Genomic DNA, 72,089 nt, shown 5'->3' with positions numbered 1-72,089 from the left:
TAAATAACAATAAAAGAACAAATTACAGCATTTCAATTATAGTTTTATATAGCACATGTTCCATTGTATGATCATGCCCCCTCTATTTTGCACATTGGGTATTATATATTTATAGTCGACGCAACTGTGCTTAAAGATGAAAGAATATGAGTTAATATACTGAACTCCCCACCGACCCACCCATCCCCCTTTCGTTTGCACCTTCGGTATTGCCCGTATGTAATTGATGCAGGAACCAATCTTCTGAGACGTAACATTATTAGTTACTTGGTTATTTTTGGCTACAACAACATAATTCAAAACAAAGTTCCCAAAAGCTATTTTAGGTAACAAACTCTCCAAAAAGCTTTTTTATTTATTTCAGCATTTTTTGTTTTTGTTTTTGTTTTTGTTTTTTTTTTTTGCGTTCTTCATAATTTCATAATTACATACGAACAGATACAAAATTGAATAACATAGGAAATGTAATTTCTAGTTAAAAAGTTAAATCTTTGTACAGCGTGTTTCTATATGTTCTGCAAAAAGGTATATATCCTTTAAATTAATACATGTACTGTGCTGTGATATTACTGTACCTTTTAAAAGCCTTGCAAATTACATGTATTACAAGAACGAGAGTGTGTCTTTATATTTTTGTTGTATTTGGGAGTCTCCGCTATGGTGTCCGCAATACGGCTTGAAGAGGTTCTCTGGCCTTATCATCGGCAGTACTCGGGTAGTTTCCGCGCGGTGTCTTCAACGTGGTGATATTATTTTTGAATATATTTTGTACATGTTTTAAGGTGAACAACATTTCAACTATTCAGTGTTTAGTTGATTTTAACTTTATACATGCAAAATGGCTTGACCTCATGTCACTAATGTTTTATTAAAATCATTAAACAGATTATTTAATGCTACTTTCGTCAATTAAAATTTTAGTCACAATAAAACATGTTTACAATTTAATGACACCAAGAACATAAGTTTTTTTTAAATTGAGATGAATTATTTCCAAGGTGGATTATGAGTAACTGTTCGATAGATTCATCAAATGGTATTTTATGTTGCCATATATGGCTCTTGGGCTATTTGGTTTTTCAATCTGCACCATGAAAACCGATTTGTTCAATGTCCCGGAGTTTTCTATCCTCTTCCGTCTACCCTGGACATGACTTTTTATGATAAACTCGGCGGGTGTTAGAAAAAAAACAGATGACGCCCACCCTCCCGGTACACCTGGTCCATTCTCCCATTTTTCAGTGAAATCCGAGTTGTTTATTTACTTTTGTTGCTTTGTACGTTTGATTTTGGTTATTTATGTTCTTTGTTGTGTGTTTCTGTTTTCAGTTTTCCAAGTCTGGTCTATGTCCATGGATTATATACTTTTGATTTCCGCTAAAATCTTAGTTCCTTTGATTACTCTTTAAACGATCTTTACAGTTAGCTTTATCTTTGGGTGAATTAATGGAACATCGATGGAATAAAAGTTTGGATATCAATGGCTTGAATGGGTCAAAAACATAGTGACTTATAAATAGCATATTAAAAATGGAATAAAAAGTTTCAAATTACTTATGCACATTACAATAGGGAGATAGAAAAACCGAGCAGGGAAGTTATCCCTTCAATTTCCATACTCAATTGCTAATAATTTAATCATTTCTGGGATGCGTTAAATATTCATTTGCATATATGGTATATTATTTCCTGTTTTCTTCTATCTTTAAAGGCTAAAATTTCCTTTGTCTCCAGTGTCCAAAATGGTAACCTTTCCCACTATATGATAATGCTTTCTGTAGAAAGGATATGCCCATCAGATATATTGATATTTTCCGCATAAGTTAAGATGGTGGTCATGTGGCTTCCATACTTTGCAAATGCTGAATTTTACATATTAAAGTAGTGACCAAACTAATCTTTTGACAAAATGTTTGTGGGCTCAGTTGTGCAGTTAAACTTTTCCTTTAACTTAGTGAAAATTTTAAATTTGTATGGTTTTACTGCTTTTTGTTTTTTACCAGGTGCATCGGTAGGTTAAGCGTCCTCTGTTTCTCTGGAAACACCCGCCGAGCTGCCGTGCAGGTCCGGGTGTTAAAAGAATAGGCCTGCAGCAGCGCTAAGCTTGTCGTAAAAGGCGACTAAATAGAGCTCAGAACACTAGCCGGGGGCTAGGACGCTCTGCCCACAGAGCAACTGGGATGTGTGCCACAGGTGGTGGAATGGGGTACCCCTGGCGTGTTACATGCTGGGGCTGTCAGGCTATAATACGGAAAACCTGACCGCAAACCATAGTGGTGCACCGTGTTGGGAAAGATGCCACGTTCCTCGCACGTTAAAGAACCCTACTGTGGTATTCTCCCGGAGTAGGAACCATAGGGCTCCGCCACAGGAGGCTAAATTGCCCGAACCTACCCATCTCTCCCTATTTCCAGTGGCAATCAAAATTTGTCGACCCCATTATCCTTGTGTCCATCAATTTCATGTTCATCGTCTGAATATAGCTGAAATATTTCTGCTCGGACGTTAAACCCCAACAAACAAACAAAAACTTTAAGTCCCCTCTTAAAAAGGAACAATTATAGAAAACTAATAATAATTCCTCAATAAGAGTAATCAATTTGAACAAAGAAAGACGACTGTAAGAGTTCTAAAAGTCCGAACAGATGTATATCTAGAGCTTTAAGACTTTATGATAGTAGTATGACAAAAATTCAAACATAAAACAAAATGCAATGATATGTATAGCCAGCATGAACTATTCTCTAGTATTTAAGTACCATAAAATTCAGACACTGCCAATGGTAAAGTGATTCATGGTGTAGAAAAACGCACCAAACAAATGATCTTTTGCAGTCTACATATGCTATATTTTCATATAAAGATAATTATTTCTGTATTCAGATCTACACTTTTTAGAAAATCTTACATGCATCTCCCACTAAATCAAATCAAAAATGATAACTCTTACAAAGTACATTTTTTTTGTACAATTTATGTAATTTTTATCAAAAGCGTAACAACCAAATGAAAATGTAAAACTGGTTATGTGATCAGTTACTGTTTCTGAAAAAGAAATAAATCTTAATTCGGTGGGTTTTTAACATGCATGAATCACCTTCTGCCTGATTTTTAGAAAGAATGTTACCTATTAACGCATATACTACTGGTTTCTTTAATGTAGATCATACATTATAATTTTGCCTAAAGATTTTCCTTTTTTTCGTAGTTGATATTGGATGCTCATACTTTAGAATTGTCATTTAAAAACATTGGTCACCAAACTTAATTTTGATATATTGAGCTTTAATATCTATGATTTCATACAAATTTTGTAGTAAATTGTCCTTCTTTGGCGAATATCGATACAATTGTCAAGAATTTCTTAAATATTTGTACAAAGAAAACTTATCTTACACTCATAAAGAAAATGAAGGGTCTGAAAAAAAAAAACAACTTTGGTATATGATCGATTGATTGATTATGCATTATGCAAACATGGTTTTAATTAATGTGATTTTAGGTTTTCATCATATTAAACGCCTGTCGCTAAATGAAAATACATATTTCTATATTAATTTGCTACATGATTGAAAAAGATCTTTTTGTAACAGGAATGAGCTACACTAATTATCTTAAAATGAAACAAAACAGTGAACATGGTTTGCAATTTTATTTCTGAACATAAGTACTTCTCCGTCTAAGAATCAGGCAAAATGTGTATAAGGTGTGGCACATGAAGGAAAAACAGAGATTGTATTGCATTAACCAAGTATTTATACCCGATAACCTCCAGAAATAAGCATCAAAGTGTTTGTAAAATTTGCCTTTTTAAAATATTGATAGGTCAAATTTAGTTGAAATGCACTATGGAAAAGTTGCGGGAAAATTTTCCCGCATTTTTTTCCTTATATAAGCATTCAAAATATCTACGTCACAGATGCTTCAGGATAATTTTAAATAGCTTTTCAGTTGTTTTCTAGATGTATTGAATTATATTTGTGGCAAAAAAACAAACTGAGAAATCTAATGTGCCACCCATTGCCTGATTCTTACACAAATGGTACTTAAACATTGTAAATCTATTAAGTAAATTTAGTTCGTTGCTTGACTTTTGATGGATGACTGGCTCGTTTGCAATCATACCCCGTCTCCCATTTTTATATTAGTTTCATATTTTCATTTTAAACTAAAAATATAAGCACTTTTGAGCTAAACAAACCTGAAATAGTAATCAAGAAAACCACGATTCAAGCGGAAATCATAAGAATATAATCCCAGGATAAAGGAGAAAATAGACACACACAACAAAAAAAAAACATGAAATAACTGAAAAGACACATACAAAAAAATCAACAGTATTTGAGCAACTGGGACTCAACTGAAAAACTAAATCAGAAACAGCACTCTGTCCAAGCAGTTTCCGGGAAAGACGTTAAACATCACCAACATGTATGCGAGAGGATGACTGACATTGGAATACCCGAGACAATTGACAGTAAATACTAAGCTTGCAAAATCTTGCAATGTCAGTCGAACAAAGAGTATTCGTCTTTCTTACTTATCAGTAGTTGCTGTTCCAAAAACTCATTATTTATTGCTCAACTAGATGTCCATCATCGAATAGATTCGTGCTATGCGTTTTGAATTTCATATTGTTTTTATAGATGTTATGTTTTTGTTTAAATCTTAACTTCATACCACCTCTCTGTTAAATATGTACTCTTGTTGAATATCTTTGAAATCAGTGTTGATTGCTACGCTTTTTTTGTGTAATTAATTTTAACAGTTTCGTTTCATGTGTCATTCCGAGAAACGTTTTTCAGATAAGGAAAACCATAAATTTTGACAATTTACTTCATCAGCAATGTTTTCTCAATTATCCCGTCTGGGATTAAAAATCATTACCTATCTTTATGTAAAGAACATCATAATTTATTTAATAAAATGAATGACTTCACATCAGTGATGCTATGATAACATCGAAGGAAATGTTCTACATATGTAAGAAACTGATAGGAAGTGACCTGAGCTGTTTCTTTTACTCATCAATCTATATATCAAATTTCAGTGCATTCTGTCGAACGTGCTATGCTTGTATATTGAGCCAACACCCATTATAGAAAATGGAAAAACAAGAGCGGACAACTTGACGAAAAACGAAAAACGCAAAAGATTAAAGATAAAATCGTTCAAATGGGATAAGATAAAACAACGGTTGTTTCACTGTAACTGATAGATATAACGAGCATAAAATGTGCTCAACGGCAATTTTTTTTTCATGAAAATTGCATGTTTCAGATGGCCTCAGTGAAAGCTATCAGTCAAACCGGATACGGCTCGATAAGCAGTCGTAACAGGAAAATTCCGCGGCAAGAAACAAGGAATTGACACTTATCATGATCAATAAGCAAAAATAGATTAACTTTACTTAATATGCATTACTTTCAATGCATTTCATTCATTGTTTTCCTGATCCACAAAATATTCATGAAAAAGTCCGAGAGAAACACCATGCTTTCATTCATTGCGAGTTGTCAATGGACATTATAAGGTTACATTTAATACAACATAAATAGTTTCGCAAGCGACACTAAAGATGAGTATGACCCTACATACATATATATAGATATATATATATATATATATATATATATATATATATATATATATATATATATATATATATATATAGATATATATATATATATATATATAATACTTGTTTCCATCTTGTATGGCATGCCATATTGGTTTGTGGTATACCCTAGCTTTTTTTTCTAGCGTGACTAGTTAAACCAGCCTCTGTATCACATTCTGTGTTTTCATAAAAGTACAGTCATGGTTCACATCTAAGTCAATCAGTACACGATTAAATAATGTATGCATCTATTTCTAAATATCATATTGCATAAATAATGTAACACGTGTTCCCAACCATCCGAATTTGGTAGATAAACCTCATTTATGGAAAATATAATGGTTAGAGCTTGATCTATGTATCGCTTAATATCAAATAAAAATCATAATTCAAAATAATATTTTTTACATTTATGACAGATAAATTGTGAGTTTTGACATTTATTAATGATAAATATTAACTCAATAAGAGAAGCTAAGAATAATTTCAATAATTTTAATAGAAGTAAGCAAAGAAGCTTAAATATAATTATATTACTGTTTCAATAAGTAAAAAAACATTTTTAATGGGATTATTACAATGTTATTTTCTCATATGAAAATGTGATTTGAGGTGATTTTCGCGTTTATTTTGGAAATTATTTCTTTCTTCTTCTTTGGATTTTTTTTCGGTTATAGGGATCAGTATCGATCAGAGAAACATTATGATGACGATGAATGACCAGGTGTGATTCTGCTTGCGGTCATCATTTTTATTTTCCTCATTCAAAACCAAAACTTACGTTTTTGAGGCGCTCAAAACTTTTGATGGTACTCTAATTTGTATTACACAGTGGCATTAGTTACTTAAAGTATGTTTTTCGTGTTTAACTCCCATGTTTTTGTTACTTTTTAGATTTTTTGTCTTTCGTGTCACTCACCATAGAATCTTTATGTTGATAAACAGTCATGCAGCTTGCCCAAAACAATAATGTCATTTATTATAATATGATATATGTTCATTTCTATATTTGCTTTCTTGCTTTATGTGGACGCTTTGGTGAGATTGAGATCGAATTCGAGAGTGCACGTGTTAAAGTTTATATCTTACCTGTATTTAACTTATATGGAAGAGTAATAAAGGGAAACAAGATTCTAGCGGAAATCAAAAGAATGTAATCCAGGGACAAAGACCAGTCATGGAAAACAGACACACACAACAAAGAACATAAAATAATCAAAATAATACCTACAAAGTAACAAACGTCAATAAACAACTCGGACTCCACTAAAAACTGGTAGCTTGGACAAGGTGCTCCGATATGGAAAGTGTCTTCTGTTTTTCTAGAAATTCCCGCCCAGTTGCTCATTAAAAGTCAAGCCCAGGGTAGAGAAAAGAGGTAACGAAAACTATGACACGTTGAACAAATCAGTTTTCGTGGTGCTGACGGCGAATCGTTCGGGCTACTAGTATCCGAATTGTTATATTGTCAATGAACAAAGTATTCATAATTATTGGCAAATTATCAGTTTTCTGAAATATAAGGCTTATCTGTGAAAATTCTTTAAGTATCAAAAGAACATTATACAAAGGTTACATTCAATGAGTATAGTTTTACAAATAATTGCGAATGAACATTTAATGAATCGGATTTTTTTTTTCAGCATGGCATTCTCTTCAAACCTTCACCTACACGGCAAAATATTGCTGTCAGGTACACCTTTACTGTTGGCATGAAGGTACAAAATTATAAAGATCATATTGAATGCAATATGTTGATCATACCAAAAAAGTTTTTTGCACAGAGACATTTTTCATGTTGTGAATTATGTTTCTTGTAATTTTCAAAATTGTTGATCCTGTCCTAACATTGAAACGTAACGAACAGAAAAAAAATCAACACCTGTCTACTTTATCGAAGTTTAGTATTGACGATCGTGGATATGATTTGACTGATATGTGTGTTCTTTTTAGGAATCGATTGCGAGCACTATTACAGAACAGTTACTGTACTCAATTGTAGGCCATTTTTGTGTTTTGCTTTGATTTGTTTTTTGGGTTTTTTTTTGTTGTTTTTTTTTTCATGTTTATTATTTTTTTTGTGGGGGGATCTTTTTTTTATTGTTGCTCACTGCCTAAGTGACATAAATTCTCTTTAAAAAGTTTCAATTCTAAACATCATTGGTTCTCTGAAGAATACTTGAATACTTGAAGACAAATTCAACTCTAATATGACGTAGGTGAAAGTTGAAACACTTTCGAAGAATCGTAATTTTACCACCTTTTTAAAGACTTAGTCCAATGAGCTCTCGGACCGAAATGTCCCTACATTCGTAAAGAATTATTGGTAAGACTGATAAGCCATTTTCGTAAATATTATTGGTACCAGTATCGTACTGCATATCCCTGAGCGCCTGTACGTCAAAACATGGATGCTATATAAATATAGTGCATTTTCTTTTTGCCTCTCTACAAACTAATGTTTTGTCAAAAGATATGAACAATGACTCATAAAATAGAGCAAACATCACACTGTAAGGTAAAGAACTTTTTTAAAAGAAAATCTAACATAATATCATAAAAATGTTCCACTGAAAAGGTTGGTTTGGTGAGTGCAAAATGAAAGTGAAAGTAGGGAAAATGGCTATTTATAGTTCAAGACTACTTTTCTGTCCGATCTTCGTGGACTGACCCTATTTTCTCTGCGGGAAATTATTTTTTCACATGTCCTTAGAAATGCTACATAAGTGAAAGTTTTATTGAATCAATTTACATATTTTTTAATAAAAAATCCTAAAAATATTCACTTCACTATAGAAGTCTATGGGAAAATTAATACGATACTGAGACCTATTCTGTTGCCCTTTGGTCATATCTATGAGCTATGATTTATTGCGAATGTTATCCGAGGCTGGTTTGGTTCAGAATAGCATTTAACAATATACGATTATATTTACCATGGTGCTATCAACAATCAGCTGAATGGAGGAGCAATCCGGATATTGATACCTTTTTATGATACTTTATTTAAACCAAGTTTTTACGGTGTAAGTGAGTGTATAACTAGTACCTAATGTTTTGGACTTACAAAAAGGTGGTATAATCGAAAGGCTATTCCGGAATGGGAAAGGTTACAATTCGTATGTGCTTGGACTGTTGAATGCATCTTAATTATATAATAATGAGTTTAAAATATGCATGTAAATCATTAATGCGATGTAATTAAGACCAATTACATGTTAAAAATATTAAGATCAGATGCATGCTGATAATACAAATTATTTGCCCTTTGCATGTTTGTAAAAAAAGAAAATGTAAGGTTGTCCTTCTGGATACAACGACCTGTTGTACCGTTCATTAGAGTCAACTAGATATATCAGTTCTGTATTTCTGAAAAATCTTGTTTATTTATACTAAACACACAATTTACGGTCATTTTGAAATTGATCGATCACTTGATCGATCACGAAGTTACAGATCCAATAATTCGGTTTCGCATTCATTTCAAGTATCAATGTGTTATTGAGAGTTACTCCTCAGAAGTTATTCGGCTTTTATATTTATCAATCTGATACATAGGCGGAACCAGGGAGCACCCCTTTATTTTAAAAAAAAGCCCACTCGACCTAAAGCAAGTCTACCACTTCCTCAACGAAATATCGGGATCGGAGCTACCACTGTGATACAGTGTAAAAGATAGCATCACAATATGATAGAGATATAAGACGTCCCCATTCACAATGAACCAAAACGCTGACATTTATATAAGACTGATTATAGTTGCAATGTACAAAAAGTTTCAATTTAATAAAAACATATTACTTGTCAAAAGGGATAAGTAAACATAAAATCTTTATTATTTCCAAGCTGTTTTTAGATAATAAAATATTACTTTAAGTATTATTACAAAAAGAGGCTTATCTTTATAACTAGGTGTAACCAAAAGTGTTTAACATAATACGAAGCCATAAAATGTAAAAGATTTTCCACAGAATCCTCTCCAGTGATATTTTCGTTTGTTTGTGTTGAGCTGCCATTGTGCACATTTACTACTAAACAATATAAATTTGTTAATAAAATTACAAGCGCGCAAAACATTGGGTATATCTCTACAAAACTATCCATAAAACTAGAATTATTAGCGAAAAAAATCCTAGATTTTACATCAATGTCGGTGTAAATTTGTAAAGAAATAAGTTAATGAACAACAAAAATCTGTCAAAATGATGAATTCGGCATTTTATTCAAATTTTATTGTATACTGTGTCAATTCGTTTCTGTAAATGCTGTTTACAAGGCGTAATCGTATGCAAAACAACTAAAATTTGTCTTGCAATTTGTTTGAAGTTTATTTTTTTTTATAAAACCTCAGTAACCAAGACATGCATACATTTGTAATTCGTATTATTTACAAGTACATTATATACCTGTGTAATGAAATTCGTTCAACTTGTTAATTTTTTGTCGAGAGGCGAAAGTTTTATATTATAATTTTGTCTTGTATGTTTTGTTTGAATGTTTCATGTACGATTACTTGAATGAAAGATAGCGTTTGCTTCCTAGTACTATACTCATGTTTATTTTTTTAAGAGCAGTCTTTATAAAATCAGACAGAAAGTGATTTATGCATGTTAAAAACCCACTGAATTCAGCCTTATTTCTTGTTCAGAAACAGTTACTCATCACATAACCAGTCTTAGTTTTCATTAGGTTGTTGCGCTTTTGAGATAAAAATCATATAGATTGTACATGAACTTTGCACTTTGGAAGAGTTATTGTTCTTGATTTGGCTTCATTTGATTGATTTCAGTGGGAGATGAATATCTGATTTTCTTAAAAGTGCAGATTTGAATGCAGGAAAGATTGCTGTTATGTGAAAGTATAGCATATAAAGACTAAAAAAGCATCGTTTGTTTGGTTTATTTTTCTTCACCATGAATTATTTTACTATTGGCAGTGTCTGAATTTTATGTGGACTGGTACTTAAAAAACCGAACACTAAGCAATTTGAGATACCGAAATTCCAATAATATAGAAATTGCAAATTTTGGCTTGTTGTACACGTGTTTCAAGGAGTGACCAAAGCTTAGGGATATGATATCGCTAGAAAATTATTATTATTTATTATTATCGGGGTCTTTTTCTCTCATAGCGAGCGAGATCGAACGTTTGATTGGCGTATGATCATTACTTCCACAATTAGTTTATTCCTCTTAACATTTTTTCTACTGGCAATTTTTTTTTTCGACGTACGTGTATTGTTTTAGAATTAATGTGTGTCGAAACTTTCCCTCTTCAGTCAACTAGAGGTAGTTTTTATTAAGATAAAAAAAATACAAGTCATACATGTACGAGATTTTGACATATTTCCAAAATGGAATCAGAAAGAATGCGTAAGCTGAAAAAACACCTCATCATTTGACATCATCTGATATATTTTCCGTTAAAGGTGGTCAAGATATAAACACTCCCTTGACTGATATTTAGGACTTTTCAAATTTTTGTTATGTTATCGTGTGCTCACTTACTGGTCAAATTATTTTCATTTTACTCTCCAGTCATCTACACGAGCACTTAATACTCCCGTTTTAAAAATCAAGGATATATACCCTGCTTATATATATAAAGAAAATATATCATCTCCTTGATTTTTATATTGCAACACACACATACATCCATCTCAATAAATTTGTTTAAAATTTCAACATAAGATATTCCTGTCACAAGAAGTCAATGACAATCTTGATTCGGTTTTATGTGGCTAACCACACACGTCTTCGTGTAAATTTTGCACCTTTTAATGTCTTTATTACGGAAGACACATATTGAAAATAAACTATATCACACTATAAATTTGATGACCTGCTTATAACAATGCTGTGAAAGACATGTGTTTAACGTACATCCGAAATTCATGAAACTTTAAAGCCTTTTCAATCAATAGCATAGAATTTTATTTCCAAAGATTTTAACATTCCAGTTCAGATCATAATAAAAAAAAATGATTTTACACTTAACGACACGTTATTTCAAATCTCTGTAATCTGTGATGATGTGATTTGCATCATCTTAAAAGCCGTGAAGTATGCTTTGTATCAAGCTCGTACAAAAAAAAAAACGCAAACATGATGTCGTCCTTACATTACGTGTATTTGTATTTAGGTCAAATATCAATTTAAAATTCCGTCAAAAGTCGAAAAGTAACTGAAAAAAGTCAAGAAAATGAAAAGTTTCTTAAATTTGTTTTATATTCTGTTTTTACATTTAATTAGAAAAGAATCTTTTTATTTCTGGCGAAAACTTAAATCAGAAGCAAGAAGACCGAATTTTGTCAAAGAACCAATACAAACAAATATATATCCTTCATGTTTCAGAGTTCAATGTTTAAGCTCTGAAATATTTAATCTAAAGCCCTAAGAATACATTCACAAGACAATTTAAATTTCTGTTTGTAGACATTGGAGTCTGCGTTTTTAATTGCAGTTAATTTGTACGTTTGTTCTTCATGTTTTCATTTCTCAAGCAAATTCATATTTTTCGTTCAAAATACCAATCTGAATTGTAATTTTATAATGGCGTCTTCATACTTTGACAAAAGAAATCAAATACTCGTTAATAATAAATTTAATTATATATTGCTAAATTCTGTTTAGCTTGATATCATACAGCAATACTCTCATAGAAATTAAGAATCATTTAGGGAATCAAAAGCCGCGCTGATAAATCACTTTCCCGCCAAATAAAGTATGATGACCGACAAAATGGTAGTTTACATTGTTAACCTCCAAGACGTTATCTCCGAACACAGAGAAAAACATTGAACAAATATTGGCTCTTAGCTGACACTAATAAACATTAACTAGTCTTCAATACTCCGATGAAATACATAAACTAATCTTGATAGAAAGATTCTGGAATAAATATCTCTGTGAATATAATCATATTACGCTCGATTTACATTTCATTCCGTGGCAGACCAGAATCCCTTATCAGGAAATGAAAGCCGCATGAAGTGATCGTCTGAGGCAGTCATTTTGTTCAATTTGTTGATTGAATGATCAAGTTAATATGATACATAATTGAATTATCTTGAGCTTTTGTTCTCCTGTTTGTTTTAGTATCAGAACAGAATTATCCAAGTCACATTGCCTCCGCATTTTCCAATTACTTTAAAGGCACGTGACAAGTACATCAAAAAATTTTGATTGCCATTAAGACGGGTAATATCGACACGGAGCGGTCTGCAGAGTTATCCTAAGATAATCATCATAGAAATGATAACGCATCTTGATTAACCTAGTAATTTGTTCATGAAATGCTGGAGAAAAAAAACAAAACAATGACGTAACAATATTTATTTGCTTTCACAAAAACAAAGATTAATTGTTGACACAATTAAAATCTTTCTTATAACCTTTGTATATTTAAGACAATGTTTTGTCATATTACAGCGAGTAATATAGTCAACTTCAGGTGATACACGTACTGTTGTTCTTCCTTGATTGAATTACAATCACTTAATGAACTTCCTTAGGTAGATGACTGGGTAATTGATAAAGAGATTTAAACTTTCCATCAAACTTATATTTAATACCTATGACATTGACGTTGAGAAACTGATCTCATTGAAAATGATCAAGCTAACTACCAAAGACATTTCGTCAGGTCATAGCCATACAATCAACAGGCGACTAACACTATTCCTTTAAGCAAACTATATTTCCCGCTGTATTTCTTGCTTACATTGTTTTATGTCTCCTTATCTGTGATTTTATTTTTGCCCGTTGTCTTTTGCTTTCCTCCGTTTGTTCATTTGTGAGATGGGTTTTTCATATGATAGACAAAAAAGAAGGAACTGAAGAGGACATTAAATGAACAAAGAATCATGTACTCTAAATCATTATTGATTCAATTACATGCACTTACAAATATAATTGATATTTTTTTAAGTAAATGACTTCCAGGACACTATGTCGGACTTCCAAGACACCAATTTTTCCGGGAAAATTAATTGTTACAACATGTACTTATGAATGTAACAGCACCGCAGGATGTTTCTGAAACAATAAATAGCCAACAGTACGTTACGCCTGGTCTAGTTTTAGTGGCAAACTCCTGCGTTGATGGGTTAGCATACGAATTTAGAATACATGTATGTATTGTGTTATATCAGTAAAGAAATGTTATTGTATGACTTTAATTCATTTTAGTCTCTGATTTACATATTATTCATATTGTAACTTTTATGTTGTAAAAACGTTTTAGTCGAGTAAATATTTTGCATTTTTCCATTTTAAGTATCGTTTATTAAATGATTTAAGCGCTATTGAATATCCGATATTCGTCTTTTTTAAAGTAAGATATTTTTAAATCAAAGTTTTTATTAAAATTTTTGGCATTAAAAACGATACCTAAATTTGCTCTTTAAGCACAAAATTTAATGTAAATTTACTTCTGGCAATTAATGTGTTTATTAGGACTTCCCTTTGTAGAAACTTTCAATTTTCGACAGCATCATTATTTAAGTCACAGTAGTCCATTACTTGAGCACAAATCCCATACAATCGATCCTGTCTAAGACTGTTTCATTTCGTCTTTACATTTGTCAATTAAATACAGGAGATATCTCGTGATTGTGATATGGCCAAGACAATGTTAAGACGTCAAATCTCTGATAAGTCACAAACAGTAATCAATGCAAGCTATTACTGGCAGATCCCTTTCTAACATGTTTAGTCAAACTGATTTCATTTTCTTTGATTAAAACAACCCCGTTTGTCACTTGTTTCTTGGGATAATAAGATACTTTAAAGCAGACTCTCGTATTGTGACGAGATTCTCGTGGGAATACATGCTAACATGTTGATTTTTCTACTTAATCAAACTGCTCACCTAACTAAGACTTAAAGAAAGGTTATTTCTTTGACTAATTTTTTAACTAGAAAAGGAGTTCAAGAAAACTTATTTTTAAGTGTACAGGAAATAAAAGAAACCAGGTCTCGATTTCACAAAAAGTCGTAAATGTAAAGTTGATTGTAAGTAATGACGTCATAAACTAAAATAGCATGGTGACGTCATTATTTACGATCAATTTCACACTTACGACTTTTTGTGAAACCGACGCCAGGATTCGAGAGGAAATTAAAAAAAAAAACATAATTTATGTTTATGAATCCCATTTTTTACCATACTCTTTTGTTTTGCTCCGAATATTCATTTGCAAGAAACGCTTTAGAACCGATGTCATCACTTTTGTCTGACGATATCATCACTGTTGCCCACAGATGTCATCACTTTTGCATAACGGTATGGTCACTATACCCAATGATATTATCACCTTTGCTCAACAATATAATCATGATTATTGATTATCGATAATATCGTGTTAATGTTCCTGATTTTGTTTCATAAAAATATAATTTCTGAATTAGTTCATTCCGTTGACCTTGTTAAGATACTGATACATTCCAGAATGTACTTAACAAATGAGACATACTGCATAAAAAGATGGCTTTGCACAAGGAGAGGAAATATAATCAGAATATTAATGATTATCGTCGAACGTAATTGCTTTTAAATTGAAATGTCATGATCTTTTTTTTCTACGAACGAAATGAGCAAAGAATGGTGAAGACGGACGTTTATATGAATAAACTCGAAGATAATATTTCATAAAAAACTAATATATTAGATCCTACTATCTAATTTTTTATGGCTTGAACATGCCATGTACTGTAAAGGTATGTGTTGGTTAAAATGAATTTTTTTTTATTTTAATCATTGATTTTGAACATTATTCTGATATCTGTTCGGGACCATCTCTTATGAATAATTCGTTGTATTATTGAAATCGCAACCAAACGTTGATTTTTTTTCTATTACATTTTAATCAAGCATGGCTACCAGCTGTGCGAACGTATGTAAAGACTTTTAAGACAGCACTTGTTTTTAATAATATTGAGAAACAAAGAAAATTTCAAAGAATCATTTCTTTTCTTCGCTCTATGAATATGGTATGGGTTTGTATGTATATAGCTATTACACATTGGTATTCTGCAGAATCGTTTTTCTTAACAACATTGTTAATATACTGTTAACTGTCATCACCAAATGGCTAGTCCATCATAAAATCGTTCGTGCACCTGTAATGTTGGTTTAATTTATGTATAAAACTGGGATAGAATGGTTTTCTCAGCTATACCAACAAAATGATGAGCAGAAGAATGTTTATAGACAACAAATAACCGTATCGTCTGATGAGACTGGCAATACGCCCGAGCGATTCCGAATATCAATCATCCATTCGGAGATCATTATCCCAAATCTTGCTTCGAGGGTTAAACTTGTTAGATATGATGGAGATAGGTGTCAAACTATGACATCTTTTTAACTAGAAATATCCTAATCAGCAGGAACATTGATATTCCTAAATTGTTTTGTGGCCGGCTTCGTGTTCTTACAGCTTTATCGAAATATCTTCGGTGTTGGAAGACCGTCTTCTACACCTGTTTATCTTCAGTATGTTCCATTTACTGTCTCAATTTATATTCTTTGATCATTGAAAGGTAAATTTCATAATACAATAAAACTGGTGCATTTGTTAGCTCTGGCATCTTTCCAAGACCTAGTTTGCGAAAATTGTTTCGTCGGCTTTTTTACCTCGTCTGATCAACGTAAGGCTACAATTCGTTTTGTTTTTTTTTTCCTTTTCGAGCATTCAATCTTTAAAATATTTGTACAAGATACTAAAATTTGTATGATTGGTATTTTTTTTTCAGAATTGAAAGTCACAACTTTGAAGTTCTTTTTACATCTTTTAATCAAATGATGATCTTTAATAATATAATTTGTTTTTGTGGTTTTAAATGTTCATTCAGATAATACATATATGCTGATAAACGATTGCACATAAACAATTGCTCTTCTTGAGGATAAGTTATTTCTTATGATTTTCAGGCAAGAGGTGCGGTGTTCGGGCTAGAATTAACTTTGAACTAGGACCTGATTTGGTGTAAGGAAAGAATTCAGGGCAACAATAAGTCAACATGTCAAAGAAACCAGGGATAAAAAAAATACCGGACTCTAGCAACATGGATATATGGACCAGATGTATCCATGAGATTAATGTCCTTTGCTTTTCGCGAAACGGGACCGAGTCGCACATATTATGTCTAGTATAACAAGGAAGACTTTGACAAATAGAACCTATCTATCTTGGTCGATGTGACCACACTCCATCTGTAAAGTGTTTTTGGTTGAGTCGTGGCTTTTAGATTGAGGCCACATACCATTATACATACGACTGAGATTATGTGAGGTTACTAAGCCCAAAATCTTTTGGCTAGCTAATTCTGGGATAAAACCCTATAAATCTTTCATAGTTTCGATTGAGAAGGATTGTATATCGTGTATATGTGATAATGCTTTAAGTATTATGTTTATATAATACGTCATTTTTATCTTGTGTTTGTGTAAACAATATCAAAGTATACATTTTATTTGATATCAAATATTTTTCAAATGTTTAATAACATTTTTCCTTCATTTTACGTGTTGAGCTATTTACCTTAAAACACGTTTTGCGTCTTTAATTAGATTAATAACAAGGGTTAAAACCGTAAGTCAAAGCATTGGCAATCGTTTAGAATATAACAGTGACTTCCAAACAAAAAAGTATATAAGATTCTAATTTCTAAATGGTTATTAAAATACCTGAAAATTATTCACTTAGTCGCTTAATCAATTATTAGCACCAAGCCATGAGTGTTATCATCTCTATATACCATCTAAAACAGATTTAATATGAACATTTTCAATAAAGAGGACATCCCATATTTGATTCAAATGTTTGATATTATACATATTTACCTAGGGGGGTTTCGGGTGAAATGGGAGGCTAGTAATAAAACAAAATTTTAACCAAGCTTACATTGACTTTTTCTATAAGTACAATAATATCTTCAGAGTATGTTGCATTTTGTAGATGCTATGTACTGATCATTATATAGGTTAATTAGTTAGAATCATCAGACAAATAAAGAAATAAGGCAATAGCTTATTCCGATGTTTAATGTGATTTTAGTTTTACACAACATATGGCTGTTTTTAAACAAGTTTTGGAAAATAATTTCATTCTGGTTTATTGTGTTAATGATGTGGCTTTTTCGTCTTTCTCTTCCACTAACTTTACTGATGACTTTAAAGATTTTCGTGTCTAGTTATCACCAATCAGTGGTATATGACATCAATTTTTAATTACTGGAAGCTGTTCTCTCTGCTAACACGAACAAGATGAACAATTGATAGCGTCAAATTGACAAAGTAAGGATGTAATCTCTCGTATGTTTAGATAAACTAAATACAAAATACATGAAGCGGTTTCGGACGAAGTCCTTTAATTTCCCGGACGTATCCCATGAGTTTATGTTGCTAGCCATTCAAGTTCAGTCTGTCGGTGAAATTTAAAGGATTAGAGGTTTGTGCAAGATCAAAATGCGGTATAAATAAATAAACCGACACCGGGGAGGAATGAATATTCCGTATGTTATTAAAGACAATTAATTATTTTTACCAATTTGGCATAGTAAACACGCGGCATGTTGAATTAACACGGATATTGTACCAATAGTCATTAATCTATTATAGAATTTGATAAAATATTCTATTATATTTTAGCTAGGAGAATTACTATAAACCTGATAAAATAAGATTTGTAAATAGTTCATGGTGTGGCATTTCCCAAAAGGGAAATTTTCATATTTTAGTATCGCAATTAAACCATTAATTCCTATACAAAATGCACTGCTGAGTAAATCAAATACTAAAAATTAACTAATATTTCAACCTATGACGACAAATGACTAATGATGAATCTAGAGAGCTCAATAAATCATTTCATGTCTGGTATTAGTTCGCGAAGAGCACATTTAATAGACTTTAAATGATACTTAATATTAAATTATAATGAGCCGTAGGAGTAACCATGCTAGTGGTACAGGTATCTGTAGTTGTCAACCAAACCTTCACAAAATTTCTGTACCGGCAATTTGAAAATTACGACTTTTTCATTACTTACTTGGGTTATTTCATCTATATGCTTATTACTTTATGTTAAATCTTACGATTTTTTTCGATTATTTCATATATTCTTTACATTTGCTTATTCATTAATCAAGTTATGTTTTTTTTTAATTTAAATTTATCCATTTTCGGACATGAAAACTATATTAAGGAGGTAGACCTAGAGTAAAGTACTCAACTCTTACAAATCATTGGAACGTTTGTATTCAGCACTTAACATCAATCCCATGTAACTTGTAACTTTGACTGATTTCATTCGGTTTCAAATGAAAGCTTGATAGACTTATATCACTGATTTCGAGAATTTTGTCCCTTACCCTAGGTCTACCTCCTGAAAGTTACAGGTCCTACATTTGCAAAAAATATAATGTTATGTTACGTTTAGCATGCATTTAGCATATAAAAAAAACAAAGAAAAGTTGGCTTTAACTTTATTTATTATTGCTTGACTGTCGGAAATCCCATGAAAATGTTGTTTGTTTTTTTAAGTTACAATGTTATTCAAGTCATTTTACGTCTACCATGCTAAATAATTTTTGAATAAATGTGTAGGCGGACCTCAGAACTCCAATTGATGATTTTTTGATTTGCATAATCTTTTTTATTTGTATTTAATCATCTCCATCTTTGAGTTTATTTATATCCTCAATTGTAGTGTAAACACTATTTTCTACCAATGCAGGCCAATTGTCCGTTCGACATAACTGGTCTTTATATCCAAGTTCAACGAAGATGTTCCTTCCCTGTCTTACTGACCCCTGTAAACAGACCTCTCGAAATTCTCGGGCATTATCGAACCCAAACGTTGTTCTACAGTCGGATAACGTCGCGTGAGAAAATCCCATTTATCCTGACTGCAAGATTCTCGCATTTTCTTTCAGAGTGAGTTTCCAATACAAGATGTTGTTTATTTGTTTGTTTGTTTGTGGTTTTTTTTTTTGTTTTTTTTTGTTTTTGTTTTGTTTTTTTTTGTTTTGTTTTGTTTTTTGTTTTGTTATTTTGTTTTGTTTTATTTTTTGTTTTGTTTTTTGTTTTGTTTTGTTTTATTTTTTTGTTTGTTCTATTTTCTTGAAATTGGCTGCCAAATTCAATCTTAATTTAATGTGGGTTTTCTGTTGATTTTGTGGGATTTTATGTCTTTTTTTTCTTATTCGCCTTCGTATTGTTCTAACATTGTTTTAATTGAAAACATATAAAAAAGCAATTGTTATGTTTTTTTTCACATTTCATTTAATAATCTGTCCCCAGAAGAATATATTATGTGCACTAACTAGGTTCATTTCATTTTTGTGCATTTGTTTCCAAGCAAATTTTATGAACTAATTTAGATTAATTTACACTGCCTAAATAGTGCTTAGATGTGCTCGGCAAATATGTTCCAGACTTACAATGTCAGTTTTGGCGCCGAAGAAAATAATTGTAAATAGATCTAAAACTCCGCGTGGAAATTTATTCAATAAATTTAAGGGAACACGAGTTTGCCATTGTTTTAATGATACAGTTATCCCGTCGGGCTATGTTTTATAACTGATTGGTAAGCTTAGTTATTTGTTGCAGACGACATCCCCGAGCGGGTTGTCTATGGCGGAATCAGACATTCAGTATCGATGTACGACCAATGATATTACAGTATTATTTCGATAGAACCAGACTTTTGATCTTGTACAGTGATATATATACAAATCTATCCGTGATATTTTTGAAATAAATGACAGAAAGCACCAATAGAGCCTGCAGCTGAAATAAGCAAATTGTCCTAATCTATCAAAGATGGCCGCTGGTTAAAATAGCCCCAGGATTTAATAAGGTGAATCGACTTCAACATGAATACTACGTAAGCCAGGGGCAAATTACATTAATGGAAACAAATGGATCCATGTAGGCTTTCGTACGGCTGTTTTATAAAACAAAGGGAAATTTGCATAAAATGATGGATGAGTGAATAGTCTTCAAAGAGAGAATTATATTTCATCATTTTTCCTCATTAATTCTAATGTTTTTCGATAAAAAGATTAATGTTTACATATGCTATTTACAGATATAAATAATAGACATATATCAATCCATTGCAGAACTTTGCCCTGGACACAATGCCTATAACGGAAACATTCTCAAACGATTGATTGCTATATATTGGAGCAAGAATGACAACTGCTGGAAAGCATAATTGGTAATCGGTGTCTTTTTCTGTAACTAAAATGCACTAAAACTCGTATTAACTTGTCAAATACCAAACCTCTTTAGACTTTTTAATTGAAAAAAAAGTTGAAGAAATAACGGTATGAATATCTGTAAGATTTAGACCAGACTGTAAAAGACTTAATCATACAAGTGACATTCTTCTCATGTTTAGTGTAGTATGAAATAATAAATATAATACAAAGTTTTCCCTTATCCTTATTCCTGTGCTTTTAAGACCACCTTTTACTGACTAAAAGATTATGATAAACGATAGAAGAAAATATGGTGAAAAAAAGAATATGATGAGGTACTTATTATAGTTATGCGCAGAAAACATGCCCTTTCTTAATTTCACTTAGAAATAAAACCTCAAAGAAAACTCAATTCAACCCATATTTTAATCTTTAAAGAATCAGAATTAAATTATTTTTAACATTTAAAGTTTTGGTATAAGAATAATGATTTTCACATTTAAATGCAGTGTGGTGTGTGGTATAACGTGAACGAACACTTTAGTAAATGGATGTACTGTATTGAATCCACTTAACAGGTGACATGTCAACCGATACTGCTGAAAGTCTCATGTATCTTGTTTAAGGTCGAATTTGCTTGTTATACACGAAAAAAAATATTTCGCGTTTGTTAAAGGTTATTTAATATACTGTCTAACTTGAATTATAATTTCATCTACTATAGTAATTGGATATATTGCAATTATTATTGAAGAATTTATTTTTAATAATTGTACCATCTTCTCAATGAGAAGTGAATTGTATTTCTAGTCTTAAGTCAAAGCATGTTTTCTTTATAATTATGGACTGTGATGAAATCGGTTGTAATTTATGAAAATAATTCTATATATACCAAACCGAACAAACCTTAATCTCATCGTATTAGAACGACGAAGGTTTAATTCTGGAAATAAAACAATCCCGGTCCTTTATTTTTAAATAGCTAGCTCTTCACATAAGAATAATGCAAAATGTGATTCATGGTTGGAAAACCTACATATTTTCATTTTGGATATTTTGTTTAAATTGTCATAGTAAACAGGTAGTAACATGTGGTTTTGCATGTAACCCATGTTTATAAGATTTTGCATGATTCTTCCAAAGACTGCTACTTAATTATTTTCCAATATTATTTATAATATGTTTTACCTAGAAACGTAGTAAATTTACAGTAATAAGTTTATCAATATCAACATATACATAATTATTATCTTTGAAAGTTGATGGTCCAAGAATATCTCGTCTGTCTATTTGGTACATGGGTGAACCTCACGTACCAAAAAACATTTAGATGTAAATTAGTTCTTTTTTTCAACGATATCATATATGTACATCATGTATATGCTTCCATTACGGAAACATCTGTGCGAGTTAGATTTTCTAAAATTTCAATTATATCATATTTCATTTGAAAAGCTATATCATCAATGTTTGTTTTATCATTCTTTTTTCTATTTAGTTGGAATAAACGATTAAGGTATGTAAGTTTTAGTTCAGGGTGTCTTTTAATGTATTGTATCCTTAAACTATTTTGGCAGGACTCTGGTGAAATACGATCGCATCTTCAATCTTATAAGCATTTGTATAGTATGATATTTCCCATTAGAAATAACAAAATACATTAATGATGTCAAAAAGTCACATTACAATAGGTTGTAACCGCCTTTGTTTTGAATGACTTTATCTGCTTAGCAATCAAATCGACCCTTTCATGACACGGGTCAGATCCAATTCATATGTGACTTTGACGGTGTATCTGACAGGACTCTATGTTATCGGAGTCTATGGACCACACAAAAAGAATCTGGACTAATCTGCAAACGAATATGTCTTCTGCATATTGAATTAATTGAAGTTTGTAACAAACTATAACAATAGAGATTATTATCTTTATGGTTTATTTTCCAATGTTACTGATTATAACAAAAGCCTTCATGTTCAGATGACATCCATCTACGTGGTCCAATGTTACATCTGTAGAGGGTCTATTGTTAAACAAAACATGGCAGTAGATAGGTTTTTTGTTCTAAAGTGTTGTAGAGATTTAATCTTAATTTTATCTCTTAGTGTTTACATGTGTCTAAGGATTACTTCTTGCTTAAACATTTGTCACCAAAAAAAACTACATCAAGCCCTTTTTGAATAATTTATGTGATAAACCTAAGAAATTATCTTGTCGAATCCAAGACTTTTATCTCCAAACATTTGTTCTTGCAAGCAAAGTAAACGATTTCTGCCTTGATATTTAAGTATGTATGACGTGGTCTCTTTTGATCAATTAAATTATAATCGCTGGGAATTTCAATACAATTCTGTTCCGAAGAATGCATCTTTCCAACTGTGATTACTCACAGTCGTTTAATGCCATGCTTTTGTTGTTAACTTTTGAATGGTTGATGTTCCAGCTATGTGTAAAAATATGTAAAGCTGTATTCAAAATATCTTTCTCGCCACAAACCTTTGTAATAAAAGAAAATAAATGGTCATATAAAATGATCATCAAATCTTTCGGTGGTATATACTTAAAGATTAACTATGTAATATACAACTAATACACCGACTATAACTATAATGGGATAGCTGTTTTATTAGGCAAGTATAATGTAAAGTATGAATACGTGAAATTTCAAGCTTTGCTCTTATATGGCTGTATATCAGTGGTATAGATGGGGTTGAAGCAGTATCTAAATGGTTTAAGTCCCATTCCATGCAATAATCTTGCAAAATATGACAATTTCATAAGCAGCATGAAGCCGGGCTTTATTCTATGTAAATGGATATTCAGCATGCGAGAATTTAAAAACTTTCGAAACTTTTATCGTAAAAAATCGACGTTTTTAGAGTCAATAAAATATTTTTACAGATCTATACATCTGGTATATCCTCCTTTAATATTTTGGTATGAGTTCTCATTGGACGCACTGACCTTTCACACATTCATTCATTCGATTTAAAGTGTTATTGATTAAAGTGGTAATAGTTATATAGTTTCAGAGGTAATTTTCTTTCTACTGTCCTGTTTTTGTGTTTGTTTTGCTTTGCTTTGTTTTGTTTTCCTTTGTGGTTTGGAAAACATCGATGAGAAAAATCATTATGGTGACGATGACTAGTGTAATTGTTTGTATTATTTAATTTTTTATCATGATAAGTAGGATAAGCATTTTTCAATTGTATTATTATCATCATCGCTTTTTTAAATACCATGCTACCCTATCGGTGCACCAGGTCTATGCTCCCAGTTTTCAGAGTCCGGGTTGCTCATTTATTGTTTGTTTCTTTGAATGTGTTATTTTGGTTGTTTCCTGTTCTTTGTTTTGTGTGGCTGTTTTCCCTGTCTAGTATTTATTCTTTTGATATATATTTTATCTTCGGTTGAATCTTGGGTCCCTTGATTAATTCGTAACGCAGTTGAAGTTTTTCATTGATTCTTTTGGCATGCAGCTTTATTTTACTGCTACTCGTCTCTGCATAATTGTTGTAATTAAGGAAAATATTGGACAAGGTACACTAGTAGGTATAAAATATTGAAACATGGTTTGCGGAGGTTCCATTCTTATCTATGATTTGGGTTAATTTAATCTTCCTTGTTTACTAATATTAACCAACTTTCTCACAAACCATTTGTCCTGTTAATAAAAACGGACGCTTTGAATACATTACACTAGACAACTTACTGATTATTGTTTTCATGCGTTTCAATTTTGAATTGAACTGAAATATAATAAAAGAAATTCAAACCTTGGTAATTATTTCACCCGGAAATGAGATAATGAATTGTAATTGGAAATTCAGCTTTCAATAAAAGTACATATTAAAACATTCTCATTTTTTTTCACCTTCAATAGTAAAATTAAATGTTCACATGATTTCTTTACTATTTACATTTTACGGAACAATGCGATATGAATATGTTCACCTTGTAATCAAGAAAAACAATTAATTAATTTAGTTAAAGCAATTAATTTTGACATAAATATAACAACATTATCAATTTCTGATTAAAAACTCATCGATTCCTAATAAACACAAGCTAAACCAAGGCTGGCATCTTATACGTAACTCCAATCGTGTAAATCTCGTAACCGAGAGATATTGCGATACCAATGTTTATAGCGATTTATTGATGTTCCTCTGTTTAAATTTCAATTGTGCGAAAATCTCAACTGTCAATGTCATTTAGCGAGATAGCGAATCAGCGTCAATTAATTATTTAATTTTAATTGTCCTTCAGAATGAGGCTCTGATTTATAAACATCAAACAAATTACCGTTAACAATAAACTTTTAACAGAGATGCCATCTAAATGCGTCGCTCATCTTGAGATTGGTATCAAATAGATAAAAGAATCTGTATTTATCTCGGCTGAGTGGTTATAGAGCTTTTAAATGGGCGTTATTGGATTTAAGTATTGTCTCGAAAGAGAGTTATTAATCTAGAGTTATGCCCCCTGACAATAAAATAATAGGGTAATGACACAGTAGAGTGGACATCGTAAATGGTATTGATATTTGAGATGGACAGTTTCAACTTGTGAACAAGTTTGGACTATTCATTGCAGTTAATCATACAACAAAAATGTTTGATATTGTCTAATCAATGTCTTTGACGCCTTTAATGTTGTAGTTTTATTTAAATTTTTGGTTATATTTGAAACCAGTAATGTCTCCAGTATAAAACAAGACATGTCATGTATGTACCGAAAATAGATAAGTAAAATAAAATCAAAATTACCTGAATTAATTTTAAAGTCCAAATTGGGTAGGTTTAAACAGTTTTTACTGTAAAACATGAACAAATCTCGTAAAACCACGTTTTCAAAGTTGCTTTTACTTATGGATCTTTTTATAGTTCTAGGTCAAGAAACGACATACACTATGTTAAACAACTTTTTGATCTAGAGATGTTTTGTCACAATAGTGTCGAAACGTCAATTAAAGCGTTTAAATGATGTCGATCTAACCCATATGTTAATTATAAACAAGATCGTAAAAGTCATTCTAATGGAAGAGAAGATGCTAATAAAACATGTGACAAGCTCCCTAATCCGGAACAGAAATAGCTACTGGGAATCCTTGAGAAATCAAAGTTCATATAATTTGGATCGTTTCAATTTCACAATCTTTTGTTAGGTATATTCATTTTTCGTCTTAACAGCTAAATTCGAAGTATCGATCAGTTAAAAAAAAAGTGTTCGTTAACATTTTACTAATGTGATTTTTTTTTAACAAAATTGTATAGAAAGTGTAAAAATATGAAAAATATGAGTATATATAAATATATATTTTCTTTCATATTGTACAATAAAACGCATTATAGTCACATTGTGTGTATATATATACATATGCTTTACATATATATGCATTACATGTGTTTGATTTTTATGAAACAGTTTTATATTTTTTTTTATATATTTGGTTTCCTTAGATTTTGATTTACCGTACCGTTGTAAAGTTTAGGTGTGCCCATTAAAAGTTAAACACAGCACACATACTTCCGAACAGTTCAAAACAACAGCTTAAGTTTTCTGACAAAAAGGTTTAACGCCAAATAAATATTCTCAACACAGGAAAAATCAATTTGTTTTTTAACACATCTACAATACCATGAAAAAAGATTCAAAACTACAGCTTTAGCAAAGCACTCATATGAAGCTTTATTTAAATGATACTAGATACTATACAACTAAAGAAACAACTGTTTCTGTCAAGGTAAGGATACATTTGTGAATTTGAACCCATTGCCCCTATTTTGAATATAATAACGCAGAGCCTAAAATCTCCTTATGCTTCATAATCGAGATGTCAAAGTTTTGTATAACAAACAGATAGGGTTTAACTGGTAAACTGATTTACAAGGAAATTGTATTAAAATTTACATGTGAATATCAGAAGGCACAGAAAGCTAAATAGTAAATCTACGGATGTTGTAACACACTTTGGTGTTTCTATTAAAATGAGCAACTAAAAACTCGTTACTTATAAATGATTGGTACTTAATAAATATTAATACATGACCGGGTGAACAGACCTTTTACTTCAGAATCAATGGAACTATAGTATGAAATCCCTGTCTGAACAATTTGAAATATATTTACTTGACTCTACATAATGTCAATGTACAGCAAGAAGAAACAACTGTATTGCACTCCTTCAACTCTTTAAGAGTACATAGTACATTGTACAATGTCGTAGGTGTAAAATTAAATTACAAAAAAGGTTTGATAAAACAGTATTTTACAAATTCGAAAGATGAAACTAAGTAAATAAAATCGCGAAATTCTTATCCAAATCATTTTGTGATTAATAAATACGAATACAAGACTAGGTTAACAGACCTTTTAATTAAAAATCTATAGAACAATGGTATGGAATCCTTGTTTGAAGAACTTAGAGACCCGTGCAGGTCCGGATAGCAAAATAATAGGCTTGCAGCTGCGCTAAGCTTGTCGTAAAAGGCGACTAAATAGTGCTCATAACCTAAGCCGGAGGCTAGGGCGCTCTGCCCACAGAGCAACTGGATTGTGTTCCCCAGTAGGTGGAATGGGGTACCCCTGGTGTGTTACATGCTGGGGTTGTCAGGCTATAATACGGAAAACCTGACCGCAAACTATAGTGGTGCACCGTGTTGGGAAAGATGCCATGTTCCTCGCACGTTAAAAAAACCCTACTGTGGTATTCTCCCGGAGTAGGAACCATAGGGCTCCGCCACAGGAGGCTAAATTGCCCGACCCTACCCACTTCACCCAATTTCCAGTGGCAATCAAAATTTCTCGACCCCATTATCCTTGTGTCCCATCCCATTTTTCATTTCATCATCATTTCATGTTCATTTTATCATCCATTTCATGTTCATCGCCTGAATATAGCTTAAATATTTCTGCTCGGGCGTTAAATCCCAACAAACAAACAAACAAACAAAAGGACTTAGACCAAATTTATTTGACTCTAAAAACAAAATTAGGTGCATTCGTCTCGAAGTCACCACATGATCAATGGTATTACACATCATTTATAGTAGTAATTTCCACTTGTACCGTTCGTTAAATGTTAAAATTTTGACCAACGTCAGTTTTAAGCATATCAGACATAGTCGGATTTTGCGTAATTCTAATAGATTGTATTAAAAATTAGCGATCAACTAGTACTAAGTGATCATATGTAGCACGTAGTTAGAAAGTTAGAAGAAATCTGTACCTGTATATTATTCTTCAAAGAAATATGTTGCATCAACTTTATAACAATAATAGTAAAGAATTTAGTACATTACAGTTTACACCAAATTATCAAACTGTTTACTGGTAATATTTTTGTCTCCTTTCTTACTTTTATGATTTATTCTGGTAGATGTATAACGTAATGCTATTATACATGTAGGAGTTTGGTTGACAAAAAATATTTTATTGCATAAATAGAAAAAAAAATCTGTTATCATGAATTAGTATTAATTTCATTGAACTTGTATTAATTGTGCAATATTACTGTATCGACAAATACATAAGCAATTTGAAAGAAGTAAGATCAGTTTATGTTTTTCTCGAAAGTATATAAATGTATATGAATTTATATTTAAAATAGTTATACTATTGTAAAAACAACTAAAATTAAGCAATGTTACAAAATGCAGGTAACTGCCGGAATATCTACCACCCAAAAAGTGGAATACCAAAAAAACTCAAGTCATGAGACAAATGACAATTAAATCTATGATGATGGTAATCTACAGGGAGTCATTTATTGTCTCCGTCTTCTAATGACATTACATATTAATATACAAAAATTACATTACAAAAACATGGTTTCGGGTCAAATTCCTTGTCGGCAATCGACAGCGAGCATATATTATAATCCCACGATTAATATTCGCCATTTCCCAGCATTTATTCTTCTGTTCATTTTGCATTGTTTGTGTCCGTAATATTTCATATAAACAGGTGTTGAATACGAAAATAAATTTGCCCTTCTGACCACGTGACCATGTGATTTGCATTGGACATGACGATACTTTGGTCATTTGGATAAAATTGTGTTAACGGCCGTTTAATGTCTTTTCTACGACATAAAATGTTAATTTTACAGAGTTCTTTTGGACAGGTGCACAAACGCGTTTTTGACAACTTACGGACATGAGAAAAATGTAATCATTTAAGTGCATATTTTTTTCCAAAAATATATTCGAAGAAATTGTCACTCAAATTTCCAACTAATAAAAGTAGTATGTTATAAGTTTATAAAAAAAAAAATACTTAACTTGATCGAAATTCAGATATTTTATTCTGACTAGTGGTCACAAATTTTATCAGTTTTGTGTAATATTTAAAACGTCTGGTTTTTTTTTTCAATTCTCTGGATGTCAAGGAGAACCGTTGGCTATTTTATGAAGTTTGCTGATATATTAAATAGCTTCTAGAGCAATGGTGGATATTGCTTATTGTGTTGTACTTGACATTATTTTACACTCTGGCAATTTCAATGTCTTTCTTACTTCAGCTTTTAATATGTTAAATTCTACAGGAAAAAGTAATATTAATTATCAAGTAAATACTTTTTGCTGTGGAGTTTATTAAATCAAAAAGTTGAAGCTATTCATCTGTTGTTTTGCTAAATATAAAATGTAACTTTAACACCTCCTAAAACGATACTTTAAAAAAAAAAAAAGACAATTACAGTACATGATAAATAACTACAATGGAAAATGAATGAACATAGTACAAAAAAACATAAATATGTGAAAATTGAAACTGCATTCTATGTACAATATGTTAGTACTACATTTTACAATACAATGATTTAACTCTAAGACTTATCCACCTTGAACTAATTTTAAAGAGGTAGATCTTGGGTAAGGGACATAACCCTTGAAATCAGTAATATGTTTGCATCATAATCAATTTCACCAAAGCCTCTCAAGCTTTCCTTAAAAAATTAAAATGTAATTAATCTAAGTCCCTTTGATGCTTAGATTAGATTGATGTAAAATGCATAATACAAGCGTTACAATGCTTTGTAAAAGTTGTGTCCCTTACCGTAGGTCTACCTCCTTAACCTAACCAGGGAGTGTAAGTATGAGTACGGTAAGATGACCACCGAGATGTGCCTTTGGTACATTTCATTACAAAGGCTTAATATTATTTTACAAAAAAAGGAAATAAGAGCCAAACCAATTAAAGGTAAAATCAAACGTAACATTTTAATCGAAATTAAAATATTATTGTCCAGAAAACTAAAATAACAAGACACCAAAAGAAGCAGCATGCATATACAACATATAGATATTAAATGGTGAAAGTTAAAAACTTCGAACGGTAAATCGACAACAGGGACTCAACCAGGAGCAAAAACCAATAAAATCATCTTCCCTTGAAGATTTGTTATTAAAATGTCTGTCTCCGTAAGAATCAGGCAGTGGATGAAACATGGTAGGTAAAAACACACCATCTTGATAGTGTATTTTGACTATTGCAAAAATCTGAATCAAGGAAAAAACAAAATTTTTCCATATCCCTTTGGGAAATTGAGTTATAATTTCATTGAAATGCATGGTAAATGAACATTTCAAGTCTGTTAAAGACCTCATTTTCTAACATTCTATTGAAATATTTCTCAAGCAGATATCAAATGATGACCTTTTCAATTAATTCTTTAAGTGAAATTGTATTGTCAGATCAGTGGGGTTTTGACACGAGTGTTTCTGATTTTTTCCCGTTTTGCCTGATTCTTTCAAAAACTTATACTTAAGGATAACTTTAATTTTATTGGTATTTCAAATAAATAATCATATAATCGAATACATACTGAAAATGAGAAGTACTACTGAACCTCAATTTTCCCTAAAAATGACATAAATGGCCAAAGGACTAACTTATTATTTATATTGGGTCAGTAGTTGATGACACCATAAGTGGCAATTAACAAATGAGCTGTAGTAATAGGTGTTGAGGCCCATTTTTTATACTTATCTGACAAAGTCCTTTATTATCTTGTAAAGCAATTATTTTGACTTCTTTGTTCAAAAGTTTCTTGGCAAATAAACTAATATTATTACTACAAGAAAAATGTATTGTGTCCATTTTAGCAATGTCCATCTTCATATCCACGGTTTATTTATTTATAATGACACCATGAAGTGTAAAATTGTCAAAACATGTGAAATTCCTTACTTGTCTATGTTAGAATTAACCAGTGACTTGTAGTTCCCCCGTAACATTTTATTACAACAATATATACACAGGTGTGTTAAATGTCAACCTATTATTTGTTCATTTGTAAAAGCCAGCCATATTTTTTCAAGCCTCCTTACTACTTGATGAATTATCATCTTTCTTTCGCACCTTAGAGGAAGTCGATGATCCCAAGCGAGCATGATTGTATTGTGAGGAATTTATGCGTGTAATTTGTCAACACACTAACTTTTAAAATAAGAAAAAATTGTAGTTTTGTCTTTTTTTATGAATATTAAAGCATGAATAATTGTTTTACAACACGAACGCATTTGAATGTTAAAAAAAAACATACATTCATTCTTTGTCTAAATGAGAAGATTTTTTTTTAATTGAATACGTTCAGGTTCCACTTGTTTTATACATTGCTTGTTTTGCTTTGTCAAAGTCTCATTCAGATCAAGTGATAAGAAAAATACAAAATGAATTTAAAAATATATACAGTGGAAGGTAAAATTCATAGATTTCAGGTGATGTACTTTCAACCATTCATTATCTTTTAAACATGTTATTTTGGTGTGTGTGTGTGTGTGTGTGTTTTGTTCCAATAAAATTGTTTACATTATCATAATTAATTATCGGTGCAGCGTGTGTTCACTCAAAAAATGCTTTCGTGTGAAAACGGTCATGCAATTAACAGCCAATGCTCGTTACATAATGTTCATTTTGAACTGTTTATTTCATTTATGTCTTGAAAATATGTAACTGGTCTTTCGCGAATTTTTTTAGATTTAAAAAATCAAAATTTAAACCAGGATAGAAAATTTCGCTATTTTATTACTTTGGTATGGAATTCTAAATTTGTAGATGCATTTCAAAAATTTGAACTATTATACTTCTTTTAAAAAAGTGTATTTTATTCCCCTTTTAATTTCTTATTTTTTTTTCTTTAATCTATTCATCGAGAAAGAATGATACACAGAAATTAAATCATGTTTACTTGCTATACAAAAAACAATAACATTATTTTGGGTTTAAGTCTACAAATTGTCTGAATACATGTTTTCTTTCTTTCTTTGTTTTCTTTTTGTGTGTGTGTGTGTGTGTGTTTGTGTTTGTGTTTGTTTTTGTTTTTTATTTTTTATTTTTTATTTTTTTTTTTGGGGGGGATGGGGATCAGCATTAATATATAAGTACACATAACCTTAACGTAAGCAAGAAATGTAACACAGGAAATTTATATAATACACGATTCAACCCTTGAACCTTTGATCTTGAACTTGATGACTACATATTAATGAATCGGGAAAATTAACTGACCATATTTTATGAACTTATCTTTGAGATTCCTTAAACAAATTTATTCAATTGCATTTTGTCCGTGTTTTTTAATGTGTTTGTGTGCTATCTAGTAATACAACTTGTAGTTTGTTTCTAGTAAAAGCTGAATAGTAAAGATACGTTACAACCTTACATGTACATGTTCATTACATTTCTAGACATATACGCTTAACCTTTTAGTCTGCATTCATAATAACAAAATGCAAGCCACGATAAAGTACAAAAGTCTTATGTAAATTTGGTGCATATAAATCAGCTTAAGATGTCATTTATTTCAGTGCATCAAGAAACTCTTATATTGAATATGCTGGTCTACAGTAGAAGTTCGCCAAGTATGCGCTCTCTTCTCTCTTGGTGCAAACTCATTTCCCTGTAAAAGGTCAATCATTTTTAATCCCTCCCAGGTGTGTCGCCTAATTTTATATAAACTACAATACAAGGTTTAGTCAAATTCTCGTAAACGATTATTTAGACACTTGAAATCATAAAATCAATTGGGAAAATGTTTGGTTTTGTAAACATGTGTTCCATCTTTATACTAGGCTGTATGTTAATTTAAGACGAATTAGATTTGAATGAAGGGATCCTATTTTGAAAAACATTCATGGCCTATAGAGGGCTGTGTCCAATGATTTAGCTTTTATTAAGTAATCCCGCCTTTCAAATCACGTCATATTAGGCGCATTTATCGCGAGACCTTTGAACGCCGTTATATGTAAAAATTAAAATATCGTTCTCTGTCATTATTTTCTACAAGAGCATTAACAATTCTGATGGTTTTGTACGGTGTTATTGGGCAAGATTTTAAAGATTAATCCTGCGTTTACATACCAAAACCTTTTTAAGCAACAGCTGCTGGACATTTAGTGCATGCCAATCTGTTTAAATATGCCAAACTTGTAGATAATCCCCAATAAACCATCTCATATTAGACATGTTTAAGTAATGAAATTTAAACAGCTCGCACAAACTCACGCAGGGGGAGTAATAAAATCTCGTAAAATCTCGATGATCCGATATTTTATAATTGCAGCCATTTAAGCAAATTCTACAGAAGAATATAAAATATGTATTGAAGTTTCCCGATTTAGTATAAGTCATTTTGATTGCTGAACATATAATATTCATTTGATTATGGCAATTTCTTGGCTTCGTGAGGATGAATAGCGTTTTCACATTTATGATTGCTCATCAAAAATTTCTGAAAATAATTTAGAGTGTAAAAGAAAAAAATACCTGTACCTTTTCAAAACTTCTATTACAATTATTTCCTACTCGAGATTTTAAATCTATTGATAATAATTTTACACAAAACCAAAGTATTTTATACGGATGTTTTTGTCGAGTTATTGGACGAATAGTAAGCCGGTGACAAGGCTGTTTTATTGACAAAACATGTAAACCTATAAAATTCTTTAATTCTAGATTCTATAAAAGACTTTGTCTTTCCTGCAGACTAATATATATATATATATATATTATTCCCTCTCTTCATCTATCAGGAACGTGTAAGTTGGTACATACCTACAGGTGTGTCTTTTAAGATGGCACACACCTACACATGTGTCATTTTATAAGTCTAACTGAATATCACAAAGCGAGACATGACATTTATTTGATTTTTTTTTCATTATAACGACACTACCTGAATAAACTATTTGTTTTATTTTAGACAATTATGGCAGTACCTTTTACTTTTTCACTTCAAAATAAAAAAAGCATAAAGCAGATATGTCCTTATCAACTCAGGATTTGGCGCTATCAAAATAATTGAAAGCACATATTCCTTGATTAACATATGAATACAATATATATTAACTTACAAATGAATGGAAAGAAACCATTTATGAACTAAGAAAGAAATCATTCTTATACTGTGGTAAAATTACCATTTTCTTGAGAAAAAATATTTTAGAAGATTATGCCGTATGTGTTATGAATGAACAAAAGTATGGCCGAACAATGAGTTGTATTAACGAAGAGTTTAGTAAATTTCAGCATGTGTTTTATTCATGTCTATTTTTTACAATTTTCTTTTCATGTCGTAAGTTTCATATATATTTCTGGAATCAGTTATTTTAACATATAGATAGGTTTAAGATGCTTTAAGTACAGATCAAACAAAAAACTTAAAACATGATAAAATACTATGGACACATATATTTCAAAACGTGTACCCTAACAAGCCTAGCATATATGTTTGGTCAGACGTATGAACAAACATGTTTTATTTACTGGGGCAAATGATTATATTTCATGAATACGTTGGTTGACATCGCTATCATTCATTAAGTATTGGCGATTTGTCGGTTCTGTGAATCTTTAAATCAGAAAATTTGTTTTCTTGGTGATTTTTGTAAGCTGTTGCCATTTGATTCATCGTGTTAGTATGATCCGAAGGTGTGTAAAATTTGGGATTGTGTTGCGTATCTCAACCACACTGACTACTTCTTTTAATAATGCCCTCTGTTATATTGTTTTTATTGTACTTAAGTTGTGGTAAAATTGTACGCATATGATTGGACTTTATTCTTCTGCTTTTTTAATAGATAATTATAGTTTATTCATGATTTTTATTCTTTAACTTGGAATATCAACTGGTTTTATATTTGAATTGTCTTTTTTTTTTAATTAAAGAAACCCAGTGTTTCATTTTGTCATTATCACTACCAAGAGGTTATTGTTGAAGGAACTCTGCAGTGTTGATTTTCTGCTCTGTGATTAGTCTTGCGAGATAATCATCGCACACTCACCAAAATTTCATGTGATGTCGGTACCAACAAACCTGAACAAAGCCAACAACACTATTGTATTGCAAAGACTACTTAAAGCAGGTTCAACAACTAAAAACTAAAAAAAAACGTGTATAATTTAAGAACCAGAATAAAAGTTCTGCCAAAGGTCGCTTCCGCTGAATTCGTTTCCACAGAGGAACATTTTAGTTACATTGTATAACATATGAACCAGATCATCTCGTATAATCAATGCAGAATAATCTTCGTCGTCGTTATTAATTTTGTAAAGTCTATAGGATTGTATTTCTTATGTAAGCCTTTTAGCACTGAATTCATTTCAACGACATCTACTTCTGTCTCGTATGCTAAATAACCTCTCAATAACTGTCGTATTGGTGTGAATTGTAGTGACCAGTATTTTTCGTAATTTATTGATTTTGTCTGGTGTGTGTTTAAAAAATTCACCACTCAATAATTCAATACAAGTAACTGGTTATGTGGACTAGTGCCATACCCTTTTCCCATTAAATGTTTTGCGCTGAAAACAAGGAAATGTATCGTTCAGCCATTTTCGCTGTAAAAAATCGCACATTAAAGACTTTATGGTATTGCTTCTATTTAAAAAAAAAGTTGAAAATAATAAATTTAAATGGTTTTGACTATATCTAACAATGTTGTGAATATGAATAAAAATTCAGGGAAATACCAGTGAGTGACGACCTATATATACGTAACATTACTGCACTAATTGTTTCGCAAAACTACATACTTGTTTTAACTTCTTTCAAGACACGTGCGTCCTGATTCAGAGAAAAATTTTGGTGTTTTATTTTATATCTTGATAGAAACTGGTATGAGAATTATGCAATGATAAAAATATAGACGTTCGAACCAAAGTCCCATTCGATTGCAACTGAACCAAAAAACTAAATGAACATGGATCGATGATTGAATGCTTGCTTGAGTAACTTATTACTTATTTTTGTTATTTCAGATGTATTTTGAAATACTTGTACATCAAATTGAATATTTTCATTGACCATGATAATACTCATAAACTCTCTGGCTGTTGCAATTGCAATTCTCATAAGTACTAGAGACGCACGATACTATTTAAGATGGATTTTTCATAAAAATTTTATTTTGAGTTGAGTATATGTAGGAACTTCATAAATAAAGAAAACACGAATAATGTTAAACAATTTAAAAATTAGACTTTCGAGATCCCTCTGACTGTGTCAATGTCTCTTGCTGGCGAGAACAACCCGTTTCTCGATCTTAGTTTCTCGCTACTTTCCGAGTCAGTGAGCACTTCTGTAGGACTAGATAAGGTTGATTTAGAAGCTGTATGAGAAGAGAGTGTGTAGGGATATGAAAGTGTAGTATGAGACAGTGATAAATGTGGATAAGCTCCGAATGCACTATAACGTCCGTGAGGTAACGAATGGTTACTCGATTGGAGATAAAAGTAACTACCTGGATTGGTCAGTGATCTATTTATAGCGTTCATTACACTAGAACTTGAACCTGATTTGGATTGTGGGGTTTCCTCCTTTGGGGTATTCAAAAATTCTGACACTGACCATATCTTTGGTCTACTTTGTGTGGAAGATGATTGTGAGTGACTAGACTTTGTAGAAAGTTCCATAGCACTTTTTTCGGATTTTGTTGTATCTTTTTGATGTGAATCGCCATCTGTACTTGACACGGGAGACAATCTTTCATTAACTTTCTCTTGAACACTGTTGTCGGAGTCAGAGTCATTTCTTACTGGGTCAAGATCATCAAAGTCTTTGAAACTTAAATTTGAATCGTCGTCATCAACATTTATAATTCTATCTTTGTTTTCTTCGGATTGCCTTCGACCTAAAAGAGAAAACGAACATTTAGATTTTCTAATACTGTAAAAATCTATCTAAAGCGAATAATGTTGTTAAATGTAGGGAACAGAGTTGATCTTCTCTTGCTCGAATGACCCTTACCCAATGAAATATTATATGTATTTTATAAATATTTTGATTTAAGTTTCATGGAAGTTTTTTCTTTACAATAAAGGTAAAAGGGGAAATTCATCGGGTGCAGTGATGATTGTCATTTAATCAATCAATGGAAGACCGACTCTATTCCGCGAAGTCTACTACATCATTCGCTGTAAAACATACTGCAATAGTAGGTTTCTTTAAATTCATCCTTATCACCCTTTTTGATTCTGAATCATTATTAAATTTAATGATAATTTCGTCGTATACAAAACTTATTCACCTCACCACAAAAAGTATATATAATTAAATATTAAGGAAGATAGTAATAATTGAAGAATATGGTAAAAATACTCAATTTAAAATTGAATACATCTTACAAAATTGCAACAGTTTAAGTAGCACATAAAAATTTTGCAAATTCTATAATATGTGATACACCCCAAAAAGGATACATATTTTTATTTTTGTTATTCAGTTGCTTTATAGGTCTGTTTGATGAAACGTATAATTTTTCATTCCAACCTTTCTGCACTAAGGAGATAATCCACATGAAAAATCTAATAGTTTCAATTGAATTTTAGTGTCAGTTATCACCTTCAATTGGGGATATCACAGTACATTCTATATAATTTTTATCTCCTAAGAGCACGGGTTATATGAAAAGCCACGTTATTTTTTGTTAACTATGACATTTTAAACAAAATATCAAAAATAAAAAATATGTAGGCTTTCCAACCATGAATTACATTTTGCCTGATTCTTGCATGGAGTGCCACTTAAACAGCATAACATTATGATTCCGAAACTAAAGTACAAATTAGACGGGAAAAAAATAGGACAAATAATAAAGTGCTTTTTCATGGGACATTAGTTTTGGCAGATCATGACCAGTTCGTTTTGATTTGAATGCGAGAAGAGCTGCTTCCGACTTTAAATGGTTTTATTGTTCTTTAAGTTGACAGCAACCTTGTTCACTTTGCAGTGTCTATATTCATAACTTTTATACACCAATTGTCTAACTTTAGTCGATAACGTATCAAAAGACGAATTAACGCTTGATTTTTTTTTATACTTTTAGTTTTAGTTTTAATCGAAAACGTATGTTCCTTGGACTGCCTATTAGCGGCCATCAATCATTAAATGAATCTTAAAATGGAAAAAAGTTACAAATAATATGTTTTACAAATTAAGAGAAATTAATAGCACTTCATTTTCTGAATCAACGTCCGCGTTTTTTTGTAAATGAACTATCATTTCCCGCATTGTTCGTCTGAATTGTCATTATGTCGTCTACCAATAACTATGTGAATACATGCTATTAGTCCGGACCGTACTTTCAGTAAACAAATCGAGCGTTTCAGCATAAAATGGGCATTATTCTATTCAATTACGTTAAAAGATATCATCGCCTTCATCTACAGCTATTGATGTGAGTTAATGATAAAAGTATCATTGTATTAAAAACTCAATCACCATAAGGAAAAGCGAAAACAGACAGTCACAATGGGAAGGTAATCGGGGATATTTGCCAAACTATTGTCAACAAACGGTTTGTGTATCCGAGAAAATTATCTCTGTCATTTGCTTATTGTAACACAAATCATTAAAAGAATAAAACAGAATCAAAAATTGTATTTGAGCAATGAATGAAAATTAATTTGACGCTAGGGTGGTTATTGAACAATATTTTGTACATGAGTCTTCCGAATGTAATGTTGACACGAGTTCTCATTAGTTTTCCTTTAGAAGTCTGATGTTTTAATTTCAGCATGAATTACCAAATCAACAGAAAATGATACAAGATTAACAGGTACTCAGAGTTGTGACAATCTAAAAAACATTCTATTCCATTTACTTTATACTCAATTATCATTAGTAATTTTAGTTTCTGCAATGAAAATAATTGATGAAATTAATTCATTTATTTTAAGTTCGAAACAGAATTTCATTTAATCATTGCATTGTTACATGTAGCGAAGAATCCAGTGAACAAATATTACTCATTGTAACAAACGCATGTTTTAAGTCAGATTTAAAAAAAAACAAAGAATTGGTGTCCTTGTACTGTCATCTTTTATTAAAATATTTTGTAAGGTATTTTGAGGTTAGCCGATATATTCTTAGTGAATTCAACCACTTTTATACAACGAATGAAACTGAGAACATAATTCAAATATCAACGGTTGAAACATGCAGCACATAGCAACCGTAGAGATATTAGAACATGATACACATCGATAAACTTGGAACAACAACAGGGCCCAGTTGTTCAAAAGATTTATCTACAGGACTAAAGTTATCCACTGGATATACAGCTTATCCATTGGATAAATATTCATCCAGTGGATATAATTTTAAATAATTGGGTCCTGGTATTTTATTTAATGTTAACCATTCTGAATTTATTTAGACCAAATTGAATACAAGTAAAATCACAGCTTAAACAGATAGTCAAATTATTGAAAAAAAAATCGAATACCAGGATAAAAGAACCTCTACAATACAGGGGAAACCCGAAAGCTATGGAAGAACGATAAACTAGAAAACGGAAAGAGTCAGAATGCAAGGAAGAAAAAAAGGAAGAATACAATGACAAATCGATTTAATAATATAACAATATAGAAGCAGCACGAATGCAAGGGGTGGGTGTTTAACTAACATACAGAGACTATTCGGAGAGAAAAGAATTTAACCGAAATATAAAGACAATACGAATGCAAGGGAAAAGAATAAGTAGAGGAGACTGAAAAGACAAATAATTCAATGCATAGAAACAAAAACCATACCCCCAAAAAACAATAAGTACAACGATATATTTGCATAGAATGTAGAATTTTCGCGGTTGTTTTTTTTTAACTATGTTTGTTCCTGTTTGTATAGAATGAAAATGTGACATTAACTCTCGTGTTGATTAGCTTCGATTTGATTTTTCTCTCTCTATTGTAAATTATTCTTTATGTCCTTTAAAATTGAGTGAAAAATCAACGATGCTTTATTCAAAGTTTCTCACAACAATTTTCCCATCATCAACCAGCGTTTCCCAAACCATCAGACAATAACAGGTTTCCGTTTACAAATAGCCTGTTCCATGTCAAAAGTAAAAACTTCAATACAAAAACACTTGTTCGGGTTTCAAATTTTATTTGATTTTTTTTTATTTTTTGACGCAACAATAAAATAAAATAAAATTAATGTTCGTTAAAGCAACGAATAATTCTTTTAATAAAGAGATAATGAGAAATTTACACAGTATGTGAACACGAGTGTTTTTCAATGGAGCATAAAATAAGGGAAGAGATTATTAGCATACGAAATAAATTAATGTCACAAAAATATCGAAATAAAATCAATAAATTAGATTTGTGTGACAATTTCGGCTTCACAAGACTAACGACTCAGAAGTAAATTATTAGAGTAATACTTGTACAAATGGTCACTGCATGCGTAGGATTTCCACATGACCGTGGGATTTATTGCTGACGCCTTTCCAGCTTGTCAGAAATTGTCAATTAGCTGGTTTTAGAATTTTAATCACTGTTGAAATTCACACGTACATACATTGTCAAAGTCACACGGAAACAATTGGAATAATCGCTTTTGTATAATATGATGCAAAAAGTCTCGCCTTTTGTTTGAAAATGCATTAAGAAAAGTGTTTCTGAAAGCTTTCCAGTATCAATTAAAAACATACACGCGAATCAAAAATATAAGCAAGCATCTTACTTATAAGCACGAAAAACAGACAAAATATGTACTACATGAAATAACCCCTTTTTCAAGACATAAAAGAGTAACAAAGGGAACCAAGACTCTGTGACAGCGAAAATTAAAAAAAAACAAAAGATAGAAAACTCGAAAAGGAAAATAGACATACAAAACAAAGAACACAAAGTAACCAAAATAACAGGTACAAAGAAAAAAAAGTAAACGAGCAACCCGGACTCCACTAAAAACTGGGAGCATGGACCAGGTGCACCGGTAGGGTACTACTAAAAAGTATCTAAATATCATTTCTTTGGACAAGAATGTGTTTCCTTACTTCTCTACTAAACAAGACCCACCCTTTAAAACATGATCTGTAATACACGATCAATGAAGTCTTTTAAGCCCAAACTAACTGAAGTTTTTATCATGTAAGCAAGCATGGTACATTGGCTTTGTTTATCGAGGTACGAAAAATAGCAAAATGTTGCCACAAGAATTACAATTACTGTGTAAAATGCTTGTCAGAATTTCTGCTTTAAAGAATTGGGAATTTGTGGTCATGTTATTATGGTATTTGCCGTATAATGAATGTTCCACTTAAGATTGTTACAGATTTACCGTTCTTTTTACATGCTATTAGTATTCGGAACTCCCGTGTTTTGTTTTTTTTTTGTTTTGTTTTTTTGTTTTGTTTTGTTTTTTTTTTTTGTTTTTTTTTTTCATTCCCATACACTGCGTTACTTCGTGAAAGAAATTTTAGATGAATTTAGTATTCTGCATTGTTTTCCAAATATGCACTGTACGTTTGTCGGGGCAAAGTAAAATGAATATACATGTATAAAAGTGTTTAAACTTACAACACATTATAATTAATAGGTCAAGAAAAAGTATTTATAAGCAAAAATATCGAAAAAAAGAATTCTTTTTACATAAAATATTTTCCTTAATTCTGTAACATTAACTTATATAGCCACGATGGTGTATAATTACTTTTTAATGAGCATACTTTACACGTTGTATAGAAGAAGGATTGTTTTGGCTTATATATTTATTGAGTTCTGAAAGTCGCAAGTATAGACAACTCGGTTCAAAAATGAAGGGTAAACTTTGAAAAGGTAAAAGCAAAATGCGCTGTAGTGGCAAAGTTTCAACGATTATTTATAATATAGATCTCCACGAACAAGAGATACAAGTGTAAAATACAGATGATGACTGTAAAATGCAATGTCGTTGTACATGAATGATATGAAATACACGTTGAAGCCATTCATCATCGCTAAAACATAATAAATCGGTACCTAGCAGGTGTTCCGAGACTAAACATGGCTAAATGTCAAACATCGAGTAGAATGATGAGGAGTTCCGAAGATAAACATGGCCGATTGTCAAATATTAAAAAACGTTGTAGCGTGAATCATCCCGGCATCAATCTGTTTATTCTTATGTATTCAAAGTTTTATTATAAACAAACACAAGAACAGGCGCTTTGTGGGGGCATTGTACACGCTTTAATGCGAAACTTTATAAACATGTTATCTAATAAAACAAAAAAATAACATTTTATCTGAGGTGTAATCATGTTATAAAAATTTCAGCGTGCAGTATTTCAAAAATTATTATCATTCAAAGCATTCCTTACAAAAAGGAGTTTTAATGCCATTGCGGTTTACTAAATAGTAGAAGTGTCGAAAAACGAAATGCTGATAAATGTCTCCCATTAACTTGTATTATAATAGACCGCACGCACCGATATCCTCCTGTGTTTAAGCACCTATTCAGTTTAGTAGCTTGCATGGGCTCGCGAAATAAAACCAACGAATGAGATTCCTATTTTCTTATTTGACAATGAATTTTATTCATAATGAAAACCGTGAACAATAAATGTTCACAAAATTATTTATCAAGCTGTTAATCTAGTGTATCTTTTACTCCTCGAAGCATTTTCCTATGCAACCGTCCTTGTGGAACGAATATTTCTCGCCGATAAAGAGATATTTTCGTTTTCTGTCTCTTGTAGTCCCTTTAGCCACGAAAGTAAAACCCTTCTCCTGACATTTTGATGGTTAATGTGAAGTGTTCATTTGATTTTTGATTTGATAAATAAAGTGATCATCCGATGCGGATTTGATGTGTATATTACTGATGAATTAATTACTCTGGGCAAGGATGTGAATCGGATGAAGACTTTTAGTTTTGTTCAATATTGTAATCTTCACGTAATAGAAAAGATTAATTGTAAACAACGTGACACAACTTGGAAAGAAATTCCCATGTTGAGCTTTCAAAGAACAATTGGAAAGTTTTAATTTATGTAAGTAAATGAATTTCCAATTTAAACTCTAGAGATACCTTTAAGCAGATATGGTATTTAAAATTTCATTTTAACTTTTCATCAATTTGTAAAACAAAGAATTTTCTGTAATAATGAATGTTTAACAAAGGAATTAATCATACAAAAAAAACGTAAATACCCCCAAAGTATTTTATTTTAAAACAAAGAAACTGGAAAACTTTACTTTTAGGAAACCCAGAATTCCGCAAAAGGTTTCGTCTGCTTTGAAAAAAATAGTTCCGACAGACTGTGAATAAAAAGATAAGATTTTTTTTCAAATTCAAACTTGAAAATACTTCATTAATTTTATAACTTTTTTTTTAATTTGATTTTTTTTTCTTCTTTTTATCATTTTTTAGCGCATGCCCGATTGCCCTTCACACCTGCCTTCATTTCTTGTGTAGTTAAAGTTTATAAGAAAAGCGTACATGTTCCATATTCATAAAAAAATATTATCACTATACTTTTGATCTTTCGCTAAATTTCTCCTTTGTGATCAGATTAGAATGAAATGTGTCCTGATTATTTTGGGTAAAATTTGCTAGTCTTCCTTTTAAATAAGGACGCATTTCATTTATATACTTACACTCTTAAGAAAGAAACCATTTGCCATGGCAACATCTTTACGAAACAGAGACAGTTAATACTATCATGTAAATCAACATATGCATACTTTACAATGTGTACTTACTTCCGTCTACAATTCCACCTTCAATTTTGTTCGAGTTTTCATCAGATAGCCTCCCGTTTTCTTCGGCATTCTCTTTGTTGTCGAAGTCGTCGTCCATGTCGTCATTCTCGGTACCGTCGTCAGATCGGTTTCTAGGAGACCATGTCATTTTGTTTTCCTTTTTCAACCTCCTTCTGGCATTTGCAAACCAGGTGGACACTTGGGTCAAGGTCATTTTTGTAATGATGGCAAGCATTATTTTTTCACCCTTGGTTGGATACGGATTTTTCCGGTGTTCATACAACCAAGCTTTCAGGGTATTGGTTGTCTCCCTTGTAGCATTTTTCCTCCTGGCGTTCAGGTCGATGCCACCATACCTAAAGAGAAAATGTTTATCTATAATAGGTTCAAGACGGTTGCTTTATTATTATATCGAAAGATTCTTCTAAAACTGAAAGAGTTAAGTTGAATATTTGGGTAAGAGTTCGGAAAAAACCAAAACCAAACCAGATTTGTTTTTTTCTGCTTTTCTACATTCACCAGTTGAGAAAGAAATTGAAGGGTAATAACATAATTGCCGAACTGATCAGATTTAGGCAATAGTCAGAAGGAAAATCCGTATAACAAATGACAACGTCAGAGTAAAAACCCGGAAAGTTGGAAACCACCATAATGGCTCATAACTGGTATTAATTGTGGGTAAAAGGATGTTTTATTACGGAAATAAATCACGTCTCAATATAATAATTATATATAAAATGTGAAAAAAATCAAGATTACATGCAAATGATATTATTTTCCCAATTTTGGGGGAGGAAAGGCGTTAACGCCAAGCCGCCCCCCTTTGAATCCGCACCTGACTCATTCATTATCCTTAAAATTACAAAAAGGGGAAAAGAAAATCAAGTTTTGTAACGGTAGGTTCGCTTAAATAAAAACAAGTTCATCTTTATTTCTCATTCCGAGACAAATTCATGAACAATACGTAAAATATTTAATAAAACCGTCCTGCCTAGTCTAATAAAGTGTAATATACTATACTTATTTCTGCCGATTAAACCACACAGTTTCGCAGTCTTAAATTTGTCTATTTCGCAATCGTAATATAGCAATATGATATTTTATAAGTAAACATATGTGATAATTTAACAAGTATAACTACAGTCATTTTAACAACATCGTATAAATATTTTTCTTATAATCGTTAAATAAAGAGGAGATCTAAGACGTCTATTTACATTACCAAGACATTTATATCAATCTTATGTTGATTGAGCAAAGCTTATTTAATACAGTTATTCAAAACATACAGAATATTTATGCGATTCACAGAACGTTGGCGCAAGGATTGTGAACCCTTGACATCATATTGTCGCTGTATTTAACCGATCTAAATCACGTATTTTTTATGCACATAACGAAAGTACATATGCGCTGTTTACGAAAACGTAGTTATTAGTATTTTGATACTCTTTTCAGTTAATAATTTGGCTTGAAAAACCAAGACTTGGTGCTGTATCTTAAAATTTAGATTCTCGTTTCTATTTGTTGGTCTGGCCAGTAACAGAACGACAGTATAATTTTTTACTCGTCTTTAATCATTTCATTAATTAATTTTGATTAATGATAAAATAAGAAACATAATCAGATTAAAGGTGATACTGCACATTGTACATTCAGAGAAACTTTCCAATCAGTTAGAATAGTAATGATCATTATATGCCACTACTGATGTTTTCCTGTTGTCTTCAATAATTAGTTCTATACTGATACAATAACAACAATTGCATTTGCAAGCATTATATTTTTATTTATGTTTATATTTTACATAGTGACAATAAATTTCAAATTCATTTATTTGAAGAAATTAATCATTCAGCATCGGACGTACTGTATTTTAAAATTCAGATTTGAATACAATTAAATGGAAGTTCAAAATGTGAATAATGCTATATTGTAACAAGTCTGGAAAAAGAGGAAAAGAATGCTTTGCTCTTAACTACCCACAACTGAGCACCCGGTGAACCAATAAAAATTAGTGCAATAAAATGCATTTCAAATTAGTTGTCGTTACATGAATACGCCATCAAAGTTAAATAGTTTTTATTTAAATGCGTTCATTTGAATGATAAGGGTATTTATCTCATTTTACGGATCACTGATTTTTTTCTGGTTATGAAGATATTAACTTTCCACTCGGATGAATTCCGGTAGATTATCGACAAGAATCAAATGTATTCAACCTAGAGGGAATCCAAAAAGACTACCAAATGTAATCAGTGTCATGTAAACGTTTTTTAAAAGTACTAAACACATGTTGATAAATAAAAAAACATAGACCTTTTATGTGATGAAACCGTCATTTTGTTATCATATTACCTGCGAATATTTTTGTCCTGATCAGTTAAAGTAAGGTTGACTCCCTAAATGTTATATTCAGATCTGATCTGAAAATTATACCTTATTTTGTCCGGATAAATTTCCGATCTTATTAATAAAAAAGGAAAAGTCAAATGCTTGATAAAAAGAAACCACAAAAATGTTATTATTTAGCTCCGATTTTATTTCCACTGAATTTTATTTCCTTTGTTGATTTCTACATCACGTAAAGACCTCACAATATGATAACGTGAATAAATAGATTTAGCAAAATAAAACCAGTAATTGGGACTAAGCAAAGATATCTGGTTCATCATTTGAAAAGCAGAACACACTGTATTAAAGAAAATTAACTCGTTAGAATTTGCACCCAAAACAACGAATTTTACATTGCTTCAATATTGATTTAATTTAATGATGGACAAATTAATTAATTGGAAAAATTTGTATCACCTGCCGGAGGATAGAAAGTTATCTCGTAAATGTACTTGTTGAAGAGATATATAGTAATCAAGTTGACCATTAATTTTACCAGTGACATGCAATAAAAATTTGATGTATCATTTTATTAATATGGTTTGTTTTGCTCACCTTTATTGTTATTGTTTCTTTTAAACAAAGTTATAGTAATATCAAGCAAGAAGCAACGTATTATATGGGTTTATTCATTAACTGATCAAATAATTATCGATATCAGGAAAAGTATTTAAAAAAAACGAAAGCCTCATAAGAAAAAAATCACGTAATCCTGAATTTTAATTTACACTGAATAAGAAAATGTGAAATTCTAAAATATCATAACATAACGGATAGTTAGTGCGAGATCGTGTACTCACCCCGTCCCATAAGGGTACATCATAGCCGGGTCGTACGGAAACACCGCTCCTGCTTGTAGGCTTCTCCAAGCGTCCGGTGCATCTTTGACGTCATAGGTAGTATTTGTCTAAAATAAATGAGCAAGAATAAGTGATCAAAGAGAACGATAACAAGTGACCCGTGGAGTCAACGCATGAAATCATAAAAAATCAACAGTTTTTAAGTGTAAATGGGATATTCACACCATGGGAAGCATTTCACTGGTATGACAAAATGTTTATCTGTTGTAATCGTATATTGCGATGCTTTGGAGGGTTTTGATAGCGAAACGTTTTTAGCTGGGAGAACAAGTGTCGACAAACAAATTCTCACTGCATGTCCTAATTAATGAGTTGCACGTGTGTGGTTTAAAAGTGAATGTGAATGAATCAACATGACATTTGTAGCAGATCCTGTTTTCAAAGACAAGAAACGGACATTTGATAGCAGTTTCGTATTTTCTTTCATTCGAATTAACAGTTCTCAATGTATAGTAAAAATAAAAGCTAGCTTTATATAAATAATCAGATACTTTTATAAATGAAATATTGTTAAAATATGGATTGCAAATTTTATTTCAAACACTTAAATATAGTTACACGTGCTTTTAAAAATAGATACGTGTAGCAAGCAATTTCCGTGAAAACTAATTTCGTTTGAAGAAATAAAGGTTTTAAACAGAGAGAGATGACAAAACCACACAAAGGTTAGATCGGTGCAAATTAACCATTACAAAGTAGTGATAACTAAAACAATCTACAATTGTCAAAATTGTGGTGAAAACGAATAATTATTAATTCTTTGATATCTTTTCCCACGTCAAATGAAATTTGTATTAATAACATGGTTAATTTCAATTCACACGATATCATGATACAACAAAGGCGATCTAATAAAAAAATATTATATAAAAACTGAATATTGTATGTATCTGTATCCAATCCTAAGTACGTGTATCGTGCTAAGTTAGAGTGACATCATACTGGACACTCTTGCTTTCTTTCCTAAGTAAAATATTGTTTCTAGTTTTATTTTATTTACTTTATTATCTACTCTTAGGGAGTAGGTATTTTTTTTTCTGTAAAATATTTGAACTTTAACAAAATTGATTAATAGTATATAATAGACATTACTAAATATAAAGAATTGTTTTGTAATAAATTACAAAAATAAAATGAATTTTAAAATTACTACTGAAACCAAACAACTTACCAGTGGTGAATAGAAAGCTGATCCTTCGGAACCCAAAGGAACGTATTGTGCAGCTCCATACGGTGGATTTCCGAACATCCCTTCCGGTAATCCGGGTACTCTAGAATAACTTAGAAGTGTAGATTCGTACTGACAGGAGCATATTGTCTGCCCAGTATGTGGATTTGTCATGATGGGGCGTCCATTTTCACAACAAGCCCTCTGCCCGCTAGGACTGCTAGTGCTTGACATCTGCAAAACAGAAAACACTCCTGATCAATATGCTAACTCCACTCTAAATAAAATTTTCTGAAGACTTTACCAAATTTATTCTGTAAACATTTTAATGCGTATAACAGGAATCGCCGAAAAACAGAGGAGTATCTAATTGTTGACACCTGCACTTACACTAACTGTGTGCATAAAATAATCAGGTGTCATTTTTAATCTTTTTAACATTCTACGGACATTCTAAAGTAATCTCATTTATGTCTGTTCACATAATTAGTTAAACAGTTAAGCTCTGGTTTGTTCATTAAAATTTTGATTATTTTTTAAACTGATATTAGATTTAAAAGTGAGGTATTGAATAATATAAAACTTATATGTGTTTGTGGTCATCCGAACTAGTTTGCATAGATATATTTTATAAATAAGAGTACTACTGATCTTTGTAAAATACAGAATAAGTTGATATTCAAATTATAAGAAAGTCACATTTTAAACTTAAAGATTTTAAACTCACCTGAGTTGAGTTTACGGAAGTTCCGACTTGGAAAGGGTATGCCGCAAACTGCGCAAATGACATGTCACGGAAAAACAATACTTTTCAGAACCAGCCCTTGTAAGGTGAACCACGCGTATAAAGTCCTCCAAGAACAAGTTTATCTCTTCCGACAAAAAAAATTTCCAACAGTATTCAATCAACACTATCACTCAAATGAAGCGTTCCATTTCGTTCTTGCAAATTAATAAATTAAGCATCCCAGAACAAAAGCCTTTGCACATTAATAAGAAATGAATTTGTTCGTCTGAAATCTTGTTTAACATTTATTTGCTTCCGAATATAAAAATCCGAATATCACGCGATAGTTGTAACACGATTGGTTAACAAGAAGAATAATATGAACGGTTTATTTATTCAAGTGGCAGATGCGAAATTTTAACGCCGCCCGTAACTGATTCACATTTAAGCTCCGCCTCTTCCATGTATCCGCTCTGGCAAACGCTAGCAATCAAGAAATAGTACATCTCCTAACATAAAATTTGCAAAGATAATGATCAAAATACAAAATGTAATAGATCCACAAGGTGTTTGTTCATCAAATAATTGTTTTGTAGGTGTGCAGGATTAAATTTGATATTTAAAATAAATTCTATTCAAGCGGATAAATTTTCAGACATTACTAGTAAGACATTTTCGGTTCTGTATGATTTATTATTTCAGATATATGCCCTTTTGTCGACTTTTTACACTAAATTAATTATACACTTGACAATTGCATTTTTTATTTTTTCATTCTTTTCATAAGTTTATTTGTGAAATTATTTTATTGATTTATATCTTATTGCTATCACTGATTTTGGATATTGTGTAGAGTGCTAATATTTTTTTTTTGAAATGCTGTAATACTAAAGCAGTAGATTTTGTCAAAATTATGATTATAAAGAACAATAGAAGTAGCTGTAATAGTAAGACATCACATCGAAGCAGGGAAGACTCGACCCGTACTGGCAGAGGTTATTTTCTGACCAGTAAGGTTGACACAAAAAAATAATATCGTCAATACCGCCCGCGTCATACCAGAAGAAAAAACTAATTAATTGTTACAGTACAACTGGTATAATGCAATTTTTCATATAATTTTTTTCCTAAATAGTTGCTTTACTAAAATTATTGTTATCATAATTAGTATTTCGTGATCCAAACAAAGTTTAAACATCTTATTGATTGTAATACAATTTAATCATCATCATCATCATCATCAGTATTTTATTTGTAATAAAATTCAAACAGTACACGTCAACTTAAATTTTTTTATATTTATCATTTTTATTCACCAATTTATTAGGGCATGATTTATTTGTTAAGAAAACTTTTTAAAACAATTATTATTATGCACGTCTCTCATTTGAAATTTCATGTTTTTAAATAAAAGTAATAAATACTACAAACTACTTCCTATAATATTTGACATCAAAATATGATGCTATACTTCCAAGGTAAGTGTTACTAGATAAATTCATATTCATAACGTTGAAGTTTCAGTTATGTTCCATGATTTATATCAAGACTGACAAGCCATACTTATATTTTTTGTTATAAGCGTTAGTCTATCATAAATGTTGCTTTTTTTTGTTTGTCGTAATGTAAATATATAATATTTTCGTTTTAAAAATATATAACTGAAAATAAAGAATGCCTTTCACTTTTTGAATATTGATTATGTATAGCGCTTTGACAAAAACACCAAATAAATGTACAATATGAATGCAACGGCCAGAGAACATTCAGTGACATTAATGTTTACAATAACAATTTATACTACATTTTTTGTGCAAGTAAATAAATTAATGCTCAAAGCAATGTAAACATTTTGGAGGGCGACTTATTTTTCAAAGAATTCCCAATAATTTTTCTCTAAAGATTTTTTGAATGATTGAAATATTTAATGTTGAAGGCTGTAAAGCTGATATCGATTTCGTCTGAGAAGGCTGTTAGCGTTTTTGTTCCAAACAAAACACAAATTTATTAACAAAAATTTTAGTTTTCCATGGGAGAAGGAATTATGGAATTGCTACAGAATTATTAATATACTAGCATTTGACGTTATCTCCATATTTTATGGTATATACAGTATATGGGGTACTCTTCCTGTTCTATGGGATATTGGGGGTAGAGAATGGGGAAAAGGGGAATCGGAATTTTGAATAAGGAGAATGATTTTTTTGAAAGCACTTATTTGTATTAAAATTATATCATTTTTTAAAAGCAATAATTTAAATGTTAACAAAAATAAAATATATAATGTAAGTTGATTATTCATAATATAATAATGAAAAATGAAATGAGAATTCTATGGGAAATGGGGGCAGTGGGACGTGAGGAATTTGGGAGGGGTTGTATCTGGTGGGAAAATTATGCCATTCAAGAGCTCTGTATATATGATGCAATGTATCCTGTCCAAAGTAAGTAAAATCTTGGTCACATAAGACAGGTGGACTTTATGTTCGGGTTTTTTTGTACAATGTATGTAAGATGCATTACATAGGGATATTTTAGTCATAGTCTATTTCTGGATACACATTATCACATTTTACTGTGTATAGTGTTGTTTAAATATCCAGTTTACGCCATAGAAAGTACTATTAATATAAGGAAGCTAAAAATCTGAGATTTGATAGAGATTTATGAAACTTTACAATACTAAATAAAATTATAACTCCACTCCTTTATCTCTTATCAACTTCACAATAAAATGCTTAAAGCATACATGTATATATGTTCAAACAAATGTGGCCAAATCATTATCATTAACTTTGTGTACGAGAGGTTCGTTATGATTGAACAATTTTGGAATTAAAGTTTTCGGGAAACCAAAATTATTTGAATGATTTCTCTCCTCTTACCACAGGAACTCGAAGACAACGGATACACCAAACTTTCAATGAAAAAGGGACATATCAAAGGGGGAAAGCCCATGGACAAAATGCGTTCGAGGACACTTAAATTGTAAATGACAAACAACAGTAAAGATAACAAATTACATGTACATGCACACCGAGACAAGCAACACAAGCACCATCAAACAAAAGGGGGAACTAAGATCGATTCTCCTACAGGAAAAATAGCTACTGTTACTTGCAAACCCACTGTGTATGCCATTTCCCGTAAAGATTAGTACTTAACTTACAGAACTAGGTATTCACTGAAAGTTTAAAACAACTATAAAAGTATAAACTAATGAAAAGCCTGGCGTTTGAAGTTGCTAAAAAATTGACCCAAGGGTAACACTAATAACTAAGATATCCAGCATTGAAAACGCCGCAGTGAATAGTGTGCTATAATCATGTCCTGTCTTTTTGAGCTTTGTCTAGCGGATATTCAAGGAAATCTAAAGGATACAGTACGAATTGTACAACCTGTAAACAAACTTGTTCTCAATTATAAGTATAGAGATTTTACATGTCGACATACAAGCATACATTTGTTAAGTGTTGACCTTATCCTAGAATATAATATACTATGTTATGCTTATATATTGTAATATTCTAACTGTTCCACTAGATTATCATTATAGGTTGTCGTTATTGACGACACTCTAAGGTATATTGTTTTTTATCAAATATCACTCGTCACAATTTATTTTAAGTTTATGAGGACGAAAAAAAATTAAGAATAATTGGATTAACAAAAGAGGAAAAAATCAGGATGTATATATATACGCATTCATTTATCGTACAAAATTAAGTACACATTATACGCTCACAATTTGCACCTTTTACACACAAATTCTCTATGATTTGGTGGTTTAATCTACTATAGTCTAGATATTTGCGATTTCACACCATGGACGATGTGATATGAAAATTTTGCGGTATCGATTGTTGTTTGATTGTGAATTATTTTCTACAAAACGTGATCGATCGAAAGCGACGTTGCGACGTTTCTAACGTTGTTCTCCACGCACCATTGGTGACTTCATAGTAGGACGATGGCTAAAATTCCGCTATGACAGATACCGAACATCAAAAGGCTAAATTATTCCAAAAGAATGGTTCTGAAAAAAAAATGGTTTTATTACTCGTCAAGTTTAATATCGCAAAAAAAATCAACTCTCTTTATTTAAATTCAACATCATAACAAACTCGCCGAGGCTCGTTTGTTATGATATCATGAGTTGATAATTTGCGACATTTATCTTGAATCGCTCATTATGAAAAATATAATTATACGTTATACGCTCATGGTTTCAATTCATATACATACAACAAAATGTGATATTTTGCATACTCACGTTCCTCACTTCGTATGCATACAAAGTACACTTTTTACGTGCACGATCCACACTTAATATGCACACGATTTACACAGTATTTGCACATGCTCCATGTATATAAGCGAATAGTCAAATGATAAGCTAAAAGTATGTATCATCGATTTAAAGTGTGTAAAATAACTGTTTGACACAGTGACTGTGTTAGATGAAGTGACTAATAGGGCACCAGCACTTGTTTCTATCAATGGCCGGAATCTATCAAATATAAATATAACAGCTTCTATATTCATTTTTGGTCTTTACCAGTTTTTGATAGAAACAAATGCATGTACAAAATGTAACTGGGGCATGTCGGTGACCAACTTATACGTAGACAAGATTAAGTAATAAAGAAAATACCAAACATATATATTGAAAATTTGTATATGCTGTACACGAGTTTCCATGAGTAATCTTACATCAGAAGCATTAGAATCAAGTATATAGGAAGATCTTAATCTAAAACTTAAATATATACAAGAATTACTCAGAACCATAACTATCGGAAGCCAAATCCCTCACCGAGAGGTTCTAACATGCGCAATTAAAGGAATGAAGCTTCGGTGTTCCAGGTATTTTGAAATTTGTAATACAGCAAATTTTGATAAATTTGATAAATTTCGATCTGACTATATACATACTGGGTTAGTGAATCCCCTCGAGAACCTTTGTTCCATCAGCAGTGGCATCCACCCCGTAGTTATAAACTACAAAAAAAAAAACAATTATTTATACTGTAAATTTCGATGTTTACACCATTACTGAGAGGTTCTACTATGTGCAATATAAGGAAAGAAGCCTCAATATTTCAAGTATTTTAAAATTTGTGATACTGACATATCAAAATATCACTATCCAATGCGGTATCAAATTAAGGAACCACTCGTGCAATTACATGTGTAAAAATGAAAATTCAAGTCAGTTGTTGAAGAATTAAAAAATAATTGTCTCTGCACTAACCATTTGGTATTTTGTTTTGTTTCGTTTCGTTTCGTTTCGTTTCGTTTCGAATCGTTTCGTTTTTTGTTTTGTTTTGTTTGTTTGTTTGTATTTTTTTTAATAGCTCTCTTAACTAAACGGCCATAAACAAGACATTTCATTTGTAAAACGTACTCATGCACCTGCATAGGTTATCAAACATGATACGGGTAAGAAAAGAAAGTTTTAAATAAAAAAATCAACGTTAAGAAGATCGATTTTAATAATTGTAAACCGTAGTCTTTTAATAAAGTTATTTAGGATAAAATTGCCATTCATTCTGTGAAAACAAACAATTTTGATATAGTAGTTATATATTTATGGAATCTGAAAATAATGATTGGTGTATAATTGCTTAAATAGATGTCATTTGATATAGCATTAATCTACACTATAGAACTTTAAGACCAATTAAAATTGGGGCGATTGATCTATGATCATTCTTTTTCTTAAAAAAATTGATAAGAATTTCTTTCAATAAACATAAAAATGATCTGAATTGTGCTAAAGGTATCCCTTCATGAATTATCATAAAGATGTATTACTTATATGTGTTTAACATGTTTTATTTCAAATGTTTTATGATGTATATGGATCAGAGTTTGAGATATACATCTGGCATTTGAAAGTATAGGTTTAAAATACGAAGAAGTGTATACAAACGCCATCGACTTTGGATGGTATTTAAAATTAAATAATTTCGTTTGTTTTGTTTTCCTTTGTTTGTTTCTGTTGTTTTAGTTTATTATTATTATTATTTTTATTATTTTTATTTATTTATTATTCCTTTTTGTTTTGTTTCAATGTTTTTTGTTCTTTTTTTTGGTTTGTTAATCATTGAACTCTTCCTGAATTTTTGCTTGACTAAGAAGATTGTTGGGTGGCGTTGGACATTTATTTTTTTATATCTGAATGCCTAAGTCACTGACTTTTTCCTGTTTTGCATTTCTTTAAGAATTAATAAATGTTTTTGATTCTAAGGGAATATCAACAAGATCGACACATGACTGTCAAACGATACATCACATCATTACATGATCCAATTATCCACGGGGATATGGATGTGAACTCATGATATTATGGTATAACCTACTAGGTGTGAAGATAAGATTTGTTTCAAACTTTGTTTATGTAATAGTCAATATAAAACTTGTTTTCAATGTCACTTAAATAGAGCAATTTGCTATGTGCTGGGATCAACATTCATACATGAAGCAATATAAAAGTGGAACTTTTGACAAACTGACACCAAATGATGATCACGAGTTTGCCGAAAGCAATCCTTGGTCGAAATCCCTTTTTCTTGTTCTAGGAAAATTGATAATGTTGTGCCTTCTTTATGATTAAAAATAAGCATGCTGCCAAAATTTATGAGGAACGTCAACGTCTTTTCGAATTAGAATGTGTGTAAAAAAAATACATCTTTTTTACATAATGTTACCCAGATGTGTAACGTCACAAACGACGAACGTACGTGGCGTTGATGACGTGAGCCAAAATTTAAAAAATACTAAAAACGTTGAAAGAATTTGATGACACTGCAGTAGAATATGTATTCGCTATTCGGGATATTCTCAGGGGATATGATATCATATTATATATTCGCTATTCGGGGTATTCACAGGGGATATGATATCATCATATACTCGCTATTCGGGATATGATATCATATTCCCTGTCATTATTTTTGTATCTTTTGCCGACGTCTTAAGGGATATATATCCCCTGTAAAGATCCCTAATAGCATATTGTTTTGAAGTGACTTCAATTACAGCAGACGGAGAACCAGTAACAATGCCCATATTGAAATCATCATGTATTGACCGTCTATCTACTGTAATTCAAAGTATATGTGAATACAATTTTAATTTCATTCGCTATATTTGTACATGTACGGTTTGGTGACTAATATTGTGGTGATTGAATGTTTTTTTTTTTTTTTTTTTTTATCAAAATATGGTTTAAGGCTTTGTCTATTAAGGATGAAGCTATTTGTACTCAAATAACATGTTTAGGATTCATCGCTATTGTTTATATCCCGGATGTCTCGACCAACAGAAGTATCCGAAACTTCCTATAACAAACGCTGTGAGCCTGCGTCCAAACAATTACTTCACATACGTCATTTCCAAAATACGTCACTTCGGACAGGACGATTTTGAGCCATTCATGTTCTGGAGCATCTATATTTAATAGAAATTGCTGACACGTCGTCCCTGTTTAGTTGTTCAATTATAATTTTTTTCATAACCATCGTTGTATATACTTTAGTTGAGATATTTAAACAAATTGAAACGATATATATTTGTAAATTCTATAATATAATCTTTTGGACCCACAAGAACAGGATATTGTATACTCTCCAGCATCATGAGTATTATACGATTCGACAGTATAACATCTTCCAATATTCTCAAGCTCCCATGGGATTTTGATTAGGTGACACGTCTTTGGAAGAATAGCAAGTTTGTAAATTACTGTTCAATAAATCCTGACAAGTCAGACAAATAACAGTTTACAAAAATTCAAATTGTTCTACATCTTGTATTTAATTTGATCGTGCAAGAACAATTGTACGGCCTCTGTCGTCTTTCTGTGTCCCAAAAGACCGGAAGTTATCGCTTAATCTAATCATATTCTTCTCTGTGTTTGCATTACCTGCTAATGATTATTGAGTTCTTTATGACTTTCAAACACCTTTTCGACCGATGGGATATCACTCGTTTGTACCGTTTTCCAAATGTTGACAGTTTTATTAAAACGAACAGACCAACACAAGATAATTTCGAAATTTAATCAACTAAAGAACATTGATAATAAGATTTTCTAAACTTTACCCGATGAAGTATTTCTCCAAGGGTTTTTCAAGCAATATATTAGTCCAATAAATGGCAGAGAAGGTTATCGTACTGTACAATGTCTTAACGGTATAAAACCCCTTAATACACTTAAGAAGGTAGACTTAGGGTAAGGGACACAACTCCTGAAATCAACGATATATTTGTATCATATTCAATATCAACAAAGCCTATCAAGCGTTCATTTGAAACAGGATGAAATCAATCCAAGTCACTTTGATGCTTACATGAGACTGATATAAAGAGCCTGAATGCAAACATTCCAATAATTTGTATGAGTTGTGTCCCTTACCTTAGGTCTACCTCCTTAAATAATGTATAATCTCGTGATATTGAAACGGGTTTATTTTTGTAATTATTACCAAGCAAAAGCTTCAATTATTAGTACTCAATATTGAAGCAAGTGTTTAATATATAAAGTTCTTTTTCCTTGTTTAAAATTCTACATTCGCTGTTATCTGACCCATTATTCTCGAATATCCATCTTCCATATACTCATTTTTATCTTGTTTCATATATGGTTTAGTTTACCTCCTCTCAATCTATTGTAGTGTTTACTATTCCTAAATGTGTTCATGATTAGTCGGCATGTTGAATCTATTTCCACAATGATCAGGGATTACCATCACTCTTTACAATTTCCCTCTTCCGTTTACCTTTGACATAAGATTTTTTAAAGTCTGACTACTTTCGGGGGATGGGAATAACGCAACATTGTTTGCATCTTGACCTTCTTAGTTTCTGTATGTTTCCATATGTATCTCACTGAATAGGTTTGGATTTCTTGAAATATTACTTTTACTTTGTGATATCGGGGTTCACATAATTGCTCCCATTGAAACGGCATCGAATTTATTGTCCTACCCTATTCGTGATTCGTTTTCCGTATTTTCAGGTTTTCATCATTTGTCATTGTCATTTCCTAATTTTCCATTCCTCATTTCTCATTTACTTTACCCGCAAACGTAGCAAACCTCAATTTATAGTTTCTCTTTACCCACTCCCTAACTCGTATTTTTTTAGAATTTAAAATATGTAATGTCAAAATAAACAATTAAGTACAATCTGAACGTTTGTTTGGTGAAAAATCAGAAAAGTGTTTACAAAAAAATTAATAACGGGTCAAAATTAAGGCTGATTTTTCTATTATATAAGTTTTTTTTGGAATTTTAGGTGGATTGGATGAAGGCATTATGTTGTTGTGATTTGTTTTTGTTTTTGTTTTATTTGTTTTTGTTTTTATTTGTTTTTGTTTTTTATTTGGGTTTTGTTTGTTTGTTTTGGTTTTTTTTTTCTTTTGTCTTTTTCCTTATGCGTTCTTGGCTATATCTTATATTACATTCAGAATCATTGATAATATTGAGAGAAGGTTTCGTTTCCTTCGAAAACTTGAAGTATGTTATAATTTAAAATCTCCTATCTCAAAGTTATAAAAATTCAAGTTGTAATACTGTTTTCCGTTCAACGACCTCGGATTGCTCATGCTAGTTTGTTGCACTTGCTGTGGATATACACTTTACGTTCTCGTCTTTGCCACGAGATAGGAAATATGAACAACTGTTCTTAACTTTTCACAGATGATTACGTAAAGTTTTTCATCGTGTCTTGCAAGATCTTAATCACTTTTCAAACCAATAAATGACGTATCATTTGTCTTTGTAATTTAGGATTTATTTTCTCCTGTTGCGGGGTTTGAAAAACAATTTACCGGATCAGTGAAAATTTGATAATTTTAACGAACATATTTCCGGTTCCGTTTAATTGAGTTTATGGTGGATAAAGTTTTGATCTTGGGTAGATATTAACTGGAAAATACATTATAATATTTTTATGATTTAATACGTTATATGTCATGAATGTGTTTCTGTTTTTGTACTCACTGTTTCTTGGTGTCGAATCTAATGCTGATTAAAAACATGAAATTGTGAGTGTTGTGCCAGAGGCCTTCACGATTATGACGCTATAATAATTGCTGTAAAACTGATTTCTGGATAAGAAAAAAAAAACGAATTTACCATTTACTCCCCTTATTTCCGGTTGGTCATATCATTAAAAATGTACGATTCGGGGGTTCTAGTATAAGTTTTCATATCTCATTTATCATAGAATTTGATATACATTTTTTCCTGTTTTGTATGTACACATATGTTAATGTATGTTAACATTTAGTTATGGACTCTAAAAATGAACATATCTTATCAATACTGAATGTTACATTTTGTATCATTTTAAATCATTCACGAGTACATATAAAACGTGTCGAATTTCAAACCTTTGTTGAAACTTTAGTTTTTTTAATCTGTATTTGTTTGTACTAATGTTATATCAATATGACCGTCTTAAATGTAACATGAATGTCATATTTTATCTTTCATATTTTAGTTACCCTAAAATGAAAATGCTGATTACTACCATTTCCTTATGTTCGAGAAGCGTGACTTTTTCTGTAACAAAATAATATTTCTTTCTCAAAATACTTTGACACTGAACAGAATTTGCGATGCAAAATAGACCTAATATGTATATAATGAACGTGAATCCATATCTATCATATTCACTGTTACCAACTTTTGTTTGTTTTCTTACTTGCTTTATAATTTAATTTACTGTAACCACGAGTAAAAAGACCATCCATTTATTTTAAATAATGATATTGAATGATGATAATAACTTCAACGTTGTCCCATAAAACAAATGCTTATACAATTACATTGTCCGCCGTAGTTTTTTTATTGGTTTGGCCTCTATTTATTTTTCCGTTTTATAACATGTGAATTAAATATCCAAATTAATAATATAGAGATTTGTTCATATAAAAATTGGATTAATTTAACATTTGACAATATTTTTCTTTTTTTATTTTAATAAAGCAATTCAAATCGAATTAATTGTTGTGAATATTAATGACTTTTCCAGACCTCTGGTCAAAGCCAGGAACAAACCAACAGTTGTTTCAAGTGTTGTTTAATATCCGAGTTCACTTTAATATGGCATTTAGACACCTTGTAAACAACCTGCCATTGTGCTTAAACTTGAGAAAAATACTCTTAAATGATTTTATATAGCGAGCAAAACGAGAAATATGTGACCTCACATCGAAAGCCAGTTAAATATTAAGTCAGTTGAGAAATGTATACAAAGAAAATGACATGGAATGCCAAGGCATGAAAATGACATGTCGGGTTTTGTTGAGTGTGTTTTGAAATTCTAAACAGTTTAGAGTGTTATGAATTATTATTCTGTACAGTTCCCATGGAAATTTTACAACAGGTTAATGTGTGAACCAAATACTAAATTACCCTTATTAATTTAACACTTGTTTCGATACCATTTTTCAAAGCAAATTTGGCTGCGACACTATTATTATTACTTTGCAAAACTAAACAAAATGTAATTTAGCCTGCGTTTTGTAACTATATTATATATATTAAAACTCGAAAACGGAACGACTTTTCTGTAATGGTTCAATGCAAAGTTTTCTTTGGCATACTGTGAAACCGTAATGGCTTAGTATTCCCGTGAGAGAAAACGGAGAAAAATACTCTTTTTTGCTAAGTAGACATTGACAATATTTATTATTTTCAATATTTCTTATTTTTACTTTTTTTTTCAGTTTAGTTTCCCACATTAAAGTAAAGAATATTCTCATGGTAACTTTCGGTGTGTTGCATATTTCGCAATACAAAGGCGTCCCTAACCATAATCAACATAAAAATCTTAAGATTTCTGTTATTTGGAAGAAAACAGGTTTTTGAATAGTTTTCTTTTCGAAAAATCCTCAAAATATTGTGCTGGAAGACATCGTAGCAGTGAATGCGTATTATTTATAGGTGAAACAAGTCCTTATATATCTAAGATATAGAAGTCATTCATGACCTGGTCATCCTGCCGTAAGTGTAAGTCTTTGTAAGAATCAGGTAAAATAGGAAAAATCAGAAACATGCATGTCAAAAACCCACCGATCTGACATTATAATAGCACTCAATGATGTTTTCTCTATTTGAAAAGACAATCATGTGATCTATGCAACGATGAATTTGAATTTTTTCAATAGCATGTCATAACAATGAGGTTTCTGACAGAGTTATCTGTCCTTGAAATGTTCATTTTCAATGCATTTAAATGAAATTGTGACTCAGTTTACCACATGAGATTCAAGATATGTAAAAATGCTTTCAAATGAAGCTCGGTTTCTGAACTACTTAAACTAGACTCTCTAGTGAACATAAAGAGTCGATTTTTTTTCAGAAATATATGCAAAAACTTGTTTTATCCATGATTTTAAGAAGGCAATGGAATGATTGAAGTCAAGCATATTCGATGTTCATGCAAGTTTAAATTATAATAAAAACCTACAATAATTTCAAAAATCAAAAGCTTGCTGACGTGTTTTAATCTTGTGTTTTCAAGATAATCAGACAAACCAACATACGATACAGCATATCTTCAAGAATTATCGAAATGTTTACATTTTTTAGAAGTCACACGTGTTACCTTGTAATTGGCTTAATTTTACAAAATTTTAGATTTAGGAACATTTTTGTTATCAGCTAACACCTAAATCAACATTCACAACGATAAAAAGTCTACATTTCCAATAAATTGTTATTTTAAAGATGCTTCTCTTGTTCTATTTAATTTAAGCAAAATTTGTATTTACGTATGTTGGAGAAGCAGGTCGATGGGCCGCATGTACTTATATTTGGGATTTTGCCCTTTTTGAATTTCAAAAGCAAGGACTGGTATTTGCATGCAAAACACTTTATCTTAATGTTAGCCAACATCCCAACAAAAATAAATTTCATAATATTTTTTTCGGACATGCCGATAGAATTCAATAACTTGACCCCTTGACCCTTATTTCAAATTTAAATTGTTGTTTTTATTACTGGTTTTCATATTATAACTATTATATGAGTAATATTATGTATTTGCTATTATAACAAACGTTTAAAATTCAAAAATACTAATCATATGAATATTGCAAAGTTCGTAATGCAGTATACGTGTTTCAAGGATCGGACACTCCCCAGAAGGATAAGAACCAAATACATCGAAAGATCTAAATAAAAAAAATAAAAAATCTGGAAATTTTTGCTAACATATATTTTTTCCTACCTTAGTTATTTATCGCATAAAATCGTGACGTTAGGCTTAAGTATCAACACTAGAGAGTATATTATATATTGTAAACAAAGGAAAGAGGTTATATACAATATATCAAAGGATTTTAAATGCAATGTTTACTTCTACGTAGTATCAGGAAATGAAGATCCGTTTTGATCTCGCTTAATCGAATATTCAGTGAAACTACAAATATTCCATATTTCCAGTTGACCGTAAAATTATTCATTAACACTTTGTCAAATACTTTTTTACAAATATTGTACCAGGTTTTTTTACATTTCCTTTTTACAATAATAGCTAGAACCATTTTTAAAGATAGCCGTGTTTGACAGTTTTAAGTACAGGCATTTTATAAAAATGATCACATGTTTTAAGTCGGAAATTTTATGCAGATGTTCCATTCTCAAAAAAAAAGAGAATAAAAATCAATTTGTCGTTAGATATGAATTAATTTGACTAATTTCTACTTTCTTTGTACTTTATAAGAATTATCATTTTGTCATCATACTTTCATCGCACTCTGATCTAGATCTATATACTCCAGACAATTGAAACTGTACTATTTACCCTATTTTCTTCAAATTTTGCAACTAAAGATGGTTTTTCCTTCAATCACAAAAACAAATTCTCCTTGCCTTATACACATAGCCAAGTAACAAAGTTACCGAAGTCATAATCACAAATTCGGGAAGGAAGGTATTAAATGAGAAAAACTGGGAAAATCAGATTTAAACCACCTAGCAAATTTTTTTTCTCAATTTTACTCAAACATATGCATCCAAGTCTCTCATTTGACATCACTAATTCTATTCATGCAAAATAAGATTCAAATCACTTGCTTCATCACAGTTTATAGATAGATTGGACTAATAAGCTAAAGAAGAAAATACGAAAATTACACCGAAATACGAAAATAACACCAATCAATTTTGATGGGACTATGTCAGTTACATCCGTTTATCTGATTAGTCGTTCATTTTTCTGTCGGAACACCGGGGCAATCCTAGAACCAACAAGATGATTCTATTATAACGGACGTGTTAGGACATACACTTAACCTTGTTTGTTGTTATTAAGCATGCAGGACAATGCATTGATACAGACGAATCAAAGAGTTTATCAATCATGTCAATGCTTTCTTGACGTCTAGATTTCATTCTGAGTAGAATTAAACTCAATTAAATGAGATGAACCGGCTAATGGTTTGTCATTTGAACAAGCAAGGTATTCCCAATAACTTCGATCAAGTCCTATTAAGATGGAACTGTGTTATAATGTGATGATTATTTGTTAAGGATATTATGTAGGATGGAAACTGATTTTTTCATTGTATTTGTCTCTGTCCTTTTGTTGTTTAACGAATTGAATCTTTTTAGCAGATAATCGAACTTTTTAGTACATTTATGTCAGTAGTAAATCACAGGTAAAGGTAGATTTTCAAATTAAAAATCACAAAAAAAAACATTTGATTTAAAAAGCAGAATATGTTTTTTGTTATTATTTCATGCAAGAAATGAAGTATTCCTAGTATTTGAAATATTGTTTCCTAGTTTCTTGTTAAACAAAACTGTTAATTACAACATGTTGTTTTAGATATTAACTGACATTAAAGTTTCATTTCATTTTCATTATTATATTTTTTTTCATATCGAAGTGAATGTATTTATCATGACTGTAACATATAATTTCTTTAGCCTAGAGTTTCGGGTGAACCATTTTAAACAGACAATCTGTGATACCGAATGCTACAAAACGTTTAAAAGACTATAAACATTTATTTACCGTAATATACCAAAAACGCAAACATGAAAACGAAATACAGAGTTCAAATTGATTTTATAAATGTCGATAACTAGGAACATACCGGTCTGTAACCAAAACCTAAGAAATGATTCAATGTGACATGAATTTAAAGTGTCATTTATTTTTAAAATTATCAATTTTCATTTCGATTTTTTTAGTTAACAATGACGAATGTAAGAATTTAGCATTATATTTTCACATTTTCATTTCTTTTAACATGATCTTTGGAAACTGTATGAAAACATTGCTGAAACACTAAGAAAAACATTTTTTCGGAACATTTTGATATCAGAACCAAATCAAACATTTATGTCCCGATTATCAAGGTATCTTTCCCATAACGATGTCAAAACGGCGATAGGAACACGTGTAATATCAAATCATATATGCGAGCCTTAATCGAGCATGACATTATCCGTCGCCACTAAACACGAGAGGAGATAAGATTCGAAGTTATAGTTCTGCAGCGAAAACAAATCGGCTTTGTTCTTTTCCATCCTTTGTGATTGTTATCTATATTATCATTTATGTGTCTTGTGAAATTTCAGGAATGAATTATTGAACAGATATTAGAGTATTTGAGCTTTCAAATAATACATTTATGATGTCAACTGAAATGTGGAAGATTTTCTTAAAGTTGAAGCTGCATTGTAGTGAAAATTTAAAAATACACCTAGTACAAATAGCAAATAAAAAAGAAAATGCCGAATGAGTTATAATTGATAGAATATGAACGTTTTCTTTACCACCTGTACTCTTAGTGTATTTTAACATTTTTATTCATCTTATGAAGTCATTACTAAGACTGTATTTCAAGCTCGGCGGCCAAAAATATCAGCATGTTTAACGACTTTGTTTTATGTCCGGTTTATTGTATTCGATTTCGGCTGAGAAAAAAGAGACTCGCTACATATTTCTCAGTGTGCTATTTTACAAAACGAATCTATATACAACAATTCCCTTTCTATCTGCTGCACATTCACAGATTGCAGATTGAGAGTGGACGAATGTTTGATAGTAGCAATAAACATTTTAAAAAAGAATGAATTTATTACAGAGGGACATGTAGCAAGTCTGATAAAAAAAACAAATCAGCAAGTTTGTTTCATATTGGTTTTTTTTGTTTTTTTGTTTTTTTTGTTTGTTTTTTTTTTCTTCAACAGCAAATTCAGTGATTTAGGTGTGTTTCAATTGTTTCCATTGCTTTAGAAATTTATATTTACCATTGCCAAAATACAGATTAAATTTTGATTTAAGGATAACTAAACTAAACTTTCTGTGACACACCTACCAATAAAAGGAGAAACAAGTTTTTAACATCTTCCGTTTTCTTTTCAACTTCGATGGCCATATCTTTCCTTAAACTAGATGCGAACCAACAAAAATAATAAAATCAGAAAAAAAAATTGTTTTCCCAAATCATGCCTTCAACATGGCACATCGGAGACAATGCTGTCGTCCGCTCCAAAATGAAACTTCAACTAAGATGACCATCTCCTTAACTGAATAAGAAGATAACGATAATGATCTGAAATAATGCATTGCTGTGCGGCTTTATTTGATAAAATGCTTTGTATGCAGTTTTTGTTTTCTCGTAAACGTTGGTTGTAAATGTTTAGCACGTGTCGTCCAAATGTTTTATCAATCAACTTCAATCGCATAGAAATTGACATCTATTTCCATCGAAAATTTCTTGTACAAAACAGCTGTACACATGGCAAGCCTCACGTCGATGAGCATAATTTGCCCCAAGTGTATGTAAAGTTTTGTTAAAATTAGTCAAACATTTACGCGTCTCCGGAAGTTTTGATCGGTCCAATTTAATTATGATATCATTTGATTTTAACAATTAAGCACATGTTTTATGCGCATGCTCTATGACATTTCGATGGCATAGACATACTGTTTTTGTACGACGTACTTTGAAATATTTCATAATTAGGAAAAAGTGTTTTGATATATTTTGATGTCAACTTCTATGCTTTGTTATCATATCAAAAATGAAATCAGTTTTACCCAGGCAGCAATTCTGAAAATATCCATCCTTGAAACATTACCCATAATTCATGAGGTCTTGTCCTGAAATATGGAAAAAATGTTCATTCTAGAAATATTTAAGAGTCACTCTCCTGACAATTTTATTCTGTGTTTTAAAGTAAACTTTTCATTCCTACTATTGTTCCAGGATTTTTTAGAATTATATTTTTTATTACAACATTAATCTTTTTTAAATGTATTGGTGTGTGGTACTCTAAACCACTTAACAACATGTATTGGAGAACCAGTCCATTATACATTCAAAAGATAAATAACATGATTGTATTTTTTTTTTTTTTTTTTTGTATTCAACTAACAAAAATATCATTGGCCTTTAAGTATATTTTCATTATCCCAAATATATAGATTGTTGTGTTGTTATTTTATTCCAAACGTAGCATGCTCAATGAAAGGTACAATTACATCGTCATTAGAATAATATTTATTCGTTCCTTTAAATTTAAAAATCCTACTTTGCACTGTTTGATGCAAGTAACTTTTTAAAGATGTTGGTCAAAAAACTAAACAACCTAAAATCGTCTAACGGGACCCTATAGCTTCCATCTGGTAAAAGGCGTACAGGATATACCACTCAAAAACTTACACCTTCTGGGTGAAAAAGTGTGCATATGTATACATAAAACCAGGGAACCATTTAGCTCACGTACAAAAAAATGCCCGCATATAAATCTAATTGGCAAAAGCTATTAACACATTTCACTTAATATTTTGACAAGACAAACAGGCACTGTTTTTACAGTTTGGATGCACACTAACCGAAGCGGTAAATGAAAAATACATTCATTTAGATAATTACAATATTAAGACATCTAAAATAACGGAAGTTAACAAATGTCAAAATCGTGTCGGAGCAACTGTTTTCACTTCCGGAAAACAGTGCATCTGTTTCAATTTACACTTCATAGCACATTTGGATATAATTTATTTGATGCGATGAGCTGAAATTTACATGAAAAAATACTTATTGATTGAAGTTTTTAGACAAATAAATTGTTCCTCCAATAGAATTAGATGTTTAACAGAAATATTGCATTGTCAGTCAGTAAAATAAAGAAATGAAAATAAATTAAGAAAATCTTCGAATTTGATTATAAACAGATAAACGTATTTTATTTTTTAAATTTATTTTTTAAAGCAGTAGTTGTCACAATAATGATGTCATGGGTGTTTTAGCTGTGTGCTGTTTTGATTTTGTTCGTTTCCAGTTAATTACACAACAAAGAAATTTGATGAAGCAATGATGCCCTGTATGACACTTCCTGATCAGTGTATTATATTGCATATATATAAATACATTGTCTGTTATATTCTTTGAAAAAATGAGTCCGTTTGTGTGGGAATTTCCGCTTTCTGCTAATACGAGAGTTGGAGGAAGGACAGCTAAAATATGTTGATAATTGTTGAATGATTGAAAGCCGTGTGTAACTTAAAACATGAAAGTTATGAACGTGAAATTAAAAAATAAGCAAAAACTGTGGCAATTTTCAAAAACTGTCTTTATTTCAATACGTTGTATATGTAGATCCCTTAATTGGATTTTGGTGTCTCTGAACTATTCATCTATCTTGAACGCTTTGGTATTTTATGCAGATATTTTAAAGAAAAGCAAGTCTTTGTTCAGTTCCCATGTGTCGCCCATAAATATACTTGCACGAAGAAAACTTTGATAAACACTTTAAATTCGGGGAAAATAATGACAATGCATGAACGCTTTAAATTCGTGGCAAAAAAATAGCAATGTATGAACACTTTAAATCGGCGCTAATAATGGCAATGCATGAACGCTTTAAATTCGGGGTAATTAATGGCAATGCATGAGCACTTTAGATTGGCGCAAAAAATGGCAACGAATAAACATTATTTAATCATTTCTACAAAAAAATGGCAGATTCTTACTTTCTATAAAAAAGCATGTTCTAATATAATATGATAATACTTATTCGGAATAGATTAGATAAACCACTCAAATGTCTGGACAAATAAACCAATATTTATGTTGGAAACTGAAGGATCCTTCGCGCAATATAAACAAAATGCAATGTATTTAGTTTGTTTTATTATTATACGTAAACATTTGATTTGCAACTTGCTTCACGTACTAGAACGCAAAGATCATAATACCAATCAACGCTAATTATTTCTCGAATTACAATCGATTTTCTGTAATGAAATTAATATTGTTCTAATGGAGAGTTCAACAAAAGTTTACCACAATAACTGTTGCTGATATCAATCGGGTGCGTTGATATCGCTTTTGTTCTTCCATTCTTTTGGTATTTATCTCGACTATGATAATCACAAAGGTACTGGAATTAGACGTTATGCCGTATCAGATAGTGAGAGAGATACAACAAAACCAGGAATCAAACATTTGTCAATTGTCGAAAGACTGCTTCTATCTTTTGGTAAAATCAGAAAATTGTTTCTAAACCCTACCAGAACTGCGTGAATATGATTAACACGAAATAACGCACTTTAAATCTAAGTGACTGAATCATATCACTTTGAGTGTTTACTATTTTGATTATTTTTTTGTTTCGGGACTCCTTACTATCAACAAGCAATGACCTTAGTAACAAATACCCTACCATCTACATCGAATAAGTGAGAATGACAACTGAAATGATAGACTATAAAATTGTTTTGTTTATTATTTAAATAAATCACTGTGTGCAAAGTTAGAAAGATGTTTTTTTTTAATTTTCACTTTAAATGTACTCTTTTGTGAGAAGTTGGCAATGTCAAAATATTTTTTTGCGTCAACTTTTTGCTGTGTAAAATAGTCTTGTAAACGAAAACGTCAATCTGCCGTAAGCCTGCAGACGAAGTCAATGGCGTGCTTTGTCCAACTCTTTCCTTCAGCTATTGAACTGGGTTAGCAATTTTTATGTATTTTGCAATCAGTCTGTATTTTGTTTGATTGGATTTATTTGTTTGTTTGTTTGTTTTTTGGGTTTTTTTTTTGTTTTTTGTTTTTTTTTTATTCATGTCTTTTTCTGCTTTTGTGTAATAGCGATGGTATAGCGATGGTCACAGTGATTAAAACTTGGTTGATCGAATATTCTGCATCACACTCTTAAAATATTAACACATTGCATATAATAAAGTGCAAACTCACTACATGCAACGGCCTGGCCAGAACTAGGGCAAAATGTTTCTACCGGATAGAAAACCAACATATTAATGTACCTTCGCCTAGAAGTGACCTTTCCAAATACAATACCTTGGGCGATTAACAAGATACATGTACATGTACAGAATTGCGTTAACGCAGAAAACATTAATTAAGCAAGACGCATGAGGGTGTTTACAACATAGGTTATTCCGATAAATAGAGAATATTTACTTATGAAACAATTACCATCAACCTCTCTATAACCTTGCTCTGTCACTACTTTTTTAAACTTTCTCAGCTAAAAGTCTACATCGTTATTCCGGGTGACAGTTACATGACCCATTCCGATGTTGAACACGTTTTACCGTGTAATATTCACTTCACTACAGTGTTTTTACAATAAGAATGCTGTCGTTGCCTGGTGATCTTGGCAATAACCTGGCATCGTTTTTCCCGTTTTGTCCTTCTGATACTGGTAGTGTCAAAATGGTATGTTAACAACACATGTTGCTTGTCCTAGCCTTGATTTTTCATGGCAGGTGTCCATGTGTGTTTGGTTTACTTATGTAAATCTGTCCATACATAACATTCCTGCTGAGTTTCATATCATTCCATGTTTCCTGGCGTTACCAAATGTAAAGCTCTCAAAATGTTGCAAACAAATGTAAACTTTCGAGCATATAAGTAAATTTAAAGTGGGATTTGTTGTTAGCACTTCACTTTATCGTGTATTCAATAACTTGAAAGTGGACCCCTATTCCAAATTCGCAAAATAATTTCTTTGAGATTAAGTATTTAGTGCACCAAAATTTTTCTTGCACTTTTTGATTCAAAATCGCCAAATTTTACACCCGCCATACGCTATTTCGAGTTCAGTTCTTCATACACAACACACTAAAAAGAATGACATAACCTACGTCTTAAATGATATGCAAATTACGAGGGTGAAGACGGGGGATAAAAAACACAGAGACCGAAACGACATGTATAACATTCCAAAAAAGGGAAAGAAACGGAATAATAAACTCTCCCTCTGATGATTGTGGAGTTTTACGATCTTGAATACGCTTGTAGATCTCTTACGACCGCTCTTAAGTTACATGGAATCATTTTTTGCTCCTGTAATAAAAAAAACTGCTGTTGTTTGTGGTTGAGCCGTATTTTCGGGATACATAAATGCTGCCAGAGCATGTTCCACTAGCGGCTTGTCTGCTGCGTTGACGCTCTGACCTACTCCCGGACCCATTCACGAGAGATCTCGGAGCGTTTACCCACCCTGTCTTGGAAGTACGCAAATTTGACAGTATGGTTGTATGGACCAGGTTCACGGTTGGATAAGCAACCAAGGGTTTCTATAGAAACAATTGCATGCTGACTTGCTCTGGTCACTTCCGGTATAATGATAACAAAGGACGAATGCAATAAGCTGTCTGGACACAACATCGGTCGAGTAGGTCGAGATGCGACCATAGTAATGAAGGGTGGGTCAGGAGCAGGTCAGTGCGTCAACCCAGCAGTCCATCTGGTAGGAGGACATATTCTGGCTTCAGTCAGGTGTCCCGAAGACTCGACCCAGCCAGCAACAACAGCTTTTTCTAACAGCAGCAACAAGTAAGAGAATCCCTGTACATGTAATTAAAGAGTCGTACGAGTTCTGCAAGGGTAGTGAAGACTGAAGGAGGGCGGAGGTGACGCCCTTTATGTTCGGGAAGTTAAGTTGATTATCTTGAAATCACATAAGCCACCTTATGTCAGTCAGCGAGTCCCCATTTTGGGATTTTTTTACCCGCCGCGGCATTTGGTACACGTTTTATATGTTACCTCAATGTTAAGATGTATACTTCCCGAACATAAGGGGGGGTCGCCTCAACCCTCCTTGGATACACATATGAAAAGCATATCCGTGAATACTCTAGCCCGGTACAAAAGCCTTGTCCACATAACTTGTAATTGTTCCAAAATGCACAGGAAATGTACGAATTATTGACTAAACTTTAACCAGTCAATCAATCTTAACTTTGTAAGCCTCAAAAATGATATCCGTTAGAAAAGACTGAGTAAAAATAGAAAGCTAAAAAAAACTGATATAATAAAACATTCTCTAAAAGAAAAAGATACTTACATATATCATTTTAATTGATAGGTGCAAATGTTGAAAAGATTTCAGACAACTCAATGAAACCAAAAGGTTAGAGAAGCATCAAATTATATCAATCCGCTGTGAGCGATTTATTGCAATTTTCTTGATAAAACCATAAAACGCTAGGTAATCTTAATACTTTAATTGACATGCGATGGTTTTAAACGTTGTTTACATATAAAATGTTATCACAGATTGCAGATTTAAGACAATTATCTCTTTCTTAGGGTGCAATCTACGAACATCAAACACGAGTTTGTCGACATCTTTTTGTAATTAGGAATTAACACGTTTGCACGTGCATCATATTAATTGGTGATGAAGGAAATAAAATATTGTATGTAAAGGTGCGAACCAGACAATCATTTCTCTTTGCTTTTGATTTTTTTTGTAAAAATCCCAGTTTTGTTAGATTCTGATGATCGGTTCTAAGACATGTAGAGATATCGTTTGGCTTCAACGATGCCAAAATTTTTAGTCGAACATTTACGACGAAGAATCTTGCAAAAAAATTTACTCGAAGTAGATCAGAGAAAAAAACCATCAAAATATTTTATGTGATGTTTAAAATTTGCAATAGTGTACTTTTTTGTGTGTCATTAAATCAATTTTCATTATACAAACGATGTTAATTGTAGTTGAAATGATTGATATAAAGTAAAAAATATATTTGTATTCCATTTATTTTATTTTTTTATCTACGTATTTATTCAGCATTTTATTGCTTTTTTGGAACTGTTCTTTATTGCATGTT

At 31.3% G+C, this 72,089-nt stretch overlaps 1 protein-coding gene across 1 annotated transcript; it reads right to left on the bottom strand.

Annotated features, from left to right (window-relative positions):
• Window positions 1–36,224: 36,224 nt before the first annotated feature.
• Window positions 36,225–49,317, bottom strand: LOC148617238 (uncharacterized). Its single transcript, XM_088584756.1, has 5 exons — window positions 48,963–49,317; window positions 48,239–48,469; window positions 47,008–47,114; window positions 43,814–44,169; window positions 36,225–36,969 (listed from the first exon to the last, which is right to left on the bottom strand). The coding sequence occupies exons 1-5, from the start codon at window positions 49,023–49,025 to the stop codon at window positions 36,314–36,316; spliced, it is 1,413 nt and encodes a 470-aa protein (XP_088440882.1). The 5' UTR covers window positions 49,026–49,317; the 3' UTR covers window positions 36,225–36,313.
• Between the last annotated feature and the right edge of the window lie 22,772 nt (window positions 49,318–72,089).

This window comes from Perna viridis, chromosome 5 (genome assembly GCF_037379345.1).
Source record: "Perna viridis isolate PV_CMFRI_1.1 ecotype Kerala chromosome 5, ASM3737934v1, whole genome shotgun sequence".
NCBI lineage: Eukaryota > Metazoa > Mollusca > Bivalvia > Mytilida > Mytilidae > Perna > Perna viridis.
Note: the sequence above shows the minus strand (reverse complement) of the source record. Positions and strands in the feature narration are given on the sequence as shown.

Excerpts from the sequence above, each read along its gene's own strand:
- LOC148617238 (XM_088584756.1), bottom strand. The coding sequence starts at position 49,025 with ATGTCATTTGCGCAGTTTGCGGCATACCCTTTCCAAGTCGGAACTTCC. Across the intron at positions 47,115-48,238 it reads CAGCTTTCTATTCACCACTG|ACAAATACTACCTATGACGT; the intron begins GTAAGTTGTTTG and ends CATTTATTTTAG. Across the intron at positions 36,970-43,813 it reads AGGTGGAATTGTAGACGGAA|GTCGAAGGCAATCCGAAGAA; the intron begins GTAAGTACACAT and ends TTTCTCTTTTAG.